Here is a 72,089-nt window from a genome sequence, read left to right on the forward strand (position 1 = left end):
CTGTTGCTTCGTAACTCATCAAAAACTGCTTCGGGTCTGAATGGCCGTCAAATATAGGAAGCTAGGGCGGCTTGTAGGACGGAGGCCAAGGTGTAGCCTGCAGCTCAGCGGACAGAGGAGAAGCATCATCAAAAGAAAAATTTCCATGGTGGAAATTCTCATACCAGTCATCTTCGTTGAAGAAATCCTCCTGATGAAGGTCTTTGTGCTGAGGTCTTCGGTTCTGCTCATCCTGAGTAAGATGACGAACTTCTTTAGAGGCTTCGTCTATCTGCCTTTGCAGTTCAGCTAGCCTGGCCATCTTTTCCTTCTTCCTCTGCACCTGTTGATGAAGCATCTCCATGTCTCTGATTTCTTGGTCTAGCTCATCCTCTTGCAGTGTCGGGCTGACAGCCTTCCTCTTCTGGCTTCGGGCCTCCCGAAGGGAGAGAGTCTCTTGATTGGGGTCCAGCGGTTGCAGAGCTGCAGCCCCAGTTGCTGAAGCTTTCTTCGGCGCCATAGCAAAGGTTTATGAATGCCGAAGGTGTTCAAAACTCAAAGAGTGGAAGTGAGTTCACCGAAGGTGGGCGCCAATGTTGGGGACTTGTTCTCATATGCTATGAGTTAAGAACAAGGCAACACAAAAAATGTTAAACGTTAAAGTCCTTCGTCCTTCGAGGCACTATTTCCCTTAGTATATAATGATTTTCGGACGAAGGTTATGAAGGATATACCTTCGTCAACACAACATATCATAATGAAGAAGGAATCATATGTAAAATAAAGGATAACATAAACAATTATGTATGATTATCAACTCATTTATATATTATTATTATAGAAAAATAGAAATGATATCAAATTACAAATGTACCTTCAGCTTGAAAGAAGGTAAAAGTACAAGCGTGACGCAAAAGTAAATGCCAAGTCCGCGTGAACAGTACGGGAGCACTGTTCACCTATTTATAGGCACGGGACACAGCCCATGCAAAATTACATCCATGCCCTTTACATTTGGTAGTAATTCTATAGTAATCCACCGAGGTCTGAATAGCCTTTTCATCTTTAAGTCGGTTTCCTTTTCTGCTATCACGCCGAAGCTTTCCTGCTCACAGCTTCGGCGCTGTATCAACCTTCGTATTCTTTGGGCTTCTCTCACTGTGGTACCGATTCAAGTCCGAAGATACCTGTTCACACATTATACTCCAGAAACATTGTTTAAATCATATTTTTGAGGACCTTCCGAAGCCGAAGGCCCCCAACAAGGCAATTAGGATTTTGTTAGAATTCCACAATGTATTCCCTGAAGAGTTACCAGGCATGCCACCTGAAAGGAAAGTTGAATTTGCCATAGAGCTTATCCTAGGCACCGCCCCTATTTCTAAGAGAGCCCATCGAGTGTCCGGACTAGAATTGGTGGAACTCAAGAAGCAAATTGATGAGTTGTTAGATAAAGGCTATATCAGACCAAGTACCTCACCTTGGGCAGCCACAGTGCTATTTGTGGAGAAGAAGGATGGTACGAAGAGGATGTGCATCGATTACAGAGCTTTGAATGAAGTCACTGTCAAGAACAAGTACCCCTGCCACGAATCGAGGACCTGTTTGATCAGTTGAGAGGAGCCAGTGTGTTCTCAAAGATAGATATGAGGTCAGGTTACCATCAGCTCAGAATCTGACCTTCAGATGTACCGAAGACAGCATTCACCACCATGTATGGACTATATGAGTTCACGGTTATGTCATTCAGTTTGACGAATGCGCCAGCTTACTTCATGTATCTGATGAACAGCGTGTTCATGGACTACCTCGACAAGTTCGTAGTGGTGTTCATTGATGATATTCTTGTATATTCCCAGAATGAGCAAGAGCATGAGGAACATTTGAGGAAAGTACTTCAGAGGCTACGAGATTGCCAGTTGCACACCAAGCTTAGCAAGTGTGAGTTCTGGATCAGCGAAGTTCTGTTCTTGGGTCATATAATAAACCGAGATAGACTAGCTGTGGATCCAAATAAGGTAGCAGAGATTCTAGACTGAAAGCACCAAAAGATGTCCGAGGAATCAAGAGTTTCATTGGAATGGCTGGTTACTATCGGCGTTTCATTGAAGGTTTCTCCAAGATTGCCAGACCAATGACAGCCTTGCTAGCAAAGAAGGTTGAGTTTAAGTGGACCCCAACGTGCCAAGATTCATTTGAAATGTTGAAGCAGAAGTTGACAACAGCACCGATATTGGTTCTGCCAGATGTTCACAAGCCATTCTCAGTATATTGTGATGCTTCGTGCACCGGACTGGGATGTGTGTTAATGCAGGAAGGGAAAGTAGTGGCATACTCGTCCCGACAGTTGAAAGTTCATGAGAAGAATTACCTTACTCATGATCTGGAGTTAGCAGAAGTGGTTCATGCACTGAAGACCTGGAGACATTATCTTTATGGGCAGAAGTGTGATATCTAAACAGATCACAAGAGCCTCAAGTACATATTCACTTAGTTAGAGTTAAACATGAGGCAGCGAAGATGGCTAGAATTGATCAAAGACTATGAGCTGGAGATTCACTATCACCTAGGCAAAGCAAATGTGGTTGCAGATGCTTTGAGCAGAAAGAGTCAAGTCAATATGTTGGCTGCTCACCCGATGTCGTTCGAGCTAGCAAAGGAATTCGATAGGCTGAGTCTTGGATTTCTGAACAACACTCAAAGAGTGACAGTTGAGCTATAACCCACTCTATAACAAGATATCAGGAAGGGTCAGAAAGACGATGAGAAGATCAATGAGATCCAGCAGCTGATCCTAGATGGAAAAGGTCCACATTTCCGTGAAGATGCCGAAGAAGTGGTATGGTTCAAGGATAGGCTATGCGTTCCTGACATCAAATCGATTCGGGAACTGATTCTCAAGGAAGCTCATGAGACAACATATTCTATACACCTTGGTAGCGAGAAAATGTACCAAGACCTGAAGAAGAGATTCTGGTGGTACGGTATGAAAAGAGAGATAGCAGAGTATGTGGCTAGATACGACAGTTGTCAGAGGATAAAGGCAGAACATCAGAGGCCCACAGGTTTGTTGCAGCCGTTGCAGATTCATCAGTGGAAATGGGATGAGATTGGGGTGGACTTTATAGTCGGTCTGCCCCTCACTCGAGCTGGTTATGACTCCTTCTGGGTAGTAGTGGACTGTTTAACAAAGGCAGCCCATTTCATACCAGTCAAGACCACCTATAACAACGCAGTGTTGGCAGAATTATACATGTCTCGGATTGTGTGCTTGCATGGCATTCCAAAGAAGAAAGTAACGGACAGAGGCACCAAGTTTACTTCTCATTTTTGGCAGCAGTTACATGAAGCTTTGGGTACACACTTGAAGTTCAGTTTAGCTTATCACCCGTAGACAGACGGTCAGACAGAGAGAACCAACCAGATTCTTGATAATATGTTGAGAGCTTGTGCTTTGCAAGACAAGTTAGGTTGGGACAAGAGGCTACCGTATGCATAATTCTCCTACAACAACAGCTATCAAGCCAGTCTGAAGATGTCACCATTCGAAGCACTTTATGGGAGGAAATGCCGAACTCTGTTGCATTGGGACCAACCCGATGAAAGGCAGGTGTTCGGTCCGGATATTTTGCTTGAAGCTGAAGAGAATATCAGAATGGTCCGAGAGAATCTGAAGGTAGCACAGTCCAGACAACAAAGCTATGCTGACACCAGAAGAAGAGAACTCAGTTTTGAAGTGGGAGATTATGTCTACTTGAAAGTGTCACCCCTCAGAGGAACCAAAAGGTTTTGAGTCAAAGGTAAGCTAGAACCTCGATATATTGGGTCGTATCAGATTCAAGCAAGACGTGGAGAAGTGGCATATCAACTTAGCTTACCAGAGAATCTGTCCGCTGTGCATGATGTGTTCCACGTGTCTCAATTAAAGAAATGCTTGCGAGTACCAGAAGAGCAGTTGCCAACGGAAGTCCTCGAAGTTCAAGAAGATCTGATGTATATTGAGAAGCCAACTCAAATTCTAGAGATAGCAGATCGGGTCACTCAGAGGAACACCATGAGGATGTGTAAAGTCAAATGGGGCCATCACTCAGAAGAAGAAGCAACCTAGGAAAGAGTAGAAGATCTGAGAGCCAAGTACCCTGATCTCTTTGCTAACCAGCCCTGATTCTCGAGGGCGAGATTCTTTTAAGGGGGATAGGTTTGTAACACCCTGAATTTGGGGTATAAAATTTCTTTCTTATTATCATCCAAATTCAGGTGTTACCCTTCTCTATCTCTCTCTAGTTTCTATCTCTCTCTAGTTTCTCTCTCTCTCTCTCTCTTGGTTAGGGTTAGCTCATTTAGTGAAGGATTATTTATTTTATTTTTGACAAAACATATGAGTCATGAAATGTTGCATCATGTTGAACCCCAAATATTCATTGAATTATTGCACATGTTTAATTTGGTTTGAATTTGAAACTTGATTTGAATTTGAATTGAAAACCCAAGAGAAAATAAATAGAAAAGCAATTATAAATTCTCTGGAAAATAGAAAACCCAATTCAGCCCAAGTCAGCCCACTAAGCCCAACCCCGCTCGCGCGCGCCCACGTCCGCGCGCCCTCGGTGCCTGACATGCGGGCCTCGCCTGTCGGCGCCAACCCACGCCCACTCTCTCCCTCTCTCTCTCGCTGCCCCGTGGGCCAGGTCTGTCGACACCGTTCCTCTCATCCGCACACCCGCTTCTCTCTCTGTCCCGCCAACCCCACCTATCAGCTCGTCCCCAACCTCCCACCCACGATCCCCCGTCGTGGACGCGCCCATGACCGCGTGATCTCCGGCCACCTCCGCACGTCCCCGCCCCTTTTGAGCCCCGCGCCCTGCTCGTCAACCTTCCCCCGCTCACTTGCACCCTCAGCCGAACCCTCTCACCCTCTTTCTCGCTCTGCGTGCATGACCAGAGAGCTCCGCCACCGCCCACCATCGACTGTCGGCCGTTCTGCGACCGTCGTCGATCCCATGCCCTGTATGTTGCCTCGGTAAGTTCTGTCTCGCCGTCAGCTACTCGGGACACCCCAGGTTTGCCCTTCCCCTCTCTGGTTTGTCCGGTCCACGCTCACTAGAGCGTTTCTTGCACAGCCGAAGCCCCGCCGCCGTCGACCCGAGGCTCCATCGCACCCCCGCCATTCTCCAAGTGTCTCGGAGTTTGCACTCGTGGTGAGCACCCTTCCCATGCTATTATTTCGCCAAGTATCATGCTCGCGCCTGCACAATTGCTCATCGGAGATGGTGGCGCCGTCGTGGGACTTTTTCCACCGCGACCTTCGTTCTCTGGTGCCCACGTGTCGGTTCTGCGCCCACGATCGTGTTTCGCCGTGTCGCGCTAAATGTGTCTGACCCCCTTCGCTAAGCCACTAGAGCCCCACCGTGGCCGCCCCCCTCGTCTTCGGCGATCCCTCGCCACGGGACCGAGCAGCGCCACCGCGTTCAGGTCCGGCCCCGGCCGTTGGATCTCGGGCGTCCGTCCGAGATCGGGCGGTTTAGACTTTAGCTAGACGGATCTGATCCCAGCCCTCCGATCTAGATATGACCACCCTTCTCTCTCCCCATCACCCGTGCCCCTGCCACTGGGCCCGGCTGGCCAGCCCGTCCCATCTCACTGACACCCCGTCCCCGTGTATCAGTCGCGTCCGCGCGCTCGTGCCCGCGCGTGCTCCCACGCGATCTAATCCTGTTTGTTGATCTCTGATCCGATGGTCGAGATTACCTCGTACCCCTTCGCGTGTAGGTTTTGCTTAAGAGACCCTCGGGTTTTAGGAAATTAACCCGCTGTCCTGAGTTTTAGCGCGCAGACCCCTGGTATTTTAAATAGCCCTTTATGCTTTTATTTAATCACAGAATTAGCCCTAATTTCATATTTTTAAACTTCAAAACTTGTTTATTTCATATATTTTTCATATGAACTCCAAATTTAGTGGTTCAAATTGCAAAATGTTCATAAGATTATTCTCTGTTCAAATAAATTATGTTCATCTATAGTCTGTGCACTTTAATTTTACACCTAGAATATAAGATTAAAGTATATGTTGATTTATTCATTTAACGAAATAAATAAAATGAAAACCCTAGGAGTTAAAGTATATTTAATCTTGTGAGATCAATAGTATGTATTACACGAATTCATCTCTGGTTTAACTCTTAGGTCTCAATAAAATGAATAGAATTAGGTTATGTAATTATGGACAACACTTAAAGAATAATCAATTCCTAAATGAGATTAGTTCATCTTAGAATTTAATCTCTTTCTTGTTTAATTACTATTTTACCTTTTTGAGAGGTGTTCCAAACAATTAGAGAGTGATCAACTCCTAATTAAGATTAGTTCACTTTATAATTTGATCTCATGCTCCTTTATTTAATACTATAGCTTTCGAGATGTGTTCCAATGTTTGTACATCTTTGATGTGCTGTTCATTTGTACTTTCCAAATGTATTGAATGTATGATCTCTTTATTTAGACAACGAGCAACCCGTGGTTTCTGAGTGTGTTGCCGAAGATCCCTCTGAGCAACAACCTGGTGAAGACAAGTGTCCTCAGACCTATCATGTCCTACTTTACTTTATAATTCACTGTCCCACATTACATTATGAAACGTAAGGATTGACTAGTCTGTATTTACCTTATCCTTGTTTACCTTTTGGGTTATCATGGTTAGCTTTATGCTATTGCTTTAACTTAATCAATGAACATGATGTGATTATTTATGATACGATGATGTTATCCCGATGAGGTTCTTGTGATTACTTTAGGGGACTCAGGCTGTTTCGTGAGTGCCTCTCCGTAAGGACCTGTTTGGGGAGTGACAACCCATGATAACAGTTCAACCATAAGGGTGGAATGGGATGCCGTTAGCTGATTAATTAGAGGAACCAGAGGAGTAGTTGGCTTTGCTGTAGGGCCGTCAATGGGGTCCGGGCGTAGTACTTGCCATGCCGAGGCTGGATGCAGAGGTTCTTGATTTGGTTTTGTTAGTCACCCTTCCTTTGGGGAGATGTACTGTGTTTATCAAACTGGAGAAACCTAACGAGTGGCTATGACCTCTGGGAAATCTTTGTCAAGGCTACATAGTGAGACCCTTCTAGGTCACCTTGGTAGTGATCAATGGGGAGGCTAGAACCCCATGCAGAAAGGGAATCACGACTTGAGGGTAAAGTGTGCGACCTCTGCAGAGTGTTACAAACTGGTATATCAGCCGTGCTCACGATTAAGAGCAGCCTTGAGATCCTCTTTGATTAGAAGAACTTTGGTTACTTTTATGATGATGGTTAGCAATGATGGCTATAATTTTGATCTCTGGTATTTCCTCTTGGAGGGAGTGCTTCTGGGTAATAACTAGGTTTATTACTAAAATTTAGCTCTACTTATAGTAATAAAACTTGACCAACTAAAAGCAACAACTTAACCTTAACTCCACATACAGCTAGTCCACGTTAACCAAACGGGACATTTGCTGAGTACGTTGTTGTGTACTCACCCTTGCTTTACAAACAATCCCACCCAGGTTGTCCCCACTGTACTCAGTGCTGAGGAGGAGATGCTGGCAACATGGAGGACTTTGAGGAGTTCTAGGACTACGATGAGTTCTAGTTTATCTTAGTGGCAAACCCCCAGTCAGCTGCCTGTGTAGGCTTATCTTCTACGGTTCGTTTCTCCACACTATGATAGTAATGTTGAAGACAATGGTTATGTATTGGACTTTGTGGATGTCTTGGACATGTAATTAAAGTACCTTTCCGCTATTTATTTTGAGCATTGTCTGATGACATCCAATTATGTAATCGCTGTGTACGTGAGTTCTGATCCTGGCACGTACATGGTTCGCATTCGGTTTACCTTCCAAAACCGGGTGTGACAGAATTATACAACACTCTTTAGAAGACAATTATGGAAACCCAAGCACGCTCACTACTCTCTCTAACTCGCACACTAAACTATTCTACACTACTAAAGATAAAGTGGAGCTATGCTACTCTGTATATGAAGTTTGAAGTGATTAATGGAGAGGGGTGGACCTCTATATATAGATTGATAAAGGTACACCCATGGATCCTTGTGCTTCACATCATAGCATTGTAATTTTGACGAAGTTTTACCTTTGACTATAAATAGGAGCATAGTGCCATGTATATGGGCACCTTTTTGGGATGAGAAGGAATTGATTTACTCCACCTACAAAGTTGTGTCTCCTTTACCTTCGTTTTGCCGCTTGCAAAGCCCAAGGTACAATTGTAGTCTTTCATCTTGTAATAAGAAATTGAGTGATGCTCAATAAATATGAGTTAAACATTTGTATACTTATGTATTGTATTGGTTATTTGTTTCATCTTTTATTTATCTTAGCTATCTTCTCCCTTTAATTAGTCTCTTTATGAAGAGTTAATTAAAGGGTGACGTAGAAGGTTGATTCATTTGTGTTGTCTTGTTTTTGATATCTGACGGGAGTAAAAAATGAGTAACCAATAGTGTGCATACAATTAGTGTTCATATGTTGGTTTGCTTTATTGTGGGACAATCAATCCATGTGACTTCTGTTGAGCACCAGAAACGACTGCGCGGACGGTCCGGCCCTGAGGTCGGATGACCCGCGGTCCGGACGATCTGCGGTGGTGGCGCGGATGGTCCGTGCGTGCGCAGAGTCAGTTTCTCACGGGATTTGTTACCTAAAACCGCAGGATTAGCTCGAGAAACTACTTGTAGTGAATCCAGACCTCCCCTTTATATAGGTGAAGGGCTACGACCGATTGAACCCCCAACAATCGATCAAATCAAGACTATTTCTTGTTTTACTTATGCATTAGGAGTAGTTCTAGTTTAGCTCTAGATTAGCCTTCCCCTACCCCAAATTCTTCGCTTCTCTTCGGCTCTACGTCGATTAGAGGTGTCTAGGGTGGCCTGCCGACCCTAGACGAAGCCTAGGATCTCTCCTCCCCAATGGGGTCCCTACCGGGAGCGAGATTCAGGCGTCATCGGCGAACTCCACCACCCCTGTGCACGCGTGGACCATCCGGCCTCCAGGCGCGGACTTTCCGACTGGTCGGGTAGGGATACCGAGCCCTGCACCAGGTCGCGGACCGTCAGGCCCCTGGCTATGGATCGTTTACGCCTGTGCAGAGAGCACCGCCACAGGTTCTCAACACAATGATTGGTGCCTGAATCGGTGCCAACACACTTTTTGGCGACTTCGTTGGGGAACGGTGTCTATATCTACTAAAAATTAGGCCCTTAAATGGCCGGTTCTAAAGATCACACCGATATCACCCCGGACAATATCCTGAAGCGGATGTTGATAGTTTGTCGATCGATGAACAACAACAATACGAGTACTACATGCGTCAGGCGAAGGAGAAATTCTTATCACAATACACGGTGCATCGCCACCAGAAAGTTGTCAAACATGGAGACACCGACGTCGCATCTCTTCTATCTTCGCTTCAAGTCCCCAACGTAACTAAACCTAATGACATCCAATCTATTAAACAGTTTGTAGATCAATAGCAGAATCAAATGAAACAACAGATTGGAGGGTTAGAAGAATCAATTAGAAAATTAACGTGTACGTTGGAGAAGTCTGTTGCTCCTAGTTTTCCATCATATGAAACTAGTAACAGGATATCTATGTCTAATACATCGGCGACAAATGGGGATTCGCAGCCCTAACCATTATATGGTATGTCGATGAACTCATATCTAGGGCAAATACCACCATTGTCATCACTGCTTGGAGGATCGGCGCCCCTGGACATGGTCGGACCGTCCGAGCTTTTGCCCGGACCATCCGGCTCTTACGCAGACCATCTGGCTTTCCTTGCCAGGCAGTCCGGGACTGCACTAGGGCTACCGTGAGGAGCCCCAATAATAGCGAATACAACTGGCCAGTTCGGATGTACCACCATACAGATCGGATACGCATACGCTGAACCTACTGTCGCACACAACGCACCAAATTATTACACACCACAGTAGCAGTAGGTTCCGCCCCCTACATATTTAAACCACAACACGCCATACGATCAAAGGCCGATCAACATTATCGATCGGTCACGGCAAGATGGTCGGCATAACAATGCCTGACCGAATGAACCCCACAGCCTAGGGTCCGGTGGTTTGCCACCGGGCGCGATGGAGAAAATTAGGGAAGATATGGTTGATCTATTTTGAGATAGGCTCGGAGTTAGTGTAGCTAGGATGGGGCAATCATATCAGAAACCATATGATCATCGGTATGACATTGTCCCATATCCACAAGGGGCAAGGATACGAGAGTTTTCTAAATTTTCTAGTGAAAATGGGAGAAGCACACACGAACATATAGGCCAATTCCTAGCACACCTAGGCGAATTGGCCGATGGGGAAGCATTTTGTGTTCGTTTATTTTCTTTATCCCTTACTGGTACCGCTTTTGCATGGTATGCCGCCTTGCCTCCTAATTCCATTAATTTCTGGAATGATCTAGGGAGAAAATTTCATGAGCAATTCTTTTCCGAGGAATATAAATTAGGGCTAGCTGATTTAGCTTCAGTCCGACAAGGACGTGAAGAATTGGTTAACGATTATATCCGGAGGTTCCGGGACACTAGAAACCGATGCTTTCAGATCCTTGTCGCGGACAAAGAGCTAGCAGGGCTAGCTTTTAATGGGTTGCTATCCTACTTAAGAGACAAATTAGATGGGACCCAATTCTTTTCAATAGCTCAGCTACATCAGCGGGCTTTAGCCTGTGAAAGCCGATTTAAAGGGACATGAAAATCGGTTGCCCGTACTATACATCTAGTAGAGCGTGATAATTCAGATGATGAATCCGCAGATGTATATACCGCTAAGTTTGTTTGGCCAACAAAGGCCAAATCTTCTGCATGTTCTTCCTTACAGCCGATTCAAAAGAATCGGAAAGAAGAGATTAAATTTACCTTTAATGTTGCCAAATGCGATAGGATATTTGACGAACTACTAAAAAATGGCAACATTAAATTAACTCATACTATTCCTCCTATGAAATAATTAAAGAGACGTGCTTATTGTAAGTGGCATAATTCTTTTTCCCATGCCACCAATGATTGTAATGTTTTTTGTCGATAGATACAATTGGCCATAAATGAGCGTCGGTTGGCTTTTCAGGGGATGCAAGTGGACACACAACCTTTTCCTATCAATATCATAGAACCCGCATGCAAAAAATTCTTGGTTCGGCCCGGAGTGGCTGAAAAAGGCAAAGGCGAAAACATCGTCATTAGTGATCCTCGCACGTCAAATATATCACAAGAAGAGATTGCTCGGAAGGCTCCGGACAAGAAGACTAGTAAGTCCAGAGGTGCTGGGAGGCAGACTCAATTGAGGAGCCGAGCACGACAACCTGACCTGAGCACCGCGGACGGTCCGACACCTACGTGCGGACGGTTTGGTGCTCAGACAGACGGTCCAGCTGACTCAGCCAGACAGTTCGCCCATGGCCAGAGGCGTCAGCATCCACACAAAGCAAGGAAAGAGATGCAAGGGCAAAGCCAACATGACACACATGGTCGGCTGGTAAAAGCCGGCCCTACATTCGCTAGCCAAATATGCTAGCAAGAAGGCCATTCTATGCGATCGGCCAACAAAGAAACCCCAGTCACCCACTAAAACAAAACGGCTGAGTACAACAGCCAGAAAGACGACGCAACAAGCATAGCCTGTTCATCCTGTCATGCCAGGATGCTTCCCACCCACCTACTCAATGTCAATGTATTGTCCTATTCAAATATGGAATGATACGATGATGAACCCATGGTACATGCGTACTCCCTTTGTCTATTTAGGCTGGGGCACCTCCATTCTAATCCTTTTGATCCATTGATCAAATGGTCATGGCCGAGAAAGATGCAGTCCTAAACGGCCTTTATGTATTGGGGCTCTATTGAATGATCACCATATTGGAACGAAAAAGCTGGTGGTTTGCATCAGGCTTAGATCATATGCTTTTGGTTCGTCAACCTCCACCAAAAGGCAGGGGCATATGTTGAGCACCAGAAACGACCGTGCGGACGGTCCACGGTGGTGGGGCGGACGGTCCGTGCGTGCGCAGAGTCAGTTAGGGTTCCGAGTTTCTCACGGGATTTGTTACCTAAAACCGCGAGATTAGCTCGAGAAACAACTTGTAGCAGATCCAGACCTCCCCCTTTATATAGATGAAGGGATACGACCGATTGAACCCCCAACAATCGATCAAATCAAGTCTATTTCTCGTTTTACTTATGCATTAGGAATAGTTCTAGTTTAGCTCTAGATTAGCCTTTCCCTACCCCAAATTTTTCACTTCTTTTCGGCTCTACGTCGGTTAGAGGTGTCTAGGGTGGCCTGCCGACCCTAGACGAAGCATAGGATTTCTCCTCCCCGACGGGGTCCCTCCCGGGGGTGAGATTCAGGGGCCGTCGGCGAACTCCGCCGCCCTTGTGCACGCGCAGACCGTCTGGCTCGTCAGGCAGGGAAACCAAGCCCTGCACTAGGTTGCCGACCGTCCGGCCCCTGGCCGTGGACCGTCTGCGTCTGTGCAGAGAGCACCACCGCAGGTTCTCAACACAATGATTGGTGCCTGAATCGGCACCAACAACTTCATCTTCCACCCATTAGAAGAAACACAACTTTATTCCAAGGGTGGAGAATTACTTTGGAGAATGTCACATTGATCATGGTGGCCTGGAAAGTATGTTTGGCTCATTGGGGTGGTCGATCAACCCCTCTATGGTGGTCCCACTAGCTTATTTCTCTCTATTTTGCCATAGTTCATAGAAAAATGTTGTAGGTACCGATGGAACTTACTATTTGATAAAACATGCTCATGATATGCTTATCTTATTTTATTTCAAGGATGTCAATGGACCATCTACATGAACTACTATTGTAACAATAACTATAAATTTTATAACTATTAGTCTGTTGCCCGTGCGTTTCGACGGCTCACAACAATACCCACGTAAACTATCCACCAAAAAGATCTCAAGATTTTTTATTGATTGTCTCCGCTCTCCGCATAATTTTTTTTGATTTGGCTAACCGAGTTGACATCGTGGTAAAGAAAAGGCCATGTAGACAGGCGATGCCGAGCCATCGAATGGGTACCATAGGCAGCAAATCAGGGACCTCCATCCCTAGCCTCCCCCACTTCCAAGGTTTCGTAGAGTAGGAAAGGAAGGGAAGAGGCACTCATACCTGTTTGTTGCTAGAGAAGGACACGACAAAGACCTGGATATCTAGAGGCGACATAGGTACTATACCGCTAGATACATACAGGGATAGAGCACGCAAGCATAGAAAGAAGCCCAGCCAGTGCAGCTCCAAACCGAGAGGTACCCACACCAGCATCAGTCTGAAAAGGACGAGAGAATGCGTGTGCCTTCCCAGCCATGGACCCGCCGAGGTGACACAACACCACCACCAACTTCATAGCATATGCCGATTGTTGCCGCGCTACGGGCCTTGGTTGTCCAATATCTCAGATCTGGACTCGTTGTCGCCAAGATAACCTAAGCGTGGTATACACCATTGTGTCCTCCTCGGTGGCACGCACGAAGAAAAGCCAGGAGCAAAACCTACTCGCCTGTACCTGCGTCGAGTAGCGTCGACTCGCGGCTGCGACCGTGGGCGGGGGCAACATGTTGGGGAGGAAGAACAGGGCGAAGACCGGGAAGACGAACGAGACATCCGATGACGGCGAAAACGATGGTGCATGGATGCTGTGAAACGTCCTCGTGGACGTGCAATAGCCACTATGCGGGTCGGTGTTGAGGATGGTGTCGGACAAATACGGGGAGGAGGCGCCTGCTCCCACGCCCTCTATCGAGAATGGGTGGCGCGAAGGCGGAGGCATGAGTGGAGAGAGAAAAGAAGCAGAATGGTGAATGAGGTGGCGACAACTGAGACGAAGACCACCATTATCGTGCGGAGGTATAGATGGACAAATGAGTCGTGTCTAGCGAGTTGGTCTGAGGCACGACCCATTAATAGTGCCTGGGCCAGCTAGACACGAGTGTCGTGTCGTGCTTGGGCCGTAGCCTCGGCCCGTAGCGCTGACCCGGTCCGGCACGATTATATTTTTTATTTTTACAAAAAATCGTATATACATATTTACAATTTATATTCAATATTAAAAACACTTGACCATGATGTTATACTGGTTAAACGCCTTCACTTAGTGTCTCCCACCCTTTAACCAAATGGCCAACTGGCTAACGGGACGGACGTGGAGGTTGTGTGCATGGAGGGATGCAGCGGGTTAATTTGAGATAGATGTGAGGGATTATTTGTAATAATATGACGTGGGACGACTGTTGAAATTGGTGCTTTAATATAGTAAAGATTAGGTTAATCAAATCATCTTCATCATTCAAGCAATATGTAATGCTAACTAATTAATTTTATCATTCATTTTCTATACATTGGTACTAAATTCCTATATTTCCTAACAATGAAGCGGTCAACTATCACAATAAAGTAATACAATTAATAGCTTGTTGTGCTAACATCACCTAGATAAGCTGCTTACAAGTGTATTGGTTTTCTTAATCATTGGTAGATGTTGGCGAGGAAGGAGGATATGACTATGGAGTTGCTTCTTTTTACCTAAAAAGGCCTTACAAAGCGATGATATGTCTCTAAATTAGACATTTGTAATATGTTTATATGTTTATTTTGTCTAAAATTTCATTAAACTATGTTGAGTAGTTGTAACTTAGTGTAATATTATTTTGGTCTAAAAAATGGTGAAGGCGATTTCTAGTTGTCTGTGTTGTAACTTGTTGCGTGGTTTGTAAGATGATAATTGTACTAGTATTGTTGTTTATGCTTTCAATAAAAGCAAGATCAAGTCTTTGTCCTAATATTAGTGGTATCCTAGTTTGGTATGACATATAATGGTTGACAAGGGGAAGTCCATATATACGTTTTAAGAACTATTATTATGATTTAGTATACACTTTGATTAATTAAATTCTAAAACTTCCTAAAGCAACCATATTCTCTCAAACAAAATTCGAAGAACTTGAAAGGATAACTCTTGTACTTAGCAAAATCTCCAAGTTTCCACTTACTGACTTCTACAGATTTCTGAAACATTAGAAAATTTTTCTTCTAAAACACAATTGTACCGACAATGTGGATATGTAAAATGTAGGACTTCCCTTTCTAAATGAACACAACATGTAGCAAATAAATTCCATGCAAGAAATTTTCTTCAGCAACTATGAAATCAATGACAATTTTCTTTAATCAATCCCAACTTTATAGAAGGAAGTTATGTTTTATTCATTTGGATGTAGACATTTTCATTTGTAAGATAAACTTGTATAGATGGATTAAAATAAATAAAAAAGGACATGAAAAAGTAGATAAAGATAGTCACAAAAATTAACCAAAACACATGCTAATTAATAAATAATATTTCATCGACTAAAACATGGTACATGAAAAGCAGACGAATTCATCAGATAGTATGTTTTGTTTCCGTTAGTGCCCTTTGCAACTTTTCTCACCCATGTAATGAAGTAAGCAACTAGATTTATAAGGAATACTAAATATAAAGTAAATATAGGTTCTGTAGACAACACAACATGTAGTAGCATGAACTAGAGTACCATCGAGGAAAGCTAGTTCTTCTTTTGACACATCGGGTAAGTCTCTGGTGCCATACCGGCCAAGGGTGCTCCAGGAACCAGCTTCTGTAGATAAATAAATAAATAAATATTCCGTATCATTAATAATCATGGCAAGTGCTTTTCATGACGTGTAATATTTTTCTAATAGAAAGCATGCATGTAGTTCTTGTTTTTCCCATTTTCCTACATCCCATGTTTTGGACTGTTCGACCAAGACTATATGATTTATATGGATAACAGACTCAATAAAAAGGTCCAACAAAACAAACTCTTCTATTAACTTAGAACGAAACCATTTAACAAGAGATATGATTGAGATAGAGAATCATTTCAATGAAGATATTGAAAAAATTGAATGCCTATTGTTAAGCTTGCCAATGTATTAGTCCCCTTCTACTCCAAAGTACAACACTTATCTTCACACGTAATTGGGAACACAACATTGCTTTGTTACAATATAGAGACATCAACCGAAGAATAAGATTTTCGTGGCCTAAGGGAACCCAGGCCATGCAAGTGCCCCCACAGCCCCCTGGCCTTGGCTTGAACCAAGCTCACACTAGGAGAAATGCTAGGAATATCCCATGTAATGTACATGCATCAAAAGCTAGATATGAAAGAAAATCAACAGAGCAATAGGTGACCATTTATCTACACCAGCAGCCACTCTTGGCATAAGGTCATGCCCAGGGCATGAAACACCATGAAAACAATCCCTATGTAGCTGCATAGAAGAAGATCCTAGGCCTAGATGATAGCCCACCTCCATGAGTAGGTGCACTTAGGTAAGGCATGATCATAGTAGACACACCAAATGATTAGCAGTAGATAGTGGTTGGAGTCATCAGGGAGCAGTTGAGATGTCATTGGCCCCTAGCTACGAGACAAAATAGGGGAAGATTAAAGTATAAGGAAATAAAACCTAGGAAAACCTTGAGAAAGCATACGACTTCTACGCCCACAAACCTCTAAGATATAAGGCATTACATGGGCTACAAATGAGGGGCTAGCAGGGGAATCCATTGGATCTAGATAGATCAAAACCTAGAGTAGCATGACACTCCCAACATGAAGAACACTACTACTAGACATGTCTTAGACACCCAAACTAGGATAAACCCATTATGTTTTATTGCTTAAGCTGACAGAGGCATGCACATCGACCCACGTTGAACAACCTGATTGTTGTTTAGGAAATGAACCCATGATAGTTGGTGCACCAAGTAGGGTGTAATCATGTGTGATGATCACCCTTTAGTGGCTGCTCCATTATCCTATCTACCAAAGCTATAGGCATTAACCTTGAAAGCAACATGTACTCCTCCAACGAGATGATCTCCATTGGGAACATCTTGACCCCTGACTAGACTCTTAGCTTCTAGAGTCTTGACTACATTGTTGATCATAGCATCAAGCTCTATGTTTCAGGAGCCTCACTAGAGGATAGCAAATCCCAAACATCACACCACAACAAGCTTCCTACATGTTGACATGGAGGTGTTTCCATGCTAGATACACCTTGGTCTAGGCTCAAACCCCACTATGCTAGAGAATCATTAGATGTTTTATAGTCTAGCTAGAATCCATCATTGTATTACCACTAATAAGGTGTTACCATTGGCATTGCTTCTGGTAAACCATTTTAGATGTCTCTTATGGGGTCAAGAATATTGCAACGATGTTTTAGCTTGAACAAGTTCATGAGCCCAGAGGACCCTTGTGGCATCGTCCTCACCGAAGACACCAGGAGTGAAATCCCCTTGCTATGCACCTTTTTGGAGATACTCTTGGGGACTGACTAGAAGTATGACTCTGATGTGGCTAACAACTACTTAAGGCCTAAGTGCTTTGAGCCTTCGACCTACAAGGCGAACATCATTTCTTCAATGAGCCTAAGGTTGTAGGGTCATGCCCCTAGACCTAACTTTGGATAATCTAGCCATCTACCTTCAAGAGAAGGACAAGCACTTCAAAGCCCAATAAACTAATCACAAGGCCAAACACATCAAGCTTAAGATGGATAAGGAGAAGATGGAGCACCAAGAGGCAAGCATTGCACATAACTGCCTGTACATTATTAAGCTAATTCAACAATGACATGGGGTTCCTAGACCAGGATGTTTCTCTCGAGTGGCATACAACATGGAGGCCACCACTTGCGATCTATGTGACAAGCGTCTGACACGCTTGAACCCAAGTACTAATAAGAATATTTAGGAGACCTAATGCTTCCTTAGCATCACCCTCGAGAAGTAGATAGGGAGCACAATATCCCATCATTGTAGTGCCACTTCAAGGCCTTTATAGTAATCTCCATTACGTAAATGGGGTTGCTTTGATAAGCATGACACTTGCAGCCATAGTAGTTACACAATTGAAGCCCATTGGAAGTATCTAACTACGCATTACATTTGGAGACCCAAAGAATTTCTAAAAGGAGCTTTGCACCTTTGAGGTAGTAGACTTCCTGGGTCACTATCATGCATTTCTTAGGTGACCATGCTACACAAAATTCATGTGCATTCTATACTACACTGGTCTAAAACTTAAAATTCCTAGTCTCAATAGGGTCATAACCATGAATTCCATCATGTGGGAAGCTTACATATATAAGCAGGAGGAGATGATCCATGTGGTTGTGGTAGTCGCTCTACTAATCTCACTGATATTAAGTGCTCGTTGAAGGAGGAAGCCTCACATGGGAAGAAGGGAAACTCAATGAGCTCATTCAAGTTGGTGAACACTAAGAAAACTGGGGTCAATCCCTATTGTCCTAACATGGTCATGCATATGGGTGCCAACATGCTATCGAAGCTAGAATGGCACCTTGTGGCATTTCTAGGTAAAAATGCTAATGTTTTCACATGGAAGACCTTGAACATGCTTGACATACCATGGGAAGTAGCCAAACATTACCTTATTATCACATCAGAAGTGAAATTGTTCCAACAATTAATCCACCACTTCGACGAAGAGAAGTAGAGGACAATGAGAGAAGATCTGAACAAGCTACAAGCAATGGGTGTCATTAGGGAGGTACAATACCCAAAGTGGTTGGAAAATGTTGTCGTACTCGAGAAGACTAGTATATGGAGGATGTGTGTCGAACACAAGGCACAAAAAGGCATACGGAAAGGATTTCTTTCATTTGTAGCACATCAATTAAGTGGTTCACTCAATAGAAAGGTGTGAAAATCTCTTTCTTGGACTCGTACTCTAGGCACCACTTGCTCATGATGAACCTAGCTAATCAACTCGTGACTTTGTTCATCACCCCTTTTGGATCCTTCAACATGTTACTTTTAGACTAAGAAACATCAAGCCAACTTTTCACCGACTTCTACATGTTGCTTTCAAGGAACGGATTTGTTGAAACATGGAGGTGTACATTAATGACAATTTGGTAAAGTCCTATAAGTCCAATCAACTCGTGATTGACATTGAGAAAACCTTCTAGAACATATGGGTCAACTAGATTAAGCTTAACATAGAAAAATTATTTTTTGTAGTCCCCTTAGGAAAGATGCTCAATGTCATTATCTCTAAGAATTACATAGAAGTCAACCCTAAAAAGATTTCCTCCATTATGAGCATGGAGCCCATCAAGAACCTTAAAGGATCATGGAGGCTCTGTGGATGTTTGGCATGCTAATTTGGTTCATCTCATGCCTCATTGAGTTTAGGATGCCCATATACAAATTCTTGAAGTGGTTTGACTATTGGAATAAACTAAAAATACCAACAACCAAATACCAACAACCCTTAACTAGCCAAAACATTTCCTGACCACTCTGGAAGTGTTGTTATCCCTATCCATGGAAAAGAATATACTCCTATACATCAAAATAATGACGCATGTGGCAAGCATGGCACTTGTGGTTAAGTGAGAAGAATATGGGAATGTTCCCAAGTTCTTAAGGCTAGTATACTTTATTAGTGAGGTGCTCTCTAGTTCTAAAACCTAATACCAATAGGTTCAAAAGTTGATCTATGTCATGCTTATCACCAATCGCCAAATACATGTTGCTCCACTACTTGAACAAAAACAACATCGTGGTGTTGTCCTTGAGCACCTTTGGGGATATCATCAGCCACTTCTCATGTTGTATTGCCAAGTGGGACTTTGTACTCAAGGGGCTAAATATTGCTTACTTCCCATGTTCTACCATCAAGTCTCAACTACTAAGCAATTTTTTTGTTGAGCAGATAGATGTCCATGTCCCACCCACCCTGATCAAATAGGAGTATCAGACCATATACTTCAATGGCTCCATGATGCTCCATGGCATGAAGGATTGGGTTATTCTCATATCATGGAACAAAGACAAGTTTTTTATGCCCTTTAGCTCCATTTATCTCCGAGTACAAAGCACTTATGCATTGAATGAACACATTGGTCGCTCTATGGACACATCACCTCTTTGTTCATAGATACTCCAAGCTAGTAATCAACCAAATCATAAAGGATTAGACCTATTAGGATGAGAAGATGGAAGCATACTTCATGTCCACATGTTGGGTGAAGAAGTTTGATGGTATCAAGATCCATCATGTCCTCTAGCACAACAATGAAGTTATGACACGCTTGCCAAATCATCCTCTCTTAGGGCATCACCCTTCTTAGCGTCATCATCGATGTCCTCAAGAATCCCTCAGTCCAACTTGAGGCATCGTTTGAGTCTAATAAAACATCTATTGACCTTGAAAAGAGTCTTGACTGACTATGCAATCGATAAACAACCAAAAGGAGAAGAACAAAGTAATGTTTGTTAATACCGATGGGCACATCCTTTCCTCAACGTTTTGAATTAATAAAACCTTCTGAAGTTCAAGGCCAAAGTCTAATGCCTAGATTGATGGGCAAAGTGCTAAAGGGTCATAAGGGTACAACTATATAAGCAAATAAACCTAGAAATTTTCCTAAAATGCATCTAGGCGATAATGGGAAGAGACCTACTTCATGACATGCATGCTAGTGTTTGTCGAAACCATGGTGTTCTAGGATCCTTGGTCAGCAATATGTTCTTACATGGTTTCTATAGGTAGACTATCTTAATAATTCTAAGGACATCATAAATACTTGTTAAGGATGTCAATACTTTGCTCAAAAGACTCACCTCCCAACGCAGGCATTCTAGACCATTCTTGTCACCTCACCCTTTGTGTTCTAGGAACTCATCATGGTTGGGAAGTTTAGTCTAACATATGGAGGTTCACACACCTCTTGGTAACTATTGATAAGTTTACCAAGTGGAATGAGATTAGGACCCATCACCAACCTCAATGGAGAATGCAGTGGATTTCTTAGGAGACATCATCAATATGTTTGTGTCCCTAATTGCATCAATGCTAACAATGAGACCCATTTCATTTCTGAATTTCTGTGATGTGTGACAAATCTAAGTGAAACATCGTTGGTATACCTCTCCAAGACCGACAATCAAGTGGAGCACACAAACGATATGGTCTTACAAGGGATCAACGCTCACATTTTTTGACAAGCTCAAGCCATTCATGGGAAGTGGTTACAAAAACTCCTTGTGATATTATGGATCCTAAGTATGAGAGTTAACAATTCGACTAACTACACACCCTTATTCCTTGTTTACAACATCAAAGCTTTAATCTTGTCCAACCTTGAGTATGAATCCTTGAGGACCTAGGCCTACAACATAGCCCATGTAGAAGAGCAGTGCCAAGATGTTGTCAATATTCTTGAGAAAATCGAGAATGTCATAGTCATATGATTAGCCTAGTACCAATAATCTATCTTATGCTTCTTGTCTCCTCCTTTATCTTGCTCAACCTTCTCCTCTTTCTTCTCCTTTTCCCTTAAAGATAAAGACATGTGCCAAACGACTTCCTCTATCATGGATTACATGTCAAAAAATTGGAATAGAGAGGTAAGAGTGGCTAGAGCATTGTGCACAAGCTTTTGAGATAGCTCATGGTTCTTAAGGTCTTTGTGAAAAATGTATATGATTGTATCATTAGGAATCTTAGAGACGTTGGATTTTATGTCATGCCACCACTTGATGTAATTGCATAATGACTCATCCTCCTTCTAAATGACTTCCTTGAGGTCATGCCGAGTCTTCTCCTACTCGCAAGTCATGTTGAAGTTTCTAATAAACTGACAAGTTAATTCTACCTAGGAGTCGATAAAGTTTGATGGGAGACCAAATAACCACTTCTTAGCTAAGGTAAGAAGGCAAATGGGTATGTAGTTGGCCATGACCAAATAGTCACCTCCTACAGTAGTTATAGGCAACTGGTAAACTCCAATCCACTCAGAAGGATTTGTATGACCATCATATGACTCAACTACTGTTAGCTTAAAGTTGTTCGATTAGTTGGCTCTACACAAGCATATGAGGCTTTTAGGGGTTGTCTCTTGCTAGAATTGTTCATAACTGGAACCTTCGTGCTCATGATAACGTATTTTTGGTTCTTGATGTACCCATCCCTAGTCTTGGTGCCTTGCATTGATACAGTTCTATAGGTCTTGCTAGCAAAAATGCCTATCGAATTTGTCTCGACGATCTGTTCCATGAGGCAGGGTTCGGACTTGGTCCTCGTTAATCCAAGCTATTAGCTGAGCCCCAGATGTTGCTTGTTCCTACCAAAGACCCAAGAATTGATTGAGTGATGACGTTGGCTCTTCTACGAGTATCCTTGTGAAGCACATCACTCATCTTGATATGGTGTAGTTGAGGGCTTGGGTCTACCATGACTTAGCATAAGGATAGAATTGAATCCGAGTTGAAGTCAAAGTTAGGGCTAGAGTAGAATCCAAGTCTGAGTCATTGTTAATGAATGAGAACAATCCAAAGGGATTGTAATGGTGGTTGAATCATACTAATCTTCATCACATGGCACCAACGTTACTAGAGGGTGTGAGACAGGCCTGATGTTATAGATTGTGAGGTTGCCAATAATGTTGGTGATGAATTGTAAGGAACCAAACATGAATTTGTCTCTTGGTGTAAACTTCATAGATGCCAACAAGTCTTGATTAATCTCCATTTTCCCCTACCTAGCACAGGAACATCGAAGATTGTTTGCTAGTGAATATATAGTGTATGTTGCAAGATCGAGAGTTGAAAGTTAGGGCATGAGAGACAAAAAGATTTATATGGGTTTGGGCCCTTGATGTGAGATAATACCCTATGTCCTGTGTGTTGGATATGTTGTTGTATCTTCTAATCATCAGGGGATTCCCTTACCCCTCCTTTTATATCCTAAGGAGGGATGACGATTACATGAAGTCGGTTACCAAGTTCATAATGAAACTGAGTTAGTTATGGAGTTCTACAAGTTCAGCTCTATGTTTACAAGATTATTTCTTGTTTAGTTGAGATCTTTGCCATATATATATTTCTAGAAACATTCTGGCTATGGGCTCCCTCTTAGACTTACCATTGAGTCCTTGGACTCATGATCAAGCCCATGGTCCCTTCTGCCTCGGCTCTTCTTTATGAAGCATGGCTTGGTACCCATGGTACATATCTTTGATAGGAGGGATCTCATGTAATGAGACATCCCCAGACCAAGTTGCTCATCTCATGACAAGTTTGGTAAGAAGGGTGACTCACACAAGCCTAGATCCCATGCCTAGTCTGTAACACCCCTGGTGTTACTGTCAATAAAACTTGAGCATAACATCATGAGCATTAGCATATCATGTGATTGTTACACTTAGAGTGCATTCACTAGGCAAAAATTTCAAACAAGTTGTATTGATGAGACTGGTCATGGGTGAAACCCTAGGGCAGGATACTTAACCCTAAACTGGGCTTAGGAGTGTAAATAAAGCCTAAATGATAGAAAACTTCAAAACTCATTAGAAATGGTCATAAGATATCCCCATTAATGCAATTGAGTGGCAATCAAACCCTAGAAGTGCCAGAAACCCTAAAAAGACCACTGAAAACCTTGAGTTGAAACCCTAGGGGGTTATATGTAAATGTTGCACACTTTTGGACCTAAGTGCAAAAACCATGGAATTAGGGTACCTTAAAGCATAAGGTTCACACATTTGAGGATTTCCAAGTCAAAAGATGTGAAATGGGCTTATTTGCAAAAAGCCACACAATTCCTCTCATGTGACTAAGTCTGAAAATCAGTGAACAAGGCTAACTTTGGAGCTTTGTATATTTAAAAATACAAAGAATTTGCCTAGGGTCAATACATCAAAAGTCTAGAGCTACTATAGGAGAACAACTTTGATTTAGTACTTAAGCCTTGGTATTGTGCAAACTTAGGAGTTAAATGGGTCTGATGTCTGGCTGTCAGATAGTGCAGAGACTGAAGGTTGTATAACAGTGAAGTTGGGCAACCTTTGAGCTGGGATTCGACTATGATCCAGTACTAGTTTGGCTGTGGTTGCTATAGCAAGGTTATAGCTAGATCATATGGCTACAACTTTGGCACAGAGAGCAGGTCGAGTCATTACATGAAATTGGGAGCAAATCTCCCTGCAAGTTACTCTGTAAGACTGACTGAATGAGGATCCCATGGTATAGTGCACTAAAAATATCCCAATTCACTGAACTTCGCTGCTGACGAGCTGTGCGCTCGGATTCGCGCCCGCCGCGGTGATTCGTGCTCGGCGCAGTTGGATAACGCAGAGGGAGTAAGAAATTTCACCCGATGGATGAACTCCGGCCACTGTTCACTCCGACCACTGTGTCCACTTAGCTCACGGCCGCTTCGGATCTACCCTCGCTGGAGTTAGCCAACTCGCGACCTTGCGCCACGTGCCCTGGCATCTTACCACGTCGCAGTAGATCGCATTATGCATATCCGGTGATCGCCGGTGAGCTTGCCACAGTAATTGCCACAAATCGCTTGCGCCAGTGCACCTCCTTCTCTCCGACCGCCACCGCACAAGCTCAAATTCATTGGCCACCGCTCAAGGGCCCTATAAATTGAGCACACCCTCGGCTTCGTTAGGTATTCAAGCATCCAATCCACCCGCCCGTGCCTCCAATTAGTCACCAGAGCCCCCGAATCGCTCAGTTCACCCAAATCAGTTTTTCCACCACCGTGAACAAGCTCTCACCATGGTCAGTGCCCTTCAGGTCCGATCTTGCCCTCTGCTCTCTTGTTTCAGCACTCTTACATGCCACTGATGCTCCTTGACCCATTCAATTAAGCTAGGCCACGCTAGATCGTCGGGAACACCGGTGTTCATCCGTTGTTCGCACTGTCTCCGTGGACAGGGCGATTTAGGGCTCGAATTGTGCAATTGAGCGAGGGGAAATGATTATTAGGTGTTGAATTAGGTCTCAGCCAAGTTAGAGCTCCAGCCATTGCGCGTCTTGGCTGGTGCAGGTTCGCTGGAGCTCGGTTCTTCGCCGCTCACCGTCGACGACCTCGGGTTGTGAAGAATTAGAACGTGGAGGGGTTTCGGTGTAAATGTCAGTGAGACAAAACAATAGTGCCGCGGACTCTTTCGGGTTGTTTAAAAGGCTAGGGTCTTTTGTGCAAAGTCGGCACCACAGGCGTGGGCGCACGCGGGTTTTCCCCTTCTTCAGGCCGGTTGGGCTGAATTCAGCCCAACACTATTCATATTTTTCCTTTTTCTTTTCCTACCAGGATTAGAGAATTTCTAGAAAATTGTAGAAAAATGCTAAAAATGCAAGACCAATTTTGCTAGGTTCCTAATTTTCTATAGTATTTAATAAAAATAGTAGCATGATTTTTAGTCCAAATAGGGAATTATGGAGTATTTAAAATAGCCAAAACCCATACTCCTGAAATTTTAGAAATTAATTACTAACTCCAAAAATCACTAAACTGTTGGGATAAGCTTAAGATGATAATTAGAAGTCTTGGGGTAAAGTTTGGTATGATTTGGACAATGTTTGGTGCCTAAACCCCAAAACCCGAGTCTTCTACTAATACCTGCCCTAGGAACTTCAGTTCTAACTCCAAATACCTTAGTTTCCTAGAGTCCCGTGAAGGAAAATTGTATTCAAAACCTAAGATAATATATTTTTATTATCTTTGCATTTTCATAAGCATTACATGAGCATTCATGTTTATATATGTGATATATATATATATAGAAAACGAAGAAGAAGTAGAAGTTGAAGAGGCAAGAGCTACACCACCACCACCTGAAGACCCACCAGCAGGGAACTGCTTTTACTTTGACATATGTGGAGCAGAGCCCGACTCACCTATAACACAAGGCAAGCACCGGTGCATTTGCCACCTCCATGCTATTTTAAAATCTTTCTCACTTGCTTGATGCATTAGGTGATAGGAGTTGTGTGCTAAACAAATTGCTGCATTTCCTTCCTTGAGAATTTGATTACCTTTCCTTGATCCCCTGTTTTATAAAAAAGTTTTTCTTATGCTTAGCCTTGTTCTAGAAAAACAAAATGTTTTGTTTTGACAAAAGATGATGCTTTAAGTGGGTGGGATGTTTTCAAAATAAAACTTGATGGTGGATCCATCATGGTCGTGATGGGTTCAACATCGGAAAAGATGTACCTCTATCAGGTACCAAACTTTGGGTTGAAAATAAGAAAGCTGAGACCGGGCGGTTGACTTGCACGAGAAAGGAGTCTCGGTGTAGTGTCTCCGTCTGAGTCGATTAAGGACCGTCTCGATGTAGGCTTGGATAAGTTGTTGTAACTGATTCCGCATACTCGTACCTCCGATGTGTTGTAATATCTGTGTGACGGGTGAAACGCTCTTGGGCAAGGTAAAGAATTCAGATACCGAACTTGTCAAGTGATCAGGTGCACCTGCAGGGTTGTCTGAGGTCCGATGGACAAGGACAACTGTTGGTGGGCCTAATAACTTGGGAGGTTATGTCACATAGTCTCTACCAGTTTGGAGGTATTTGATGGCGTCACCTAAGTAAGAGTTATGAAGGAGTCCCTCACATCCTTTGATGTATAAAACAAATCCAAGGCAGTATACATATGTTCCCTTTACTATATGATGAGGCGACTTTGGGAAGAGGTCCCTAGTCGCCACGTTAGGAGAGACACAAGAGGCCATAAGGGGATCGTGGGATCCTAACAAGAGTCAAACCTAGGGGTAAATTGAACACCCAAATTAATGATATGATAGTGTGATTAAATCCATGATTAATTCTCCCGATTAGTCAAAGTAATGGGGCTAGACTAGTCATGTATGCTTGTTTGTACAATCTAAGCATATGGCTATGGGGGCCTTCAGATGTCCATTTTACAGAATGCCCCATCAACTAAGGGATGAAGCAAATGACACAAGTCTGCATTTGAGCCATCTTTGTGGGTAGCTTGGAGGCTTAGCTCAGCCACCACTCCCCAACCCAAAGGAATATAGGCCAAGAAGGTGCACCCATAGACCCACCATTCCTAGCTTGTCCCGAGCTTCCACTTTGAAAAATGCTAAGAATATCGAATGAAAAATTTTTGGTTCCCAAATCTTAATTGATAGATGCATAGAATAGTAGAGAAACAAGCACTCTCCACCACTATGACACGGTGTTACCTACTCATGGAATAGAGTCACGCCTAGGACTAACACACCATGAGAAGGATCTCCACATGATTGTGTAGACACAGATCCTAGGCCCACATGATACATCTGTCATGAGCTGTTGGATTCTTGTTGTATCAAGGAGGCCACAAGAAGTGCACCTAAGGAAGGTGTGGTGGTAGTAGACATCACCTAATAACTAGCACCACGCAGTGACAGTAGCCATCATGGAGAAGTTGTGATATTGTTGACCCCTATCTACATGAAAAAAACAAGACTCATGGTGCCATTAAGGGGAAGAATTAAGCCTAAGGTAAAAACCCTGTGAAAAGCTTGACCAACCATATGACTTATACTCTCATCACCCTCTTTGATGTAAGGTTGGGTGTGGGCTCCTATAGAGGGATGGAAGGGAAATCTATTGAATGTCAGGATATCTAACCTTAAAGTAGCTTAGATCTTCCATACATCCCTTTTTATTAAATGTAAGAACCTGAATGAGAATTCCTAAATGAAGAACGCTATTGTTGAACATAGGGTTTAGATGCTCAAATTAGGATAAATCCCTTGTGTTTTTGGTGCTTACGTTGTTTGAGGGACAAACATCGACTCATATTGAACAACCCAATTACTTCCATGAAAATGAACCCAAGACACTATGTTTGTGCCCAAAATATTGACCTCTATCAGTTGATAATAAAAATTTTGTTATCCTAAACCACCTTTTATTTCTAGTAGATCCTCCTAGATGAGCAATTTTGATCAATAGAATTACGAATGATTCATATCTAAAGTTGGTTTCAACATAGAAAGCATATAGCATAATTAGGAATGATAAAGGTCACAACTCACAACAAGTGATTCAACATCTAGTATTCATTGTTGTTAGACTTGACATATCAAATGAGAAAATTATCTAACTTGATGAACTAATTCTCAAAGCCACACGAATGAAGAGAAGGTATATTTTACTTCCATGAGAGATATATTATTAGTTGCATGAACAGGTACTTTCCCCATACCAAGTTTTGAGGTCTTGTTTAGTAAGAAACCTGCATTGGAGTTATAGAATCACAACTTTCACTCTATTTTAATGGGGACAAAATAAGTTCCGCATGTCCTCATCTTTCCTTGTTTGTGAAATTACTGCTATATTAATGCTCTAAATAGTGTGCTGCTCCATACCTACTAAGATCTCAATTTTTATATCATAATTAATGCACCAACTAAACTAATCGAAATATTTAGTATACTAGAGATATTAAAAATAAAACTAATCATTAGAGGGATGGAATGAAATTAATAAAATTTGGGGGTGAGACTCACATTAAGCATTATTTGTGCCTGGGATAGTCTCCGACGAGGGTGTCCGCGTGGTAGCTCACCGGTCATGGCATACAAGTCCTCAGCAATCTCTTCATCTGTTAGTTTCAGTGAGACGATGCCTAAATGTCCATCTTTTCCTGGACGCACCCGTAGACTCCGCCGTGGCATACTGCCCCCTAAATTTTCCATGGTACGCACCTCTTTTCGTCCATCAACAGAGGGTTCTAAGGTATTGGGTTTGGGAGCTATGGCACATAGTGCTTGCACAATGATTTGTGGGTTGGAGGACATGGTTCACGATGATGGTCAGGTTTGTAGTGTTGGGTTAAATTGATGAGAGGAAATATGAGAAAGGATGCAATGGTGTTTGTGAAACTGAAGGAAGGAGAAGACTGGCATATATAGCCAAATTATATGCGAAAAGGGCCTATTTCAGTTATCTTTACAGCTAAGCTAGCATTCCCAACGTGATATAAGACACCTTTTCACTGCACCAAACCAAGAAGATAACTACTCCACTCGCCATAAACAGCAATTAATAAGTGTATAATAATATGTATCCACATAATGAATAACTAGAATCTAAATCTTCTGTAACAAAGACTAATAATTTCATCATTTTTGTGACGGAACCTCCCAAGTTATTAGGCCCACCAACAGTTGTCCTTGTCCAACAAACCTTGGACAAACCCGGTAGATGCACATAATGACTTGACAAGTTCGGTATCTGCATCCTTATTTCCTCGCCCAAGAGAGCTTCACCCGTCACACAGATATTACAACACATCGGAGGAACGAATAAGCGGAAGCGAATTACAATAACTTAATTTACATTCATCAAAATGTAGAGAGAGTTTTATTATTACATTACCATGTTATAAGAGTGCATAGAGTAATATTATTACAGACTTGGGAAGCAAAAATCCCTCCCGCATAAAAGTATATTGTTTTTCAAGTGGGAGGCCAACATCCTCCCGCGGCTTCACTATTGAGGTTCTTCTTTGGGCACCACCTTAGAACTAAAATAGCAAAAGTCTGATGTTTCCTCACCTACAACAACATGGGTTTGAAAACCCTGAGTACGGAGTGTACTTTCACAAGTCTTACCCATCAAAAGAAAAGACTCTCAAGGATATGCTGGTTTGAGGGAGTCTAGGTACGACTAATCAAGTATCAAAGACTCTGTTTTGCAGAAATGCTTACTAAAAGTGGATCCTTAAAAATCATGTTTTATTAGCACGTTAAGTCATTACCTGTCACTAGAGTTCTTTCTACCCTAGTTCAAGCACTTGACCTGCACTAGCCGTCTTTTATCAACCCTTTTTGTTCACTAGAATGCTACGTGTAAGTCAGTGACCAAGTCTTCATATCCGAGAAGTAACGGTGATCCAAATCGATTAATACCCAGCTGGGATGTCCAATCACACGACATATGTAGCACTTAACCCTTGCATATGTCAACTCGCCACCGAGGTTCTTAAGACCAAAACGGGTTCACGCCAACCGAGAGCACAGATACACCACCGTCCAGCCTCTTGAAACGGAGGGTACACGCTACTCTCGCCTTCTCTCCACTACCATTGTGTGTTGGCCTTTCTAGTATTAGTCTGCCTGAGGCAAAGCTTACCCATGATGAGGCATGTGACCAGTTAAAAGGTCCTCGATCATCAGGCCTACATCGACACGGTCCTTAATCGACTCAGACGGAGACACTACACCGAGACTCTCTTCTCGTGCAAGTCACCCGCCCGGTCTCAACTTTATATTTAAGAACCCAAAGTCTGGTACCTGGCAGAGGTACATCTTTTCTGATGTTGAATCCATCATGGCCATGATGGATCCACCATCAAGTTTTATTTTTGAAAACATCCCTTCCACTGTGAAGCATCACCTTTTTGTTTTAAAACAAAACATTTGTTTTTCTAAATTAGGACTAAGCATTAGAAAACCTTTTAATAAAACAGGTGATCAAGGAATGGTAAACAGCTCCAAGGAAGGAAATGCAGCAATTGGTTTAGCACACAACTCCTATCACCTAATGCATCATAAAAGGTGATAAAGATTTAAAACAGCAAGGAGGTGGCAAATGCACTGGGGCTTGCCTTGTGTTGTAGGGGAGTCGGGCTCTGTTCCACAAATATCAAAATAGAAACAGTTCCTGGCAGGTGGATTTTCTGTTGATGGAGTAGTCTCCTCTTCTTCAATAGTTATTTCTTCCTCGTTCTCTATACATAACCATATATAACCATGAATGCTCATGTGATGCTTATGAAAATGCAATAATAGAAAAGATACATCAAGTTATATCTTGAATACAACTTTCCTTCACGGTGTACGAGGGAAACTATGGTCTTCTAGGTCAATACCCTAGTAGGGTTAGACAACTTTACCCTAAGGAGCTAGGGTTTTTCGTTTAGGCATCAAACAATGTTCAAAGCAAGTCAAACTTCACTCATGGGATCTAAATATCATATTAGGCTTATCCAAAAAGTTTGGTGATTTTTGTGGTTATTAAATAATTTCTAAAATTCCAAGAGGCTAGGTTTTGGCCTTCTTAAATTCCAAATAATTCCTGGTTTAGACTAAAAATCTTGGAACTATTTTTATTAAATACTAGAGAATCTTAGGAGTCTAACAAAATTGGTCTCATATTTTTTTTATCATTTTTCTATAATTCTCTATGGATTTCCTAAGTCTGGTAGAAAAAGATAAAGAAAAAGCATAAACAGTAACGACTTAATCTAAGCCCGAGCCGGCCCACGGCAGGCGAAACGCGGCCGCGCGCGCCCACAAGGTTGGCTTTGCACAGAGGACCCTAGGCTCTTAAATAACTAATAAGGAGTCCTGCGCACTATTCCGTTGTGTCACTGACATTTGCATCAAGGTCCCTCCCTTTTCTGTTTCTTCGCAACATGAGATCCCTGACCACGGCGGCGAAGCAGTGGCTCCGGCGAGCCAAGACCGGCCGAAAAACACAACGACTATGCTTCTCCGTTGCTTAATACCTAATTCTACCCTCGACGACACTAATTCCTCACTCAATTGCAAGGTACTGGCTCACAATCACTCTGTCCACGGTGATGGTGCAAACCGAGGACATTTCAGAGTGTTCCCGGTGATCTACCCAGGTTTAGTTCAATTGGTTGGGCCGATGAGTATCTACAGCACACAGGGGTATTGAAACGAGAGCATGGAGGTTGTGAACGGACCTGCAAGGAGCTAGCCACGGTGAGCTCACTCACGGCGGAGCTTTGACTTATTTGGGGGACTTCAAAATTGTAGCACTCTGGTGGACAATCTGAGGCACGGGCTGGTGCATTGGGTGTGTGATTACTTAGTGGAGCTCACTGGGGTGGCAATTTATAGGTTCCAAGGGCGGTGGCATCCAATTTTGCGGTGGCGTGCTGGCGGCCGGAGAGGGGGAGAGTTACTGGTACAGGGTTACCGTGGCACTTCACCATGGCAAGACCACCGGCGATGACCGGACAAGCTAAGGCGAGTCACTTCGACGAAGTACAGCGTTTAGGCACGTGGCCCCCAAGCGGCACGCGGCCAACTCCGGCGAGGTTATCTGGACCGGCCGTGAGGCAAGTGGGTACGGCGGCCAGGGCGGAGCAATGTCCCAAGCTCACCCCCAGCACACAATTTTTCACCGAGGATCGTTATCCGCGTTCGACCGGGCGTAAATCGCGACGTCGTCGTGAATCTGGACGCGAGATCACCGGCGGTGAGGGGGGCTGAACCTGTGATTTTATTCAGTCACTGTACCATGGTGATCACCATCAGAGCGTATGACAGAGCAAGTTTTAGGGCCCAGATCTCAAATTTTTATGTGATAACTTGTTTATCCTCCTGTGACAAAGTTGTTGATCTATAATTCAACTTTGATCTTGCTATAGTAACCATGCTCAGATACTCACTAGATCATTCTCAAAAGAGCTCCCAAAGTTCATCCCATGTCACTGTCGGTAAAAATTCAGACTTTGAGTTGACTGACAACCAGACTTTAGGTCTATTTATCTCCAAGTTTTGTATGACACAAAGGTTTAATCACTTAAGCAAAGTTATACTCCTATTTTAGCTCTACAGATTTGATGTATTGACCTCAAGCAAAACTGTGATATCCTGGCCCCTAGGATAGTGATTTCCTGGCCCAAGGCTTAATAGATATAATAGTGTAATCATACCAACAAGGTGTATCTTCTTTTTCGGAAGCCTATCTCAAAAGAACCTCCAAGTTAAGCGTGCTTGGCTTGGAGCAATTTGGGATGGGTGACCGACCGGGATGTTTTCTCGGGTGCGCATGAGTGAGGACAAAGTGTGCACAAAAGACTCGTGTTGGTCTGTGGGGACAATATATGATCCTAGAGAGCTGCCAGGAGTAAGTACCGCTGGTCCAGGGATTGGACGGGGTGTTACAAGTGGTATCAGAGCCGACTCTTGAGGTTTCACGGGCGTGTGTGGGCTAGGGGGTTCGGGTATATGATGCATGGCGCATGTGGGCCCGGAGTGGTCACATGGCATGGCATATGATGACACTAGACACACAGACGTGGCTAAGAGGGGAGGTTCCTAGATTGGGGTTGACCGACAAGGACGTCGGGCTTCTAAGGGGGTGGATTGTGATATCCTGGCCCCTAGGATAGTGATTTCCTGGCCCAAGGCTTAATAGAATTAATAGTGTAATCATACCAACAAGGTGCATCTTCTTTTTCGGAAGCCTATCTCGAAAGAACCACCAAGTTAAGCGTGCTTGACTTGGAGCAATTTGGGATGGGTGACCGATCGGGAAGTTTTCTCGGGTGCGCATGAGTGAGGACAAAGTGCGCATAAAAGACTCGTGTTGGTCTGTGGGGACAATATATGATCCTAGCGAGCTGCCAGGAGTAAGTACCGCCGGTCCAGGGATTGGACGGGGTGTTACAAGTGGTATCAGAGCCGACTCTCGAGGTTTCACGGGCGTGTGTGGGCTAGGTGGTTCGGGTATATGGCGCATGTGGGCTCGGAGTGGTCACATGGCATGGCATATGACGACACTAGACACACAGACGTGGCTAAGAGGGGAGGTTCCTGGATTGGGGTTGACCGACGACGATGTTGGTCTTCTAAGGCTGGTGGATTGTGATATCCTGGCCCCTGGGATGGTGATTTCCTGGCTCAAGGCTTAATAGAATTAATAGAGTATCCATACCAACAAGGTGCATCTTCTTTTTCGAAAGCCTATCTCGAAAGAACCACCAAGTTAAGCGTGCTTGGCTTGGAGCAATTTGGGATGGGTGACCGACCGGGAAGTTTTCTCGGGTGCACATGAGTGAGGACAAAGTGCGCACAGAAGACTCGTGTTGGTCTGTGGGGACAATATATGATCCTAGAGAGCTGACAGGAGTAAGTACCGCTGGTCCAGGGATTCGACGGGGTGTTAAAGCAAAACTCTTGTAGATTTGGAGATATAAAGCTCCAAAGTTGACCATATTCACTGGATTTTAGACTTAGAGATATATGGTTTATGTGGTGCTTTTTGCAAATAGGTCCAAATTCCACTATTCAACTTGTAAACCCTCCAATATGAAAAATAGTGGGTTTGAGGTGCTCTTTTACTTTGATATTTGCACTTTGGTCCAAAAGTGCCTAGAATTTATAGTTACCCCCTAGGGTTCCAATTTAGGATTTTCTAGGGGTCTTTTTAGAGTTTTGTGTTCTCTAGGGTTTTTGTGCCACTAAAGTTCATCAATTTTAAGATCTTATGAGTATTTCTCAAGGTTTTTGAGGTCTTAACTTATTTGGGCCTCACTCACATCCATAAGCCATGATCTAGGGTTAATCACACATCAAATCACATCATTACAACTTATTTGAATTTTTTGCCTAGTGAATGCACTCTAGGTGTAACAAACACATGATATGCCAATGCTCATGATGTTATGCTCAAGTTTTAGTGATAGTAACACCAGGGGTGTTACAATTTTCTTATCTAAACAACACAAGAATTGTAAGGTAGATGTGTGTTCGGGGCCTACATTGCTGAAGGTCCTTTGATTAGTTATATTACATAATTTTCTTAAGGGTACAACAAAAAGCTATGTCGAAGATCACTCATCATGCGAAGCTCACTTACATAATATGTGGCTTCGTTGTTAACAAGTGTATTTCAGGAATGTTCTCACTGATGGACGAAGCTAGGCTTTGGCTAAAAGCAGCATACAAAAGCACTTCGTCTATACACAAGCAACAAAGATAATGGCCGAAGGCAGCATCTTCGGCCCAAGTCAAAATGGAAGCCTACTGAACGACGAAGGTTGAAGTTCGTGGAGCTGAGTGTTGGGGGTCTTCTTCCCCATCGAAGGTCCTCAAGGCAAAAACACCTTCGGCAAGATAATACAAAGGGATACGCGACATAATGACACGGATGGAAGACGAAGCTATGACTGAAGAAGCTTCAGCTTAGTATTGTGATGAAGCTGAAGGTCGTCACTGATTTAAGGGAAAAAGATTGTTTAGTCCTTGATCACTCGCATTATGATTGAATGTAAATGTCAGGGACATAAATGTAATTGTGTCCGGGCTGCGTCTCGCTCATATAAATAGATAAACAGTACCCATGTACTATTCAGGCTGGATTATAATCTATATCTCGCGTCATCTTTGCATTCTCATCTTCTGAAGAACCAAAGGTACCATTGTACTATAAATATCTTTAATGTTAGTTCTTATGTGTGAATACGAATATAAATAAATTGTGATGATCTTATCATTAACTTCCATTCTTTAATGTTCTTTCACATTCTTATTTGTATTCATATTCATACTTATATATTGAGATGATGAAGGTATGTCCTTCATGACCTTCGTCTGAAGATCATTATATCCAGAAGGAAATAATGCTTCGAAGGATGAAGGTCTTTAATCATTAATAACTGTGTTGCCTTGTTCTTGATCTATAGCATTTGAGAACAAGTGACCAACACCGAGAATGGAGAAAGTACATTACTGACCTAATGTCTCCCCTATAAATAGATGAACAGTACCCTGCATAAAGTACCTTTTTCTAGACCCCAGCATTAGTGCTTAGCCTTGGAAGAACCATCGTGCATCCTATTGCTCAGGAGCCGAAAGTATGCTTGTAAATACGTCCAGTGTAATGAAGGACATACTGCAAATGCTAAGGCAGAAGCGATAAGCACTAGTGTGTTATTTCATTTGTCCTTTCGTACCACATTTTATTTCTGTTATACATCCTCATCCTAAAACCTCCGTCCCTCACATTCCACATGCTACTGCTATTGATACCTCTAATATTTCAGGATAGGACATTCTAGTTCTTATGGGCCATGGAAATGAAAAGACAAAATAGAAGAGATCTAGATATAGGACCATCCGATACCAACCAAAAACCAACTATTATTAGAGTGCCAACGAAACATTGTTCAAAATTAGAACAACCATTGTTTAACTAGTCACCAACCTAAATCATAGCATAGTGCTTAAATGGGGCAAATAGACCCAGCCCAACATGGGCAAGCAATTAACATCCAACATTACCATCGATCTAAGATGACGAGTAGAGTGCATCTAGGGACAAATCCATAGGATCAACACCACAAGAAAGCCCCCCTTCAAGGACTTCCACCAGGACTGGAGGGAGAGAAGCCTCATCATCCTTCCTTGGGGGAGTCTCCAGGTTGACATGTTCATAAATCATTATGCTCTTATTCTTGGGTCTGTCTGCCAGTTGAACAAGTTGGGTCTTCATCATCCATTCGTCATGTTGAATCTTGGACTCCTACGAACCTGAGAAACAACCAGTTGAGTAGTAGGGTTAGAGATATATGTTAGCGTAAGAATCTTAAGCCATGAACCCAGGTTCACCATGCTACCATGTAACACCCTAAATCCATCAAATGAAAAACAACTAAGTTTGAATTATTAATTTCCAATAGATAGGAGAAAATATTAATGTTTTCAATTAATGAATTTGGTGACAGAAATAAACTAAATAATTTCTGAATAAATAAATATTACTAAGTGTTTGATGCATTCATGCCATTCACAATTTTTGTTTGACCTGATTTATAAATCTAAACTTTGGATTTAATTTTGAGAATAATTCTTCATTTTATAGAATAATAATAAATTTTTAAAATAAGGTCCTTTAAAAATATGTATTTTGAGATGTCAATAATTCTTTATTTGTAAGTGTTTGTGAACATTCTACTTTTATAGATTTTATTCCTCTTATGTGAAAGTGTATTTTATTTCAACTTTGGAATTATCCTTGAAACTATTTTTATAATTGGCTATTTTATTTATATTAATATTTTTTTGGACTTATTCTAAATTTTAAAATATATAGATTTATTTATTTATATTCTAATTTTAAAAAAATACAGAAAGAAAGAAAAGAAATTTTAAAATACAAAAAAATTGAATCTATATATAGGGAGGGGATACTGGGAGATCAGGGCTTCCAAGGAAGCCCTGGCCCACTAGACTAAAGACTCGGACTAGCCGCCATGTGATGCTACTTGGGCTGTGGTCAATTCATCACATGGAAGAGAATACGTGACACCTAATTAAACTACCTTAATTGTTTAGTCCCATAAGGAAGTGGGCCACATTCTCACCCATCCTCCACGCCTTGCCAAAATTGATTATTCTCATTAATTTTGACACTTTTTCTTTCTCTATTTTCGGTACTACATGTCTCTTTTAAATAGGTTCTAACACTTGTAGGCATGCATTTCTAATGAAAGCATAAAACATAATAAGATGTGCATAAAATTTCATTTGAGAATGCATAAATCATGATGATCATAAAATTCTCAATTTTGAATGTAAAGGATGGTTATAGCAAAGAGATGGGTAAGGATGGGCATAACGTCAACAACATACAAACCTCGACATAACCGATACGCATGATCCACGTGTTTGTCGTAACGAGAACAATATAATGCATATGGTAACTGGGCCTATATATACTTAAAAATCAGCATAAATACAAGTATGAATTAGCATAAAGGCCACATATGCCCAGAAATTAGCATGAGCTTTTTAGTAAAAGCGTAAAATGCCACAAGAAGTTTATTTTTTGTTTGAAAATGCATAAATCATAATGATCATAGAAGGAACTTGTTTAGTGTTATGCTAAGATATGCACCCAACCATATACTATAGAATAATACATCCGAATCGTACATCCTATTTAAACTAGAATAAAAGGCTTTTGTGTAGTGTATAAAAGTGATCTGGCTGCGCCTAGCAGTAATGGGTTAAGCTATTGATCTACAAATTTGAATCTCTGTATTTCAGATGCTAGTGGATAATTCTTGTACCAGCTGTTGGTACTTGATTTCAATCCCCTGAATTTATCGAAAATGAAAGCAACACAAGTTGAATATCAAGACCTTGATCCTTTGATATAACACTTCTTCGAAGTGTTAGAACAAATGACAAATGTTTTTAAATAGAAGCATAGATGGAATGATATAAAAAAGACAATGTGAAGCTCTATATGGAACTCATCTCATATGCCTTAACATTTTATTCCATCTTCCCTTATATTAAACAATCACAAGCATACCTTCGACTTTACAAGAATAAGAACTCGAAGGCAACTTCGCAAGCTGGACAAATGAGAGTTTGCCCCCCCCGAAAAGGATACTTTATGCAGTGACTTGTTCATCTATTTATAGGGAAGATAAACCGCCTTTGTAAAAAATTACAAACATGTCCATAAAGCTTATACATTCGTTTACAAACAACACAAGGGTATCATTGTCTTTTCTCTTTATCATCTTGTCGCTAGAATCTTATAAACTTCTTCCGGCTTCACCTGATTTCTATCTTCGACTTTCCTTGTTGTCATGAAGGTAATACTTTCATCTTTACTTGTGTCAAACCTAGTTTTGGAAGGCAAACCGAATGCGAACCATGTACGTGTCTGGATCAGAAACTCACGTACATAGTGATTACATAATTGGACGTCATCACACATTGCTCAAAGTAAATAGTGGAAAGGTACTTTATTACATCAAGATGTCCAAGACATCCACAAAGTCTATAACATGGTCATTAGCATTATCAAAGTGCGGAATACGAAACGTAGAAGATAAGACCTTCACAGGCAGCTGACTGGGGGTTTGCCACTAAGATAACTAGAACTCGACGTAGTCCTGAAACTCCTCAAAGTCCTCCATGTTGCAAACATCTCCTCCTGGGCGCTGAATACAGTGGGTACAACCTGGGTGAGTGGTTTTTAAAGCAAGGGTGAGTACACATCAACGTACTCAGCAAATTTCCAGTTTAGCTAAAGTGGACTAGCTGTATGTGGAGTTAAGGTTAAGTAGTTGCTTTTAATTGCTCAAGCATTTATTACTATTAATAGAGCCAAGTTTTAGTAATAAACCCAGTTATTACCAAACTTTACTCCCTCCAAGAGGAAATACCAGAGATCGTAATTATAACCATCATTATTAAACATCATCATAAGAGTATCCAAAGTTCTTCTAGTCAAAGAGGATCCCAAGGCCGCTCTTAACCATGAGCATGGCTGATATACCAGTTTTTAACACTCTACAGAGGTCGCACACATTACCCACAAGTCATGATTCCCGTTCTGCACGGAGATCATGACTCTCCATTGATCACTACCAAGGTGACCTAGCAGGGTCTCACTACGTAGCCTTTACAAAGATTTCCCAGAGGTCATGGCCGCCCGTTAGGTTTCTCAAGTTTGATAAACACAGTACCTCTCCCCAAAAGAAGGGTGACTAACAAAACCAAATCAAAGAACCTCTGCAACCAGCCTCGGCAGCGCAAGTATTGTGCCCGGACCCCATTGACGGCCCTACGACGAAGCCAACTACATCTCAGGTTCCTCTAATTAATTAGCTAAGGGCGCCCCATTCCACCCTCATGGTTGTACTGTTATACTGGGTGGTCACTCCACGAATAGGTCCTTACGGAGAGGTACTCAGGACAATGGCTTGAGTCCCCTAAACTATAAGATCATCATTGAGATAACATCACTGTATCATAAATATTCACATCATGTTCATTGATTAAGTTAAAGCAATAGCATAAGCTAACCATGATAATCCAAAAGGTAAACAAGGATAAGGTAAATACAGACTAGTCAATCCTTAGGTTTTAATAATGTAATGTTGGACGATGAATTATATAGTATGTAGGCCATAATGAGTCAGAGGACACTTGCGTTCACCAGGTTGTTGCTCAGGAAGATCTTCGGAAACACACTCAGGAACCACGGGCTGCTCGTTGTATAAATAAAGCGATCATGCATTCAATACATTTGAACAGAGACAAGGAACAATACACCAAACAAATGCAATCAAGTGAACCCAAGTTTTGACAGGATGTTATAAACACAAAAGATAAACCTAGGTGCTAGGGAGAATTAATGCACTAGAAGATTAGTGATTCCCTGCTTACTATTGATTACATAATTTAGTTCCACATATTTTAGTGAGACAAAAAAATTTACCAAGGGTAAATTCATGCAAGACATCTTATTAATCTCACAAAATTAACATCTAAATATCCTTAGGGTTTTTTCCTTTTTTATTTTCCTATTTCCTAAACAAACTATTACAAAAACTAACCTATAGCTTAGACATAAAATTAAAATGCACCTACTATGGATGAACATAATTTATTTGAACAGAGAATATTCCTATGAGCATTTTGCAATTTGAATCACTCAATTTTGTGTTCATATGAAGAAGATATGAAATAAACAAGTTTTGAAGTTTAAAATACAAAACTAGGTCTAATTCTTTGATTATTAAAAAGGTCGGGGGTCTGTTTATAAGAAAACAGGGGTCATCGCACTAAACTATAGGACGACTGGTTGATTACTAAAAAGCTAAGGGTTTCTTCAGCAAATTTACACGCAAAGGGGTATGGGCCCATCTCGACCGCACGATCACGAATGAACGGCCGAGATTAGATCCCGCGGATAAGCGCACGCGAGGATGTGCGGCGAGCGCTGACAGGTGGGCTCTAGGCGTCAGCGACCTGAGGTAAGACTGACGGGCCGGGCCCAGCGGTGGGGCGCGGGTTAGGGGGAGATCTGAGCAGCTAGATCTACAACGAGCTGCCAAGATTAGATCGATCCTAATTAAACCTAGACCGCCAGATCTCGGATGGACATTCGGGATCCAATGACTAGCGCGGTCGGGGCGACCGGGTCTAAGTGCGGCGGCGCCGCTCGTTCCTCCGGTGAGGTCTCACTGAAGACGAGCGCACAACCACAACAAGGCCCCTAGTGGATTGGGGAAGAACACGGGCGCACTAAGGGCGGCATGGCAGACTCAGCCGTGGGCACAACACCGGCGTAGGGGCAATCGAGGGCGCAGATAGCGGCAGAGCGGCTCAACTGCGGCGCAAACTCGCTCTGGTGAGCAATTACGCCGACACTAGGGCAGTAACTAGGGAAATAAGGGCTTGTGACTGTTGCTCAGCTCGATTATAGACTTAGGAGCGCTTGAGCAATGACGGGAACGTAGGGAGACCTCGGGTCAACGATGGTGGGGCTTCAGCTGCATGTAGAGGACGCCGGTGAGCACGGACCGGGTGAACCAGAGGGGTTGGGGCAAACTGAGGGGTGTCCCGGGCTGCTGACGAAGAGGCGGAACTCACCGAGGCAGAGGGCGAGGCAGAGACTCCACGGCAGCCACAGAACGAGCGGCGGACCACGGCGAGCTGCGGCAGAACTCCCTGGGCGTGCGCGTAGTGTGAGGCGAGTGCTGAGGGCTGCGAGTGCGCGAGTGAGGGAAGAGGAGGGCGAGCGGGTGCTGGGCAGCTAGAAAAAGGCTAGAGTGGGGACAGGCGCGGCCTCGGCGTGCGTCATGGGCGCGGAGTCCACGGCGACGCGCGGGTCGTGCTCGGGTGGTTCGGACGGGAATGGTCCGACAGATGGGACCCACCGTTCAGCGAGAGTGGGCGAGCGAACGGGTGGCCGGGCTGACGAGCGGGGCCTGCGGGATAGCGAGAGGGGATCGGCGCTGACAAGTCAGCCCCACTGGGCAGCAAGAGGGAGAGGGGGAAGAGTGAGTGGGCGCGAGAGGGCGCCGACAGGCGGGGGCCGCCTGTCAGGGAGGGCTGGTGCGCGGGCTGGGTCGGCTGGGCTGATTTGGGCCGAAATTGGATTTTCTATTTTCCTGGAATTTCCAATTGCTTTTCTATTTTATTTACTCTAGGGTTTTCAAATCAAGTTCAAATCAAATACAAATTGAAACCATTTCACACATGTGCATCAAATAAAAGAATAATTTAGGCTCGGCATGATGCAACATTTCATGACTCACATTGTTTTGACAAAATAAATAATTAATCCCTCTCCTAATTAACTTAATTCTAATCAAAAGGAGTGAGAGAGATTAAAGAGAGAGAGAGACAAGAGGTAACACCTAAATTTGGTAGATATTTAGAAAGAAATTTTATACCCCCAAATTTAGGGTGTTACAAACCTATCCCCCTTAAAAAAAATCTCGCCCTCGAGATTCAGGGTTGGCTAGCAAAGAGTTCAGGGTACTTGGCTTTCAAATCATCCTTTCTTTCCTAGGTTGCTTCTTCTTCTGAGTGATGGCCCCATTTGACTTTGCACATCCTGATGGTGCTTCTACGAGTGACCCGGTCTACTGTCTCCAGAATCTGAGTTGGCTTCTCAATATAAGATATTCTTGAACTTCAAGGTTCTCTGTTGGCAACTGCTCTTCTGGTACTCGCAAGCATTTCTTCAGCTGAGACACATGGAACACGTCATGCACAGCTGACAGACTTTTTGGCAAGCTGAGTTGATATGCCACTTCTCCACACCTTGCTTGGTATGGTCCGATGTATCGAGGTGCTAGCTTGCCTTTGACTCTGAACCTTTTGATTCCTCTGATGGGTGACACTTTTAGGTAGACATAATCTCCCACTTCAAAACTCAATTCTCTACTTTGGGTGTCGGCATAGCTTCGCTGTCTAGATTGTGCTGTCTTTAGATTCTCTCGAACCATTATGATGTTGTCTTCAGCCTCAACTAGAATATCTAGACCGAACAGCCGCCTTTCGCCGGGTTGGTCCCAATGCAATGGAGTTCTACAATTCCTCCCATAAAGTGCTTGGAATGGGGACATCTTTAAACTAGCCTGGTAGTTGTTGTTGTAGGAGAATTCTTCATACGGTAGCCTCTTGTCCCAATCTAACTTGTCTTGTAATTCACAAACTCTCAACATGTCTTCAAGAATCTGGTTGGTTCTCTCTGTTTGACCATCTGTCTGTGGGTGATAAGTTGTACTGAACTTCAAGTGTGTGCCCAAAGCTTCATGTAGCTGCTGCCAAAAATGAGAAGTGAACTGGGTACCTCTATCTGATACTATCTTCTTTGGAACACCATGCAAGCATACAATTCGAGATATATATAGTTCTGCCAACACTGCACTGTTATAGGTGGTCTTGACTGGTATGAAATGGGTCTCCTTTGTTAAATGGTGCACTACTACCTAGATGGAGTCATAACTAGCTCGAGTGCGAGGCAAGACAACTATAAAGTCCATCCCAATCTCATTCCATTTCCATTGAGGAATCTGCAACGGCTGCAACAAACCAGAGGGCCTCTGATGTTCTGCCTTGATTCTCTGACAACTATCTCATCTGGCAACCTAATATGCTATCTCCCTTTTCATACCGTACCACTAGAATTTTTTCTTCAGGTCTTGGTACATCTTCTCGCTACCAGGGTGTATATAATACGATGTCTGATGAGCTTTCTTGTGAATGAGTTCCCGGATCGATTTGATGTTGGGAACGTGAAAGGGAATTAGGCTTACACCTAGTCTCTAATTAATTTTGGTGGTTGAATTGCCCAACACAAACATTTGGACTAACTAAGTTTGCCCGAGTGTATAGATTACACAGGTGTAAAAGGTTCACACTCAGCCAATAAAAAGACCAAGTTTTGGATTCAACAAAAGAGCAAAGTGGGAACCGAAGGCCCTCTGGTCTGGGATCACCGGACTGTCCGGTGTACACCGGACAGTGTCCGGTGCACCACCGGACAGTGTCCGGTGCACCAGAGGACTCCAGCTCAAACTTGTCACCTTCGGGAATTTCCAGAGGCCTCGCGCTATGATTCACCGGACTGTCCGGTGTACACCGGACAGTGTCCGGTGCGCCAAAGGAGAACGACCTCAGGAACTCGCCAGCTTCGGGAAAACTCTAACGGCTAGTCCGCTAAAATTCACCGGACTGTCCGGTGTGCACCGGACTGTCCGGTGCGACTCCGGAGCAACGGCTATCTCCGCGCCAACGGCTCTCTGCCGCACATTTAATGCGCGCTCTGCGCGCGCAGATGTCAGGCGTGCCCATTCCGGCACACCGGACAAGGAACAGTAGCTGTCCGGTGTGCACCGGACACCCAGGCGGGCCCACAAGTCAGAAGCTCCAACGGTCAGAATCCAACGGCAGTGATGTCGTGGCAGGGGGCACCGGACTGTCCGGTGTGCACCGGACTGTCCGGTGCGCCATCGAGCAGACAGCCTCCCAACGGCCACTTTTGGTGGTTGGGGCTATAAATACCCCAACCACCCCACCATTCATTGCATCCAAGTTTTCCACTTCCCAACTACTACAAGAGCTCTAGCATTCAATTCTAGACACACCAAAGAGATCAAATCCTCTCCAAATTCCACACAACGCCCTAGTGACTAGAGAGAGTGATTTGCTTGTGTTCTTTCGAGCTCTTGCGCTTGGATTGCTTTCTTCTTTCTTGATCCTTTCTTTGCAATCAAACTCACTTGTAACTTGATCTTGATGAGATAGGTGATGAAGAGGCTCCGTGCATTGCATTAAGGAACATGTCCATCGGGGATGTGTGTCCTAAGGAATCCGAAGAGCTTCCAAAAGCACAAGATCAACCGTCCTCCTCCATGCAAGCATCTCCACCAACTCAAAATGAGGAAGAGGCTCAAGTTGATGAAGAAGAAGATCAATCAAATGAGCCACCTCAAGATGACGGCATAGATCAAGGGGGAGATGCAAATGATCAAGACAAGGAGGATGAAGAGCAAAGGCCGCCACACCCAAGAGTCCACCAAGCAATCCAACGAGATTACCCCGTCGACACCATCCTCGGCGACATTCATAAGGGGGTAACCACTAGATCTCGTGTTGCTCATTTTTGTGAACATTACTCGTTTGTTTCCTCTATTGAACCACACAAGGTAGAGGAAGCACTACAAGATTCGGATTGGGTGGTGGCGATGCAAGAGGAGCTCAACAACTTCACTAGAAATGAGGTATGGCACTTAGTTCCACGTCCTAATCAAAATGTTGTAGGAACCAAATGGGTCTTCCGCAACAAGCAAGATGAGCATGGTGTGGTGACAAGGAACAAAGCACGACTTGTGGCCAAGGGATACTCCCAAGTCGAAGGTTTGGATTTCGGTGAAACCTATGCACCCGTAGATAGGCTTGAGTCAATTCGCATATTATTAGCCTATGCTACTTACCATGGCTTTAAGCTTTATCAAATGGACGTGAAAAGTGCCTTCCTAAATGGACCAATCAAAGAAGAGGTCTATGTTGAGCAACCTCCCGGCTTTGAAGACAGTGAGTACCCTAACCATGTCTATAAGCTCTCTAAGGCGCTTTATGGGCTCAAGCAAGCCCCAAGAGCATGGTATGAATGCCTTAGAGATTTCCTTATTGCTAATGGCTTCAAAGTCAGAAAGGCCGATCCTACACTCTTTACTAAAACACTTGAAAATGATTTGTTTGTATGCCAAATCTATGTTGATGATATTATATTTGGGTCTACTAACGAGTCTACATGTGAAGAGTTTAGTAGGATCATGACACAAAAGTTCGAGATGTCTATGATGGGGGAGTTGAAGTATTTCCTAGGATTTCAAGTAAAGCAACTCCAAGAGGGCACCTTCATTAGCCAAACGAAGTACACTCAAGACATTCTAAACAAGTTTGGGATGAAGGATGCCAAGCCCATCAAGACACCCATGGGAACCAATGGGCATCTCGACCTCGACATGGGAGGTAAGTCCGTGGATCAAAAGGTATACCGGTCGATGATAGGTTCTTTACTCTATTTATGTGCATCTCGACCGGACATTATGCTTTCCGTTTGCATATGTGCAAGATTCCAATCCGACCCTAAGGAATCCCACCTTACGGCCGTAAAACGAATCTTGAGATATTTAGCTTATACTCCTAAGTTTGGGCTTTGGTACCCTCGGGGATCCACATTTGATTTGATTGGTTATTCGGATGCCGATTGGGTGGGGTGCAAAATCAATAGGAAGAGCACATCGGGGACTTGCCAGTTCTTGGGAAGATCCTTGGTGTCTTGGGCTTCAAAGAATCAAAATTCGGTCGCTCTTTCCACTGCCGAAGCCGAGTATATTGCCGCAGGCCATTGTTGCGCACAATTACTTTGGATGAGGCAAACCCTGCGGGACTACGGTTACAAATTAACCAAAGTCCCTTTGCTATGTGATAATGAGAGTGCAATCAAAATGGCCGACAATCCCGTCGAGCATAGCCGCACTAAGCACATAGCCATTCGGTATCACTTTCTTAGGGATCACCAACAAAAGGGAGATATCGAGATTTCTTACATTAACACTAAAGATCAATTAGCCGATATCTTTACCAAGCCTCTTGATGAACAAACTTTTACCAAACTTAGGCATGAGCTCAATATTCTTGATTCTAGGAACTTCTTTTGTTAAAATTGCACACATAGCTCATTTATATACCTTTGATCATGTCTCTTTCATGTGCTATGACTAATGTGTTTTCAAGTCTATCTCAAACCAAGTCATAGGTATATTGAAAGGAAATTGGAGTCTTCGGCGAAGACAAAGGCTTCCACTCCGTAACTCATCCTTCGCCGCCACTCCGCGCTTCTCTCCATCTTTAGGGGGAGAATTCCAAGCAAAAGGACTTCGTCTTTGGTAAAATCTTAACTCATTTATTTATGACCAAAGGGGAAGATAGCACTTCGAGGGCTCTAATGATTCCGTTTCTGGCGATTCATGCCAAAAAGGGGGAGAATGAGCCCAAAGCAAAAGGACCGCACCCACCTATTTTCAAAAACTTGAGTGTTGAATATTTTCCACCTATTTTCAAAAACTTGAGTGTTGAATATTTTCAATTGGTATCTTATTGTGTTCAAAAGGGGGAGAAAGAAGTATTTCAAAAATGGTATATCAAAACCCTCTTGAACACTAAGAGGTGGATCTCTTTTAAGGGGAGTTTTGTTTAGTCAAAGGAAAAGCATTTGAAACAGAGGGAGAAAATTTCAAATCTTGAAAATGCTTTGCAAACTCTTATTCATTTACTTTTTTACAAAAGAATTTGCAAAAACAAAACATGTGGTGCAAATGTGGTCCAAAATATTATATAAGAAAGAAACAATCCATGCATATCTTGTAAGTATTAATATTGGCTCAATTCTAAGCAACCTTTACACTTACATTATGCAAACTAGTTCAATTATGCACTTCTATATTTGCTTTGGTTTGTGTTGGCATCAATCACCAAAAAGGGGGAGATTGAAAGGGAATTAGGCTTACACCTAGTCTCTAATTAATTTTGGTGGTTGAATTGCCCAACACAAACATTTGGACTAACTAAGTTTGCCCGAGTGTATAGATTACACAGGTGTAAAAGGTTCACACTCAGCCAATAAAAAGACCAAGTTTTGGATTCAACAAAAGAGCAAAGTGGGAACCGAAGGCCCTCTGGTCTGGGATCACCGGACTGTCCGGTGTACACCGGACAGTGTCCGGTGCACCACCGGACAGTGTCCGGTGCACCAGAGGACTCCAGCTCAAACTTGTCACCTTTGGGAATTTCCAGAGGCCTCGCGCTATAATTCACCGGACTGTCCGGTGTACACCGGACAGTGTCCGGTGCGCCAAAGGAGAACGGCCTCAGGAACTCGCCAGCTTCGGGAAAACTCTAACGGCTAGTCCGCTAAAATTCACCGGACTGTCCGGTGTGCACCGGACTGTCCGGTGCGACTCCGGAGCAACGGCTATCTCCGCGCCAACGGCTCTCTGCCGCACATTTAATGCGCGCTCTGCGCGCGCAGATGTCAGGCGCGCCCATTCTGGCACACCGGACAAGGAACAGTAGCTGTCCGGTGTGCACCGGACACCCAGGCGGGCCCACAAGTCAGAAGCTCCAACGGTCAGAATCCAACGGCAGTGATGACGTGGCAGGGGGCACCGGACTGTCCGGTGCGCCATCGAGCAGACAGCCTCCCAACGGCCACTTTTGGTGGTTGGGGCTATAAATACCCCAACCACCCCACCATTCATTGCATCCAAGTTTTCCACTTCCCAACTACTACAAGAGCTCTAGCATTCAATTCTAGACACACCAAAGAGATCAAATCCTCTCCAAATTCCACACAACGCCCTAGTGACTAGAGAGAGTGATTTGCTTGTGTTCTTTCGAGCTCTTGCGCTTGGATTGCTTTCTTCTTTCTTGATCCTTTCTTTGCAATCAAACTCACTTGTAACTTGAGGCAAGAGACACCAAACTTGTGGTGGTCCTTGTGGGAACTTTGTGTTCCAAGTGATTGAGAAGAGAAAGCTCACTCGATCCGTGGATCGTTTTGAGAGAGGGAAGGGTTGAAAGAGACCCGGCCTTTGTGGCCTCCTCAACGGGGAGTAGGTTTACAAGAACCGAACCTCGGTAAAACAAATCTCCGTGTCTTGCTTGCCTATTCGCTTGGGATTTGTTTTGCGCCCTCTCTCGCGGACTCGTTTCTTTGTTACTAACGCTAACCCGGCTTGTAGTTGTGTTTATATTTGTAAAATTCAGTTTCGCCCTATTCACCCCCCCTCTAGGCGACTTTCAATTGGTATCAGAACCCGGTGCTTCATTAGAGCCTAACCGCTCGAAGTGATGTCGGGAGATCACGCCAAGAAGGAGATGGAGACCGGCGAAAAGCCCACTACAAGCCAAGGGAGCACTTCATCGGAAGAGTCCCGCACCAAGAGGAGGGAGAAGAAGAAGATCTCCACCAACAAAGGGAAGGAGAAGAAATCTTCTTCTCACCACAAAGAGAAGAAGGAAAAATCTTCTTCCCACAAGACGCATCGGAGTGGGGACAAGCAAAAGAGGATGAGGAAAGTGGTCTACTATGAGACCGACACTTCATCAACATCGACCTCCGGCTCCGACGCGCCCTCCGTAACTTCTAAACGCCAAGAGCGTAAGAAGTTTAGTAAGATCCCCCTACACTACCCTCGTATTTCTAAACATGCACCTTTACTTTCCGTCCCATTAGGCAAACCACCAACTTTTGATGGTGAAGATTATGCTAGGTGGAGTGATTTAATGCGATTTCATCTAACCTCACTCCACAAAAGTATATGGGATGTTGTTGAGTTTGGTGCACAGGTACCATCGGTAGGGGATAAGGACTATGATGAGGATGAGGTGGCCCAAATCGAGCACTTCAACTCTCAAGCGACAACAATACTCCTCGCCTCTTTAAGTAGAGAGGAGTATAACAAAGTTCATGGGTTGAAGAGCGCCAAGGAGGTTTGGGATGTGCTCAAAACCGCGCACGAGGGAGATGAGCTCACCAATATCACCAAGCGGGAAACGATCGAGGGGGAGCTCGGTCGGTTCCGGCTTCGCAAAGGGGAGGAGCCACAACACATGTACAACCGGCTCAAGACCCTGGTGAACCAAGTGCGCAACCTCGGGAGCATAAAGTGGGACGACCACGAGGTGGTTAAGGTTATTCTAAGATCACTTATTTTCCTTAACCCTACTCAAGTTCAATTAATTCGTGGTAATTCTAGATATACTAAAATGACCCCCGAGGAAGTTATCGGGCATTTTGTAAGTTTTGAGTGCATGATCGAAGGCTCAAGAAAGATCAACGAGCTTGACGAACCCACCACATCCGAAGCTCAACCCGTCGCATTTAAGGCGACGGAAGAAAAGAAGGAGGAGGCTACACCAAGTCGACAACCAATAGACGCCTCCAAGCTCGACAATGAGGAAATGGCGCTCGTCATCAAGAGCTTCCGCCAAAACCTCAAGCAAAGGAGGGGGAAAGACTACAAGTCCCACTCCAAGAAGGTTTGCTACAAGTGTGGTAAGCCCGGTCATTTCATTGCTAAATGTCCTATATCTAGTGACAGTGACCGAGGCGACGACAAGAAGGGGAGAAGAAAGGAGAAGAAGAGATACTACAAGAAGAAGGGCGGCGATGCCCACGTTTGTCGAGAGTGGAACTCCGACGAAAGCTCAAGTGACTCCTCCGACGATGAGGACGCCGCCAACATCGCCATCACCAAGGGACTTCTCTTCCCCAACGTCGGCCACAAGTGCCTCATGGCAAAGGACGGCAAAAAGAAAAAGGTTAAATCTAACTCCTCCACTAAATATGAATCTTCTAGTGATGATAATGCTAGTGATGAGGAGGATAGTTTGCGTTCCCTTTTTGCCAACCTTAACATAGCTCAAAAGGAAAAATTAAATGAATTAGTCAGTGCTATTCATGAAAAGGATGATCTTTTGGATTCCCAAGAGGATTGTCTAATTAAAGAAAACAAGAAACATGTTAAGGTTAAAAAGGCTTATGCTCTGAAAATTGAGAAATGTGAAAAATTATCTAGTGAGCTAAGCACTTGCCGTGAGATGATTGACAACCTTAGACATGAAAATGCTAGTTTAAATGCTAAGGTTGATTCACATGTTTGTAATGTTTCAATTCCCAATCCTAGAGATAATAATGATGATTTGCTTGCTAGGATTGAAGAATTAAACATTTCCCTTGCTAGCCTTAGAGTAGAAAATGAAAATTTAATTGCTAAGGCTAAAGAACTAGATGTTTGCAATGCTACCATTTCCAATCTTAGAGATAAAAATGATATTATTCATGCTAAGATTGTTGAACTTAATTCTTGCAAACCCTCTACATCTATTGTTGAGCATGTATCTATTTGTACTAGATGTAGAGATGTTGATGTTAATGCTATTCATGATCATATGGCTTTAATTAAACAACAAAATGATCATATAGCAAAACTAGATGCTAAAATTGCCGAGCATAACCTAGAGAATGAAAAATTTAAATTTGCTAGAAGTATGCTTTATAATGGGAGACGCCCGGACATTAAGGATGGTATTGGCTTCCAAAGGGGAGACAATGTCAAACTTAGTGCCCCTCCTAAAAGATTGTCTAACTTTGTTAAGGGCAAGGCTCCCATGCCTCAGGATAACGAGGGTTACATTTTATACCCTGCCGGTTATCCCGAGAGCAAAATTAGGAAAATTCATTCTAGGAAGTCTCACTCTGGTTCTAACCATGCTTTTATGTATAAGAGTGAGACATCTAGCTCTAGGCAACCAACTCGTGCTAAGTTGCCTAAGAAGAAAATTCCTATTGCATCAAATGAACATAGCATTTCATTTAAGACTTTTGATGCATCTTATGTTTTGACTAACAAATCCGGCAAGGTAGTTGCCAAATATGTTGGGGGCAAGCACAAGGGCTCCAAGACTTGTGTTTGGGTACCCAAAGTTCTTGTGTCTAATGCCAAAGGACCCAAAACCATTTGGGTACCTAAAATCAAGAACTAAAATTGTTTTGTAGGTTTATGCATCCGGGGGCTCAAGTTGGATACTCGACAGCGGGTGCACAAACCACATGACTGGGGAGAAAAAGATGTTCTCCTCATATGAGAAAAACCAAGATCCCCAAAGAGCTATCACATTCGGGGATGGAAATCAAGGTTTGCTCAAAGGTCTTGGTAAAATAGCTATATCTCCTGACCATTCTATTTCCAATGTTTTTCTTGTAGATTCTTTAGATTACAATTTGCTTTCTGTTTCTCAATTATGTCAAATGGGCTACAACTGTCTTTTCACTGATATAGGTGTCACTGTCTTTAGAAGAAGTGATGATTCAATAGCATTTAAGGGTGTGTTAGAGGGTCAGCTATACTTAGTAGATTTTGATAGAGCTGAACTCGACACATGCTTAATTGCTAAGACTAACTTGGGTTGGCTCTGGCACCGCCGACTAGCTCATGTTGGGATGAAGAATCTTCATAAGCTTCTAAAGGGAGAACACATTTTAGGACTAACCAATGTTCATTTTGAGAAAGACAGGATTTGTAGCGCATGCCAGGCAGGAAAGCAAGTAGGTGCCCATCATCCACACAAGAACATCATGACGACCGACAGGCCGCTTGAGATACTCCACATGGACCTATTCGGCCCGATTGCTTACATAAGCATCGGCGGGAGTAAGTACTGTCTAGTTATTGTGGATGATTACTCTCGCTTCACTTGGGTATTCTTTTTACAGGAAAAATCTCAAACCCAAGAGACCTTAAAAGGATTCTTGAGACGGGCTCAAAATGAATTCGGCTCAAGGATCAAGAAAATAAGAAGCGACAACGGGACGGAGTTCAAGAACTCTCAAATCGAAGGCTTCCTTGAGGAGGAGGGCATCAAGCATGAGTTCTCTTCTCCCTACACGCCACAACAAAATGGTGTAGTGGAGAGGAAGAATAAAACTCTATTGGACATGGCAAGGACCATGCTTGATGAATACAAGACTTCGGATCGGTTTTGGGCCGAGGCGGTCAACACTGCCTGCTACGCCATCAACCGGTTATATCTACACCGAATCCTCAAGAGGAAATCATATGAACTCCTCACCGGTAAAAAGCCCAATATTTCATATTTTAGAGTTTTTGGTAGCAAATGCTTTATTCTTGTTAAAAGAGGTAGAAAATCTAAATTTGCTCCTAAAACTGTAGAAGGCTTTTTACTTGGTTATGACTCAAACACAAGGGCATATAGGGTCTTTAACAAGTCCACTGGACTAGTTGAAGTCTCATGTGACGTTGTGTTTGATGAAACTAACGGCTCTCAAGTAGAGCAAGTTGATCTTGATGAGATAGGTGATGAAGAGGCTCCGTGCATTGCATTAAGGAACATGTCCATCGGGGATGTGTGTCCTAAGGAATCCGAAGAGCTTCCAAAAGCACAAGATCAACCGTCCTCCTCCATGCAAGCATCTCCACCAACTCAAAATGAGGAAGAGGCTCAAGTTGATGAAGAAGAAGATCAATCAAATGAGCCACCTCAAGATGACAGCATAGATCAAGGGGGAGATGCAAATGATCAAGACAAGGAGGATGAAGAGCAAAGGCCGCCACACCCAAGAGTCCACCAAGCAATCCAACGAGATTACCCCGTCGACACCATCCTCGGCGACATTCATAAGGGGGTAACCACTAGATCTCGTGTTGCTCATTTTTGTGAACATTACTCGTTTGTTTCCTCTATTGAACCACACAAGGTAGAGGAAGCACTACAAGATTCAGATTGGGTGGTGGCGATGCAAGAGGAGCTCAACAACTTCACTAGAGATGAGGTATGGCACTTAGTTCCACGTCCTAATCAAAATGTTGTAGGAACCAAATGGGTCTTCTGCAACAAGCAAGATGAGCATGGTGTGGTGACAAGGAACAAAGCACGACTTGTGGCCAAGGGATACTCCCAAGTCGAAGGTTTGGATTTCGGTGAAACCTATGCACCCGTAGCTAGGCTTGAGTCAATTCGCATATTATTAGCCTATGCTACTTACCATGGCTTTAAGCTTTATCAAATGGACGTGAAAAGTGCCTTCCTAAATGGACCAATCAAAGAAGAGGTCTATGTTGAGCAACCTCCCGGCTTTGAAGACAGTGAGTACCCTAACCATGTCTATAAGCTCTCTAAGGCGCTTTATGGGCTCAAGCAAGCCCCAAGAGCATGGTATGAATGCCTTAGAGATTTCCTTATTGCTAATGGCTTCAAAGTCAGAAAGGCCGATCCTACACTCTTTACTAAAACACTTGAAAATGATTTGTTTGTATGCCAAATCTATGTTGATGATATTATATTTGGGTCTACTAACGAGTCTACATGTGAAGAGTTTAGTAGGATCATGACACAAAAGTTCGAGATGTCTATGATGGGGGAGTTGAAGTATTTCCTAGGATTTCAAGTAAAGCAACTCCAAGAGGGCACCTTCATTAGCCAAACGAAGTACACTCAAGACATTCTAAACAAGTTTGGGATGAAGGATGCCAAGCCCATCAAGACACCCATGGGAACCAATGGGCATCTCGACCTCGACATGGGAGGTAAGTCCGTGGATCAAAAGGTATACCGGTCGATGATAGGTTCTTTACTCTATTTATGTGCATCTCGACCGGACATTATGCTTTCCGTTTGCATATGTGCAAGATTCCAATCCGACCCTAAGGAATCCCACCTTACGGCCGTAAAACGAATCTTGAGATATTTAGCTTATACTCCTAAGTTTGGGCTTTGGTACCCTCGGGGATCCACATTTGATTTGATTGGTTATTCGGATGCCGATTGGGCGGGGTGCAAAATCAATAGGAAGAGCACATCGGGGACTTGCCAGTTCTTGGGAAGATCCTTGGTGTCTTGGGCTTCAAAGAAGCAAAATTTGGTCGCTCTTTCCACCGCCGAAGCCGAGTATATTGCCGCAGGCCATTGTTGCGCACAATTACTTTGGATGAGGCAAACCCTGCGGGACTACGGTTACAAATTAACCAAAGTCCCTTTGCTATGTGATAATGAGAGTGCAATCAAAATGGCCGACAATCCCGTCGAGCATAGCCGCACTAAGCACATAGCCATTCGGTATCACTTTCTTAGGGATCACCAACAAAAGGGAGATATCGAGATTTCTTACATTAACACTAAAGATCAATTAGCCGATATCTTTACCAAGCCTCTTGATGAACAAACTTTTACCAAACTTAGGCATGAGCTCAATATTCTTGATTCTAGGAACTTCTTTTGTTAAAATTGCACACATAGCTCATTTATATACCTTTGATCATGTCTCTTTCATGTGCTATGACTAATGTGTTTTCAAGTCTATCTCAAACCAAGTCATAGGTATATTGAAAGGAAATTGGAGTCTTCGGCGAAGACAAAGGCTTCCACTCCGTAACTCATCCTTCGCCGCCACTCCGCGCTTCTCTCCATCTTTAGGGGGAGAATTCCAAGCAAAAGAACTTCGTCTTTGGTAAAATCTTAACTCATTTATTTATGACCAAAGGGGAAGATAGCACTTCGAGGGCTCTAATGATTCCGTTTCTGGCGATTCATGCCAAAAAGGGGGAGAATGAGCCCAAAGCAAAAGGACCGCACCCACCTATTTTCAAAAACTTGAGTGTTGAATATTTTCCACCTATTTTCAAAAACTTGAGTGTTGAATATTTTCAATTGGTATCTTATTGTTTTCAAAAGGGGGAGAAAGAAGTATTTCAAAAATGGTATATCAAAACCCTCTTGAACACTAAGAGGTGGATCTCTTTTAAGGGGAGTTTTGTTTAGTCAAAGGAAAAGCATTTGAAACAGAGGGAGAAAATTTCAAATCTTGAAAATGCTTTGCAAACTCTTATTCATTTACTTTTTTACAAAAGAATTTGCAAAAACAAAACATGTGGTGCAAATGTGGTCCAAAATATTATATAAGAAAGAAACAATCCATGCATATCTTGTAAGTATTAATATTGGCTCAATTCTAAGCAACCTTTACACTTACATTATGCAAACTAGTTCAATTATGCACTTCTATATTTGCTTTGGTTTGTGTTGGCATCAATCACCAAAAAGGGGGAGATTGAAAGGGAATTAGGCTTACACCTAGTCTCTAATTAATTTTGGTGGTTGAATTGCCCAACACAAACATTTGGACTAACTAAGTTTGCCCGAGTGTATAGATTACACAGGTGTAAAAGGTTCACACTCAGCCAATAAAAAGACCAAGTTTTGGATTCAACAAAAGAGCAAAGTGGGAACCGAAGGCCCTCTGGTCTGGGATCACCGGACTGTCCGGTGTACACCGGACAGTGTCCGGTGCACCACCGGACAGTGTCCGGTGCACCAGAGGACTCCAGCTCAAACTTGTCACCTTTGGGAATTTCCAGAGGCCTCGCGCTATAATTCACCGGACTGTCCGGTGTACACCGGACAGTGTCCGGTGCGCCAAAGGAGAACGGCCTCAGGAACTCGCCAGCTTCGGGAAAACTCTAACGGCTAGTCCGCTAAAATTCACCGGACTGTCCGGTGTGCACCGGACTGTCCGGTGCGACTCCGGAGCAACGGCTATCTCCGCGCCAACGGCTCTCTGCCGCACATTTAATGCGCGCTCTGCGCGCGCAGATGTCAGGCGCGCCCATTCTGGCACACCGGACAAGGAACAGTAGCTGTCCGGTGTGCACCGGACACCCAGGCGGGCCCACAAGTCAGAAGCTCCAACGGTCAGAATCCAACGGCAGTGATGACGTGGCAGGGGGCACCGGACTGTCCGGTGTGCACCGGACTGTCCGGTGCGCCATCGAGCAGACAACCTCCCAACGGCCACTTTTGGTGGTTGGGGCTATAAATACCCCAACCACCCCACCATTCATTGCATCCAAGTTTTCCACTTCCCAACTACTACAAGAGCTCTAGCATTCAATTCTAGACACACCAAAGAGATCAAATCCTCTCCAAATTCCACACAACGCCCTAGTGACTAGAGAGAGTGATTTGCTTGTGTTCTTTCGAGCTCTTGCGCTTGGATTGCTTTCTTCTTTCTTGATCCTTTCTTTGCAATCAAACTCACTTGTAACTTGAGGCAAGAGACACCAAACTTGTGGTGGTCCTTGTGGGAACTTTGTGTTCCAAGTGATTGAGAAGAGAAAGCTCACTCGATCCGTGGATCGTTTTGAGAGAGGGAAGGGTTGAAAGAGACCCGGCCTTTGTGGCCTCCTCAACGGGGAGTAGGTTTACAAGAACCGAACCTCGGTAAAACAAATCTCCGTGTCTTACTTGCCTATTCGCTTGGGATTTGTTTTGCGCCCTCTCTCGCGGACTCGTTTCTTTGTTACTAACGCTAACCCGGCTTGTAGTTGTGTTTATATTTGTAAAATTCAGTTTCGCCCTATTCACCCCCCCCCCCTCTAGGCGACTTTCAGAACGCACAACCTGTCCTTAAACCACACTACTCCTTTTGCGTTTTCGTGGAAATCTAGGCCTTTCCCATCTATGATCAGCTACCGGATCTCGATGATCTTCTCATCATCTTTCTGGTCCTTCCGAATATCTTGCTCTAGAGTGGGTTCTAGCTCGACTGTCACTCCTTGAGTGTTATTCAGAAATCTGAGACAGTCTGTCGAATTCTTTTGCTAGCTCGTATGGCATCGGGTGAGCGGCCAACATATTAACTTAACTCTTTCTGCTCAAAGCATCTGCAACCACATTTGCTTTGCCTGGGTGATAATGTATCTCCAGCTCATAGTCTTTGATTAACTCCAGCCATCTTCGCTACCTCATGTTCAATTCCGACTGGGTGAATATGTACTTGAGACTCTTGTGATCCGTGTAGATATCACATTTCTACCCATACAAATAGTGCCTCCAGGTCTTTAGTGCATGAACCACTGCTTCTAACTCCAGATCATGAGTGGGGTAATTCTTTTCATGAATCTTCAACTGTCGGGACGAGTATGCCACTACATTCCCCTCTTGCATTATCACACATCCCAGTCTGGTGTCCGAAGCATCACAATATACTGAGAATGGCTTGTGAACATCTGGCAGAATCAATACCGGCGTTGTTGTCAATTTCTTCTTCAACGTCTCAAATGATTCTTGGCATGCTGGGGTCCACTTGAACTCAACCTTCTTTGCCAGCAAGGCTGTCATTGGCCTGGCAATCTTGGAGAAACCCTCAATGAAACGCCGATAGTAATTGACCATTCCAATGAAACTCTTGATTCCTCAAACTTCTTTTGGTGCTTTCTAGTCCAGAATCACTGCTACTTTATTTGGATCTACAGCTAATCCAAAACTCCCACTTGCTCAGCTTGGCATACAACTAACAATCTTGTAGCCTCTGTAGTACTTTCCTCAAATGCTCTTCATGCTCTTGCTCATTCTGGGAATATATGAGGATATCATCAATGAACACCACTACGAACTTGTCGAGGTAGTACATGAACACGCTGTTAATCAAGTACATGAAATAAGCTGGCGCATTCGTCAGACTAAATGACATGACAATGAACTCATATAGTCCATACTTGGTGATAAATGTTGTCTTCGGTATATCCGAAGGTCGGATCCTGAGTTGATGGTAACCTAACCTCAGATCTATCTTCGAGAACACACTGGCCCACTGATTGAATAGATCTTCAATTCAGGGCAGAGGGTACTTGTTCTTAACAGTGAATTCATTCAAGGATCTGTAATTAATGCACATTCTCTTTGTACCATCTTTCTTCTCCGCAAATAACACTGGGTCTGCCCAAGTTGAGGTACTTGGTCTGATGTAGCCTTTCTCTAACAATTCATCAATTTGCTTCTTGAGTTCCACCAATTCTAGTCAGAACACTCGATAGACTCTCTTGGAAATAGGGGCGGTGCCTGGGATAAGCTCTATGGCAAACTCAACTTTATGCTCGGGTGGCAAGCCTGGTAACTCAGGGAACACATCAGGGAACTCTGACACAATTCTAATATCCTCAATCAAGTTGGCCTCCTTGCTATCTATAGACAAATAGTAACAGGCTCCTTCTTCTAGTTTAGGCATATACAACTCAGTTACTACTTCCTTTCCGGATGGGGACACTAACTTGACTGTCCTCTTATCACAACTAACAATGGCTTGGTTTCTGTGCAGCCAATTCATCCGTAGGATGACATCTAACCCTTGAGTACCCATTACTATTAGGTTAGTGGGAAAGTCTATCCCCCTTATTTCAATCCTTAGATTCAGACACATCTTATCGGACTGAACTTTTACCCCAACTAAATTAACTCTTAAAGGTGGAATCATTGGTTCTACGAGGATGTTATGTGCTTCTACCCATGATGTAGAAACAAAAGAATGTGTGGCACCAGTATCAAACAATATTTTTGCTGGATAGGATTTGACTGGAAACATACCTAATGCTACATCTTAAGCATCCTGGATTGCTTCCGCCTCCAAGTGGTTCACCTTTCCACGGTTGTAGGCCTGACCAAGGCCTCCGGGTGCTTGCTGTGGCGCTCCTTGTCTTGCTGAGGTATTGAAAGTTGGCGACTGCTGAGTGGCCTTCTTTGGGCAATGATCCGCCCAATGACCTTGTTCCCCACAGCGGAAACATGCACGACCTCCTCCTTGCACTGGAGCTACTAGGTTGTTCTGGTTGGTTCCTGGGGCAGGAAGGCAAGGTGCCTGGTTGTTCTGACGCAGGTACTGATTTCCTTCCTGCTGGTTGTTCTAACGGTACTGCTGGTGGTGCTGAGGAAACTGCGTCTAGTACGGCTGCTGGTGCTGACGCTGATGCTGGTGCTGGTGACCTTGCTTGAACTACTGAGGTGGGTTGCCTATGTAGTGGGGAAGACTGCTAATCCCGGCCTGAGATCCACCAATCTTGCTTTTCCTGTCCTCCATCTCCCGACGCTTCCTTTCAGTCATTATGGCTATGTCGATCAAATGCTGGAAGGTAGGGAAAGTGTGGTTCATCAGCTGATAGCGAAGGGGGTCAACTAAGCCTCTCAGAAAGCGGTATTGCCTCTTAGCATCTGCATTAACATCTTCTGGCACATAACGTGACAGCTGCAAAAATCTGCCCCTGTACTCACTGACGGACAGGGGGGCTTGCTTCAGCGCTAGAAATTCCTCCTTCCTTACTATCATCAGTCCGTCAGGTACATGGTAACGACTGAAGTTGTCCCCGAACTCCTCCTACGTGATGGCTTCAGGGTAGGCAAGGGTGGCGCGGTAAGACTCCAACCAAGACTGTGATGCTTCCCTTAGCACACGGGGACCATACCGAACCTTCTCGCGATCGTTGCACTAGATAGTGTGCAACTCATGCTCCACAGTATGCAGCCAATTCGGCGTCCATGGGATCTGTAGAATGGGGATAGACAGGGGGATGACCCTCATGAATTATGCCCGCTTGTCTCTAGGCATATGTGGCATCTGAACTTGCACTTGGGGTTGAGGTGGGGGTTGCTGCTGCTGCACCTGCTGCATTGCTGCTAAAGTCTAACCAATCGCTTGGATTGCATGGGTTTGCATCAGGAACATCTGCTCAATGGTCATAGGGGGTGGGGGTGGCAACTACTGCTAAGCTGCCTCCTCCTGGGGTGCCTGCTGCTCCTGCTGAGCACATCTTCCACCTCTGCGCCTGTTCTCAGACATCTGTAGAAAGCACGCACACATCCGATATGACTCTGCAGTCTTTCAGCATAAGAAAAGATATATGGAAATCTTCATAGCACTGAATAATTGATCATCATCACTGACTCTCAACACAGCTTCTCAGATAAAGAGGAAAGTGGAAATAAAGGGATTGCCCAATTAAATAACTAACTTTATTAATAACTACACAAAGTTGCAGGGGATGCCCACACCTTGATGACAATCATTACAAAGATCCAACTTCATTACGAGTTCATCATGACAAGCATCAAAACATATGATAAGCAACCTAACTCTAACTAAGACTAACTAAGACTAAGACACTGAATTTAACATTATTATAGACTCCGACTCTGTCGATCTATGACTCCAAATCTATCTGGGTCCTGCAGTCAGGGGTGTCGTAATCAAAGCGACCACGGGGCGCGCGCGCGGTAAGGGTGCTGAATCCCGACAAGAGCAAGAGAACCACCATCCTGATAGTGGTGCGCTGCACGCTCAGCACGCAATTCCGCAACCTCTGTCCGAACCTTGCCCAACTCGTCAAGGGTGTGGTCCAGCTCGGTGTTGAGCGACCAGGTTGACCATGCTGTTCAGCCAGGGATTGCCCTCACCAACGGGTGAGACAATCACACCTCCAGCACTGCCGGTCGAACGGCGAGGGTAGTACTTAAGGTCGAGGCCGTCATCTACCCCACTGAACAACGAGCAGTACTACGAAAGCACACGTTGTGCAACATCTTGCATGGCTGCCTCGGCAGTATCCCTCTCAGTGATAGTGTAATGCTTTGAGAAGGCCTCTGCACCCCGGAGATCATCGTCCGAACGGTGCACCAAGCAAGTAGCCTCCCACTGGTCCAGGTATAACCCGCGACAATACTGGTACACTACACAACGATACTCAATAGACCAAGTGTGTCGGTCGAAGGCCCAACGCAGCAAGGTGTCGAGAGAGTCGTGGAAGTGACACTCGCGAGCAGTGTCACGAGTGATGGGTCTAGTGTTCCATCCCTTCGGCTCCTGCTCCTCCGAGAGCTCCGTGTCGTGGCTTGAACTGCCACCGTCGTCATCGTCGTCTCCGTCAGGGTCTCCTCCAGCAGCCGGGATGCCCTGTGGTGGTGCAGGGGGGCATCTCTGGCTGAGGTGCAGGGGAAGGCTGCCTCCTAGACTCCACCTCCTGCTGAGGCGAGGGGGAAGAGTCATGTTGCTCCTGCTCCTGGCGTTGGCTCTCCTGCTTCTTGTGCAGGCGGCGATGTAGTCTCTCCAAGTGGCTAGACTGACCTATCAGCTTGCGACGCAGTGGGCGCTACGCCAGGCAAGAGGGCAAAAAGGGGATCACTGACTTACATGCAGTGCATCTAATACGGGCCATCTACAAAAGACACCGTAAGCACAAGAGAGAGAGTAGAACTATGTGACTAGCAAGTGAACAGAAAGCGAAGTGAGATAAAAAATTTTGTAAGGTGAGAATATATATAGTAATATAACATAGAATTGGTCAAGATAACCAACTTTTGAAAAGGTCAAGGTAAGGGTAGAGGTCTATAGTCCATAGGGCGACCATTCTAGTCTATGTTAGCGGTCCTACAGTTAGCAAGGCTCTGATACCACTTATGTCACACCCGGTTTTGGAAGGCAAACTGAATGAGAACCATGTATGTGCCAAGATCAGAAACTCACGTACATAGCGATTACATAATTGGACATCATCACACATTGCTCAAAGTAAATAGCGGAAAGGTACTTTATTACATCAAGATGTCCAAGACATCCACAGAGTCTATAACATGGTCATTAACATTATCAAAGTGCGGAATACGAAACATAGAAGATAAGGCCTTCACAGGCAGCTGATTGGGATTTGCCACTAAGATAACTAGAACTCGTCGTAGTCCTGAAACTCCTCAAAGTCCTCCATGTTGCCAGCATCTACTCCTGAGCACGGAATACAGTGGGGACAACCTAGGGTGGATGGTTTTTAAAGCAAGGGTGAGTCCACATCAACGTACTCAGCAAATGTCCCGTTTGGCTAAAGTGGACTAGTTGTATGTGGAGTTAAGATTAAGTAGTTGCTTTTAGTTGGTCTAGTATTTATTACTATTAATAGAGCCAAGTTTTGTAATAAACCTAGTTATTACCCAACTGTACTCCCTCCAAGAGGAAATACCAGAGATCGTAATTATAACCATCATCATTAAACATCATCATAAGAGTATCTAAAGTTCTTCTAGTCAAAGAGGATCCCAAGGTCGATCTGTGCGCATAAGGAGGAACACCATTGATCTATGCACCTATATGATTCAACTTATTGCCATTGTTGGGGGTCTGCTTCGTCGCCGAAGGTCCTTTAAGAAGAAACACCTTCAGAAGATCAGCACAGAAGAAAACATAGCATGGAGGTACACGCCGAAGCTACCATCCAGGGAGCTTCGGCATAGCGACATGCCTTGAGACGAAGGGCTGCACCGACTTAAAGAGGAAAAGACCAATCGACCCATGGTAATTTGTGTCATGATTGTAACTAGTTGTAAAGGACATAAATGTATTTTTGATCGGGCTGCGTCCCGTGCCTATAAATAGGTGAACGATACCTCTATACTGTTCACGCTGGCTTGTATTCGCTCGTGCGTCGCGCTTGGACTTTTACCTTCTGTCAAGCCGAAGGTATTAATGTAATTTAATATTGTTCTTGTTCATTCATGATGATATAATAAAGATACATTAGAGATGTCATATGATCACTCATGTTATTTTTCATGTTTCATATGCTTCTCCTTTCGTTAACATATACTGTGATGATGAAGGTACGTCCTTCATGACCTTCGTCCAAAGATCGTTATATCCTAAGGGAAATAATGCTTCGAAGGACGAAGGACATTAATCATTAACCTATTTTCGTGTTGCCTTGTTCTTAATTCATAGCATTTGAGAACAAGTCCCCAACATTGGTGCCCACCTCCGGTGAACTCACTTCCACTTTTGAGCTAATGGCTTTGTTTAACAACCAAGTCGTACCACCTTCGGCTACGAAGCTGGTGCTCCCGATAACAGGCGGTTCAAGCTCAGAGCCGGCTAACAAGAAGCAGAAGAAGGAAGCGCAAAGAAGGGTGCAACATGTTGGGGTGCAGGGACCCTTCATCAAGTCTAAATGGTCCCATATCCCAATCACCTTCTACCAGGAGGACCTTCAGCTCAAAGATTACCCTCACAATGATGCTATGGTCATATCTTATGTCATCAAGGAATTTCTGGTCCATAATGTTCTGGTCGATACAGGCAGTGCAGCGGATATCATATTTGCTAAGGCCTTCAGACAGATGCAAGAGCTAGAAGACAAGATTAATGATGTTACACACCCTCTTTGTGGCTTCGGAGGAAGGCAGATTGTAGCACTCAGCAAAATCACAATGCTAGTGACCTTCGGCTTCGTCCACAACACAAGGACTGAACAGGTTGTCTTTGACATTGTTGACATGGAGTACCCTTATAATGCAATCATTGGTCGAGGGACACTTAATGCTTTTGAAACGATACTTCATCCAGCATATTTATGCATGAAGATACCTTCGGAACAAGGGCCCATTGTTGTCCATGGGAGTCAAGAAGGTGCCAGAAGGGCCAAAGGAAACTGGACAGATTCAAAAGCAATTCATAATATAGATGGAGCCGAAGCCTGTCAGCAGTATAAATACAAAAGAGAGAAGGTTGCTTCGGCGGATCAGCCGAAGCCTATGCTCCTATGTGAAGACATAGCAGAACAAAGGATATTGCTGGGTCTCATCTATCTGAAGAGCAAGAAAAGACTTTGCTAAGATTTTTATTCAACAACAAAGATATCTTTGCTTGGTCAGCCAATGATCTTTGTGGTGTCAATAGAGATGTCATTGAACATTCACTCAATGTGGATCCATCCTTCAGACCAAGAAATCAAAGGCTTCGAAAGATGTCTGAAGACAAAGCTAAAGGTGCTCGGAACAAAGTGAAGAGACTTCTTAGTGCTAGTGTTATCAGAGAGGTGAAATACCCAGATGGCTAGCCAACACTGTTATGGTGAAGAAGGCTAACGACAAATGGAGAATGTGCATTGATTTTACAGATCTCAACAAGGCTTGTCTAAAGGACGAGTTCCCATTGCCAAGAATAGACTCTCTAGTAGATGCAGCAGATTCTTCGGAGCTCATGAGTTTATTGGATTGTTACTCAGGCTATCATCAAATTTGGATGAAGAAGGAAGACGAGCCAAAAACTAGCTTCATAACTCCTAGTGGCACCTATTGCTACCTTCGGATGCCTGAGGGGCTCAAGAACGCTGGAGGAAGCTTCAGCAGAATGACAGTCAAGGTCCTTCATTCTCAAATAGGCAGGAATGTACTGACCTATGTTGATGATATCATAGTAAAAAGCACGAAGCAAAGAAAATCACATCGCTAATTTGCAAGAGACATTTGCCAATTTCAGGCAAGCTGGCTTGAAGTTAAATCCAGAAAAGTATGTTTTTGGGGTGAAGAAGGGCAAGTTCCTTGGTCGTTTGGTATCAACGAAGGGAATTGAAGCCAACCCGAGCAAGGTTGAAGCTATCCTTTGGATGGAGACGCCGAGCACAAAGAAGGGGGCCCAACGGCTGGCAGGAAGACTAGCATCATTGAACAGATTCATATTCAGATCAGCAGAAAAAATCTGTCATTCTTTGAAATACTGAAGTCAGCCGAAGTTTTTCAGTGGGGTCCGACTCAGCAAAAAGCTTTCGAAGAGTTGAAGCAATACTTGATCGATCTAACAACACTAACTCCACCTTCGCCAGGGGCTCCATTACTATTATATGTGGCAGCTTTGCACTCTGCAGTTAGTGCGGCTCTTGTCTAGGAGAAGCTAGATAGTCAAATAAAAAAGCAGGCTCCAGTGTACTTCGTCTCCGAAGTTTTAAGTTTATCAAAGAAAAATTATACAGAATTTGAGAAGGTGTTGTATGCTGTGTTAATGGCCTCCAGGAAGCTTCGACATTATTTCCATGCATATCACATAATAGTTCCTTTGTCATAGCCTCTGAAGGACATAATGAGGAACATAGAAGCTACTGGAAGGATTGGAAAATGGGCTGCAGAGCTCAATGAATTCAGTATTGACTATGTACATAGATCCTCAATCTAGTCCCAAGCGTTAGCAGACTTCATCGCTGATTGGACGCCAGGGTCTCAGTAAGAAGAAACAAATAAAGATGCCGAAGCTTGGACAATATTTTGCGATGGTTCCCGGGAACCTTCAGTGCAGGAGCGGCTGCTGTCTTAGTTTCCCCTTCTAAAGTCAGAACATGTTATGCAGCAAAGCTTGACTTTAGTTGTACAAATAATATTGCTGAATACGAAGCACTTCTGTTGGGGCTTTGGAAGTTAAAGGCAATGGGAATAAGAAGGGCCATCCTGAAAACTGATTCTCAAGTCATTTCTGGTCATGTAGATAAAAGTAGCAAGGCAAGGGAATCGAAGCTTGAAAAATATTTGGATACAGTCCGAAGGTTGGAGGCTTCTTTCGAAGGTTTTTCTGTCAAGAATATCCCAAGAGGAGAAAACGAGCATGCAGATCTGTTAGCCAAATTAGTGGCACAGGGGCTCCCTCTAGCTTCGGAAGTATTTTTTGAAACAATAAAAGCACATTCGGTTGAACTTATGGAGAGAGCAGTGCTTGCAATTTCCCCAGTACATAGTGAAGATTGGAGTACTGAAATTGTATCTTTCCTCCAAGGTACTTGTCTTTCGGATGACGAAGCTTATAATAAGAGAATGGAAGCAAGGACAAGACCGTATGTGATCATAGAAGGGGAACTATACAAGCATGGAGTCTGCTCTCCACTCCTCAAGTGTTTATCCAGAACCGAAGGTATAGAATTAATGAAGGAGATACATGCAGGTCTATGTGGATCTCATATTGGGTCTAGGCCCTTACTGGGAAAAGTGTTTAGACAAGTATTTTACTGGCCGAAGACAGCTTCGGATGCAGCAGAGCTAGTTCAAAAATGTAAAAATTGTCAAAAATGTGCAAGAGACCAGAAACAACCTTCATCTCTCACCCAGCTAATACAGCCTACTTGGCCATTGCAAAGATGGGGCCTGGATTTGTTAGGTCCACTTCCACCAGCGCAAGGTAATTTGAAATATGTTGTGGTGGCTGTAGAATATTTTTCCAAGTGGATTGAAGCAAAGCCTTTGGCTACAATAACTTCGGCCACAGTCCAAAAATTCTTCTGGCAGAATATTGTTTTTCGCTTCGACGTGTCGAAGGCTATAACTGTGGATAATGGAACACAGTTTGGTGTCGAAACATTCAAAGAGTTATGTGACCACATTGGTACGAAGATCCAATTTGCATCAGTTAGGCATCCGGAATCAAATGGGTTGGTAGAAAGGGCAAATGGCATTATTATGACAGGAATAATGAAGTTAATCTTCAATCAACCCAGAGGAAAGTGGCCAGAAGAGTTGATTAAAGTGGTGTGGAGCCACAATACAACTATGTCAAGATCAATAGGATTCACACCTTTCAAACTATTGTTCGGCGACGAAGCTGTAACTCCAGAAGATGTTAAAGCAGGGTCAATAAGAATAGTAGCTTCGGCAGAAGACGAAGCTGATTATCACGTAACAAAAGATACTATAGAGGGGACCAGACTTCAAGTTGTGGAAAACATAACTAAATATCAAGCCAAAACAATAAAATGTCGTGACAGAAAAGTTCGGTTGAAAGATATTAAGCCAGGGCATTTGGTGCTTCGGAGAGTGGCCAATCCGGACAAAGTAAGCAAATTGCAGCTGAAGTGGGAAGGACCTTTTCTGGTAGTATCTTCGTCGAGGCCCGGTTCTTAAAGATTGAAGGATATGGATGGCAACGACATACCCAGATCTTGGAATGCGGATGAGCTTCAGCGATATTATGTGTAATTGGATGTAATCTTTTTTCATTTTTTCTATGACACCCTTTTCCTTTCCAAAGGGGGAGAAAGGTTTTTAACAGGGCCATAGCTTGCAATTTTTCTTTTCTTATTTAGCTCCACGAGAGCCAAATCCCCCAAAAGGATGTAAAATGTAAAATCTGAGCAAGCACTATCGAGTGCAGAGAAAAAAAAGAGGAAAAGCAGGGAGAAGCTCAAAAGTCGTCCCCAAGGGGATGCAGAGCATGACGAAGCTACAAAAAGTCATTCCTAAGGGAGCACAGCGTAAGTTTTCTGCTCAAAAGTCGTTCCTAAGGGAATGCAGAGCCAAATACCACCGAAATATAAGGCGAAGAAGTTCAAAAGTCGTTCCTAAGGGTATGCAGAACTTATACCACCGAAATAGAAGGCGAAGAAGTTCAAAAGACGTTCCTAAGGGGATGCAGAACTTATACCACCGAAAAGAAGGTGAAGAAGCTCAAAAGATGTTCCTAAGGGGTTGCAGAGCTTAAGACTCAAAAGACGTTCATGAGGGGATGCAGAGTCTGGGTATGGCTTCGTATGCGTGTGTTTGGACATTCATTTGCACATTACATCACATCATTCATTGCATTCATGCACATTCATTTAGACATTCGTAGGATCATCATCATGATAACATAGAGTACAAACAGATGCTTCAACTCTGATGACAACACTTCGATGAGTATAAAGAAGCAAATATATGCTTCGTTGTGTACGAAAAGAAGGGAAGGTGTTTTTTGCCTTCGGCTCAAAAAATACAAGTTTTGTCCACATCAAAGCAATTTATACACGAATGGAAAGGTAAAAATATATTACAAGGTATGGACAAATTTACAGAGCAATCTTTGATTCCTAAATTACAATATCTTTTACAAAGATAATTCAAATTTCTCTAGAACTTTTTGCAGCAACTTCATTAGTATCCGTCAAGCTTCGGATCATTGACCTTCGGCTTCGTCATCCTGTACATAACAAAGCGGTATAAGGTAAATAGAAATCTCAGGAGAAGGTAAGCAACAAGTACAAGTTTAATACCGGCTCAAGATGACTTCGAGCTTCGTCACCAGCTAAGTTCCTCCCACCCTTCTTCCAAATTTGAGTTATGAATCTATTTCCAATGCTTCGGGCCAGGCTGGGGATGTCAGTTAAATCCGCTGGTGATAGGCTGAAGTTCAGCCTATTTACGATCTTTCCTTGCGTGCAACCAACCTTCATAAAAGCTACAGCTGTGCCGCGAGAAGCTAGCAGGGCACAGAAGTCACCATGCCTAGCTATAACTTCGTCAAGCGCCTCAACTTCGCCCTCAATATGTTCGAAGGTGCTTGGTAGGTCTTCAACCGAAGGTTCAAATTTTTCAGAACTGGCTCCCACTGAGTTGAAGACCTGTTTCAGCCGTTGCACGTACTGGTTGCCGAAGTTTAGGCATTTGTCCTGAAGCTCCTTCAAGGATTTTTGCAAATTCGAACTTCTTTCGACTTCGGCTTCAAGCTTCGCATCAAAATTCTTCTTTTCTTGCTCGAAGCTTTCTGATTTTAGGAGGAGTTCACTGCTTAATCTGGCAATTTCGGCTTGGGCTTCTGCCAGTGAACCCTCCATTGTTTGAAGAAGAAAATCTTTCTTTTCAAGAGCAGCTTCATGATCTTTGATTTTACTTTCCAAGCCATCAGTTATAACTTCGTTCTTCTTATCTTCAAGGTCCTGTTGCATCCTCAAGGCTTTACTTAGTAGCATACTTTGTGCAAAATAACTTTCATCAAAAATCACCTTCATCGCAAAATAATAAAAAGTTGAGGGAAAAACTTTACCTTAAAAATTAGAATAGAATAAACTGCCGACGATATGATGTCGTCGGTTGCTACTGATGTCAGCTTCAAGCTTCGGAAAACCAACTCTCTTCGATAGGGTGCTGATAATCTTCGCTCCAATTCGGTCTCGAATACATCCTAAGGCTTCTTCGTTAATTCCGCCGAAGAGCATCGCTCCTGGCTGGTAGCCATAGGATATAGCATACTCCTGCAGCTCCTCTTTCTCAGCCTTGGATAATTCTTGACCAATTATATTTTGAAAATTGAAGCCTTTTTCTTCCGAAATATCTTCGGCAATTTCCTTCCCTTTTTCAGGGACTGTGGTCGGGACTTCTTCTGCAGAAGCAACAGTCTCCTCCACAGCCAAATCCAAGAGCACTTTATCGATAGCAGATAATGTACTCTCTAGGTTGGTAGCTTCGGCAGTCACAGCTTCGGCAGAAGCAGCAACTTTGGTAGCTGGTGTTATTTTTTACGCTAAGGCCGGCGGTGGCGTTTCCTCAATAGCTTGCATAACAGTAACAATCCTTCGCTTTTTTGGCCCAACCGCCTTCTTCACTGCTGAAGGCTCGTCCTTCTTCTGTAATAGCTTTGTCAGTTGCGGCCCCAGTGGACATAGCAGCTTGATAGGTAAGGATTCGGTCATTACCTTTAAAATTTCTTTTACTTCAGCAGCAGAAGGTGTTGAAGGAGTTTCTTCTTCTATCTCAGCTGCTTTTGGCTCCGGAGTTGTAGCCTTTCTCTTCTTCGAAGCAGCCATCTTTGGCTCAGGACTGGATTTTCTCTTTTTCAGAGCTTCTTCATCTTCTTTCACCATCCTAGCAGCCTGTCTGCTTAGAACACTAACAATCCTTTTTCTTTTTTTCCCTTCGGCACCCTTGTTTATTCGTTCATAATCAGGATATTCAAAATTTAGAGCATCCATTACTCGGTTTAACCTTTGTTTTGGTCGGGTACTGAAGGCTGTAGTCATCAGTTGATCTTCTTTTTAGGTATAATTACCCAAAATTTTGTTGCACATAGTTTCAATCATTTCTAGCCACTCTTGGCAAGGCTCTTTGAATTGTTTCTCCAATTTGAAGCGGTAAGGCAGTCGAACAAGTTCATTCTTCTTCCTTGTTCCCTTCAGCTTCGTCATACTCCATTCACTCAACATCGGAGATACCCTGTTGGCAAGGTATTCTTACACCAGATCTCTAGTGCTGATCTGTTCAGCCACCACCCTGAATTCTGCTATAGCTTGTTGGCATGGTGACCCCGACGTCATGTGGCACAGGGGCCTAGTTAGCCCGAAGCTTAAACTCAGTGGGCTCATCACCAGCGTCTTCAACTTCTCCCTCTTCTTCTCATCGGCCTTGATATAGAACCACTCACTTTTCCAGCCGGTTGGCCACTTGGTGCGATAGCTGAGCACCGGGGTCTTCATATCCTTGCGATACGCGAAGTTATAACAGCCAAAATTTTTATGTAGCCCGTCTTCTCTGGCCTTCGTCTGGTAATGTAGCTCATGCACTCGACAGAAAGCTTCAGCATTTGGGTCCATTCCTTGGTTTCGAAGGGCCCAGATGAAGACGCTGAGCCTAACGATAGCGTTAGGGGTTAGCTAATTAAGATAGATTTCATAATTATCCAAAACTTCCCCAATCATCTCGTTCAAGGGAAACCGCAATCCTGCTCTGAAAAAGCTTTTGAAAACCACTACTTCGTCATCTTTCGGCTTTGGAGTGGTTTCCTCTCTGGCAAAACGAATAAGCTTGTTGTCAGCTTCCCTAAAATAACCCAGCTTCATCATCATGGGCACATCGGCCTCAGACACAGTAGACTTTTCAAAAATCCAAGTGGCTGGGTTTTGATGGGATCAAAGTGTTATAGTGTTCCTCTTCTTCATCAACATTTTCTTCTTCGATGTCAGCTTTTTCAGCTTCCGCAGTAGGTCCACCTTCGTCAATAGCTTCCTTTGTCACAACTAAACCAGATTGCCTCATGACTTCGGAGATCGGGGCTGTCTTGGTGGCTTTGGCCTCCTCTCCTTCACGGGTCACCCTTGAAGTTGAGCGTACTCTGGCCATCTGATGATGATTTTTTTGCAGTTTTCACGAAGCTGATGTTTTTACAGTTTTTTGTCGAAGCTCCCTCTTTTGACGAAGCTAATTCAAGATGATGGTTTGCTCGAGAATTCAGTGAAAAAGCTTCAGCTATGGTTAAAATTTTCAACAGCACAACAGTGCAATAGCAATGAATGTTGTGGTAACTTCACACCTACTCGTCTGTTTATATAGTGCTACAGGTGGGAAGGTGAATCGTCAAGTTGCCCACACCCGCTGAACGGTGGACCACTCGACGCTTGGGAGGTGAATCGCCAGACTGTGCATACCCGCCACATGGTGGGCCACCTCGCGCTCGGAATATTTTAATCGTTTCTCGACAACGAGCTCAGGGAAGGTGTTTTTTGGACCTTCGACATTCTGAAGCCTTGGAGATTTTTCACGGATCAAGCTCGTTACGAAAAACGATCTAGCACCGCGAAAGGGCTACTGTTGGGGGTCTGCTTCGTCGCCGAAGGTCCTTTAAGAAAAAACACCTTCGGAAGATCAACACCTTCGGAAGATACACGCCGAAGCTACCATCCAGGGAGCTTCGGCATAGCGACATGCCTTGAGACAAAGGGCTGCACCGACTTAAAGAGGAAAAGACCAATCATCCCATGGTAATTTGTGTCATGATTGTAACTAGTTGTAAAGGACATAAATGTCTTTTTGACCGGGCTGCATCCCGTGCCTATAAATAGGTGAACAGTACCCCTGTACTTTTCACGCTGGCTTGTATTCGCTCGTGCGTCACGCTTGGACTTTTACCTTCTGTCAAGCCGAAGGTATTAATGTAATTTAATATTGTTCTTGTTCATTCATGATGATTTAATAAAGATATATTAGAGATGTCATATGATCACTCATGTTATTTTTTCATGTTTCATATGCTTCTCCTTTCATTAACATATACTGCGATGATGAAGGTACGTCCTTCGTGACCTTCGTCCGAAGATAGTTATATCCTAAGGGAAATAATGCTTCGAAGGACGAAGGACAATAATCATTAACCTCTTTTCATGTTGCCTTGTTCTTAATTCATAGCATTTGAGAACAAGTACCCAATAACCATCTTGTTTCCTTGTTGTACCTAGATCCTTGTTACCTCCTTTGTGTCTTCCTCCAACTGTTCTAATCCATTCTCTAGGCCAGCAGCTAGGACGAATACTTTGGACACTTATTAAGCATTGCTATTTGTTACTGACTTATGTGCCACAAATATATATTAGTGAGCCTTCCCAAAGCTCCACCTTTCTCTCGAGCAGAACATGTACTCCTTTGCAATCACACCCACGCTCTTTGGGCTACCACACCTTGCACCGTTTGCCAGTTGCAGTGGTGGTAAGAACCTTGTAAGAGCGGGGTAAGACGCTTCCTAACTTGTGTTCCACCACCATCCTTGAGGGTAGTTGTAGGATTCACACCTTTTGCTTGTTGCTTTGTTTCTGTTTTGTACTAACAATGGCAGGGACATTTCATCTGGAGCTCTATGACATGATGAGAGCTATGTGATGCACTAAACAT

At 43.6% G+C, this 72,089-nt stretch overlaps 1 long non-coding RNA gene across 1 annotated transcript; it reads right to left on the bottom strand.

Moving 5' to 3' along the window:
- Positions 1-15,396: 15,396 nt before the first annotated feature.
- Positions 15,397-28,831, bottom strand: LOC103626835 (uncharacterized). Its single transcript, XR_553182.3, has 2 exons — positions 28,455-28,831; positions 15,397-15,707 (listed from the first exon to the last, which is right to left on the bottom strand). It is a non-coding gene; the product is annotated as an uncharacterized lncRNA (long non-coding RNA).
- Positions 28,832-72,089: the final 43,258 nt, after the last annotated feature.

Source organism: Zea mays, chromosome 5, assembly GCF_902167145.1.
Source record: "Zea mays cultivar B73 chromosome 5, Zm-B73-REFERENCE-NAM-5.0, whole genome shotgun sequence".
Lineage (NCBI taxonomy): Eukaryota > Viridiplantae > Streptophyta > Magnoliopsida > Poales > Poaceae > Zea > Zea mays.